General features: G+C 42.8%; 1 protein-coding gene and 1 long non-coding RNA gene across 3 annotated transcripts; one reads left to right on the forward strand and one right to left on the reverse strand.

The window, feature by feature from the left end:
• Window positions 1–3057: 3057 nt before the first annotated feature.
• Window positions 3058–44688, reverse strand: CCND2 (cyclin D2). 2 transcript variants are annotated; one of them, XR_011088592.1, is made up of 7 exons: window positions 44481–44688; window positions 43192–43412; window positions 41475–41690; window positions 38631–38790; window positions 27153–27301; window positions 7585–7968; window positions 3058–7108 (listed from the first exon to the last, which is right to left on the reverse strand). XR_011088592.1 is itself a non-coding variant. In XM_068654211.1 (6 exons), the coding sequence occupies exons 1-6, from the start codon at window positions 44599–44601 to the stop codon at window positions 7813–7815; spliced, it is 1023 nt and encodes a 340-aa protein (XP_068510312.1). In that variant the 5' UTR covers window positions 44602–44688; the 3' UTR covers window positions 3058–7812. The 2 variants fall into 2 exon arrangements, 1 of the variants encoding a protein (XP_068510312.1); XM_068654211.1 differs by having other exon boundaries at window positions 3058–7968.
• On the forward strand, window positions 12622–15095 carry LOC137841377 (uncharacterized). The gene is made up of 2 exons (XR_011088596.1): window positions 12622–12940; window positions 14638–15095. It is a non-coding gene; the product is annotated as an uncharacterized lncRNA (long non-coding RNA).
• Window positions 44689–72089: the final 27401 nt, after the last annotated feature.

Here is a 72089-nt window from a genome sequence, read left to right on the forward strand (position 1 = left end):
ACCTCAGCTTTACTCCTCTTCATGTTTTAAGTTAACAGGTCTAGGTTTAATGTGTCTGCTACCGAGAACTACTATTCCCCACTCAGCTCTGAACAGTCAGAAGCCACAGAGCGCACCCGAAGCCCGTGCTGAACAGTGCCCTGATGTTCTCCCCTGCACGTGTCTGTAATAAGATACCCACAATTTTCACTGTTTTCCCCTGATTTTAGTGTAAAAATATTGTGGTACCTGTGCCCCTGCAACCACACACAGCTGAAATGCGAACCACCCTTGGGAATCCTTTTAAATATAACATGACATTAAGAAAAATGGAAGTTTGTTTGTTTGTTTGTTGTTGTTGTTTTAAATATTTCAAGGAGGTTCAAGGTGTGGTGTAGCCAACTTTCTCAGAAGATCTAAAGGGATCCCCAGTCTTTTTAAAATAAACTTTCCCTTAATTGGGAGAAATGATTCAGTGTGCTGTGGGGGGCAAAGAACTAGAGCATAGCCTCTTTCTCTTAGTGCCAGCTGGCTGGCTGTAATTTGCAAAGCAGTGCAGAGAATGCTCTAATATAATTTCTCTAAAAACTGAATGCAACTGCTTTATGTTTATGGCTGCAAGTAATTGTAGACTGTTGCAAACCTGTACCAGCAATAGTCACCTGCATGAGCAGGGCCATACTCTTGCCTGGCCTGTTTCTTCCCTGTGAAACATAAGATTAAAATACATATTTTCTATCTTGTTATCTAGATTGCTATTAAGCAGTCCATGAGCTTGATACAGCATTTCCTGCTCTTCATCTCTCCTGCTCTTTACCCACAAAACATTTGATTTGCAGTAGGTTTGAAAATTACTGTAATTTATACAGTGTGGAGACATTCTGTGCATCCTTCTAGACAAAGTATAGTGGCTGATGGCCTCTGACAGCTGGCAGTGAGGTTCAGTGACCTAGACAGTCATGTATGTTTATTTTAATAGGATAAAGCACCATTGATATGCTCAGGGGTTAACTCTGTATTGAAAAAGATGGACTCATGATAACTCAGAAGGAACTGAGGTTAGTGGGAAAATTACTGAACTTTTTAGAAGTCACTGTCTTTAGCAGGGATATAATTTCATTCTGTTTGTACTGGTTGCATTAGATTTATAGGGCTTTTTGCTTCTTTGGAGCAGCACAGAATGAAAAGTGGCTCCATAGTTCATGGACAAATTAATTTTTATTTATTTATTTATTTATTAAATATAAAAGGCAGTCCAGCATGCAGTTGCTTTAAAGCAGGATTTTGCTTTGTGGTCCCTCCTTAAAATCCTCAGGCTGTCCTTATATAACGTATAGGATCATGATGGGCAGATATTGTTTGCAGATGGTAGGAAGATGACAATACAAAATAGTTTCACAGGCCACATAATGGAACTTAACCCTATTGTATGTGGCTTCTCAGCATTCAGACCGCTTTCTTTAAAGAACGGGAACAGGCTTTTTTCCAATTATTTTCAGTTTAGCTTCTGCATACTACATCCACTAATTTTGAAAATATACATTTATTTGATCTACCACAGAAAATCTCTTCTTTGCTAAATCTAATTTTAGTAAAACCTCTAAAACACAAAGCTGCAGAGCACATCCCTTAAGTTTCAAGGGGACTACTGTTGACACTACAGAGGGAAAAAAAAAAATAATCTGGTAAAACCTGTAATTAGGACAGGCTCTTTGAGCTTCAAAACACAAATGGAAGGTGTAAGAACAACTCTCACATGTTCAAGTTCTTTGGCCCTTAGTTAGGCCCAAGAAATGCTACAGATTGTTGGTCAAGTTAAAGTGGTACCAGAGGGACACAGGACTCATTATGCGTTAAAATCTTTGGTGCAGATAACCTGTGACTCACAGGTCAATTTCCAGGGAAGATTTAAAAGACCTTGCTGTAAACCACAGCTCTCATTTGTGTGATTATGACTAGAAGGAGCTCTATCTCCTGACTCATACCTCACACTTTCCATCATATTTCCTATCCCATCCATGATTTTTTCTTCTATTTGTTCATATATATATGAATATATATATCTGAAGAAACATATGACCCCCTTCCCCCCATATATATGTCATACGTTACTTCATTTTAGCAACATGTGTTTTCCCTCTGAGTATTCTCCTTCTCCCGGTTCAATACATCTTGCTTTCATTTTCCTCTTCACTTTTCTTTCATTTCACTTCGCTATTTTTGTCTATAGCATTATTCATTTCATGATGGTGTTACTTTTTCTCCAGTGTCTGCCCAAATACTTCTTCATTCTTCAGTGCCTCTTTGCTCTCCTGAAGGGCACCCAAAAGCCTGAAATTCATTAGAAAGGAGCACACTACTACTTGATGGCAGTGGAGAATTTCACCTACAACAGAGACTAGGCAGTCTTGGCAGTGCCTGTTTACAGTGTTGTGGAGCAAGAGAGACTTAGGGTAGGCCAAACATGTTACGCATGAAGTTGGTCAACCCACAGTAAGGTTGATCTCACCAGCATGAGCTGTGATGAAAATGGGAGAGACAGAGAGGGTTTGTCTTGCCACCTGGTTAAAGGCTAAAGAAGACTTAGTTCATGGAGGCTTGTTTCTTCCCACTGGTTTCACCACAAAACCCCCTCTCTTTCCCTCACTTTTTACCCAAAGCTTATACAAAAAAAAAACTACAGAATGTTGCAGTAGCCTTTAAAATATGTCAAATAACTGGATGTTTAAATAAGATTTAAATTAGTTGCAAAAATGTGCACTCCATGTACTTACAAACACTTTTCCACAACCTCAACTTAATTTCCACAAAATGTTTTAATCTAGCAATTTACCATTTTTAGGACTTTTTTCTCCTTAAATCCACCTGGACCTTTTCATGGAAGAAACAGCCAGAATTTGCCTTGAACAGTAGGCAATCATATAATGCTTTTTTTTTGAGGAAAACTTCTGTGACTGCAACATTAAACAGTTCCCATTTTATATGCCTGCTAACATGATCTATCCAGATAAAAAGCTCCAAAATCACATCATCTTTTGCACAATGAATGAATGAATGAATAAAAACAAGACAGGTAAATTTAGGTCAAGGTGAGTTTATTGTCCATACAGCATACCTAATCCTGCCAAAACACTTTTCTTAAAACCATCTTTAAACTAGTCAAAACAACGGGTTATTAATAAAAATGACAACACTGAACAGAGAAGACCTTTTAAAAGGTAATCAAGACTACACTGTATCAGAGTCTTATCCATCAAAAACAATCTCACATACTTTCTAAATACTTTTGTTTACATTGATCATGTCTACTACCACACTTTCTAGCATCCCCTGACCATATAAACATCCACACCTCTTAAAGAGCACATTGTGAGAGAATAGCTGACTTGATATGGCATCACACTCGTTAAAGCAAAAAAAAAAAAAAAAAAAAAAAAGTTTGAGAACAGGAACTGTGCAACTGAGAGTGATTTCTGAGGTACATGAGAACATGGTAATAAACATAGTGGAAAAAATCCAGTGGCCAGGTGGTTTGCTGAGTACAGAGATGTCCAATTACTCAAGAATAAATCACTGACATCAAAATGGGACTCAGTATTTTTCTCTTTCACAAGCATGTTGGAAGTATAAATAAACCAATTACAAGGTGCTCCTACACTACAGTAATGGGTGGGAGGGGAAGATCAAAGTACCATCAACAGAAAGCTGACATAAATGGTTTTAGCAGTTGTGCCAGTCATTTAGCACTTTTAAAGTATAATCAGAAATATATATATATATTGGCATATATATATTTCTGATATACATATATTTCTGATCCATAGGAAGTTTTTATATCTGCAATTCAGGAGAGAAATCTTACACCTCATTTGCAATAACAGTATGTTAACATCTGTTAAAAGGGGTACTGTGCAGTATTTTTGTTTGGGTGCTGCTGTGAAAATGTTCATATTCAAGTATGTCACATAATTTTTAAGAACATCACTGCAGAGGACAACACTCCCAGCACTCGTGGTGAGCTCGTGGGTCTCCCTGCCACATGAGGGGCTGCCACTTGGTGCCGCCACTTCCAACCCAACTCCCGTGCCCACTTCTTGTGCCATGGTGAGGTGAGTGGACGTTAACACTTACACTGATTTCCAGTGAAACCTATGAAACTGTGAGTGGACACGGACCCACATAAGAGGTTACACAGCAAAGAGAAGCCTTGGTGGGGAACCCCACAGGGGACAAGGACACCACAGGGCATGGGATGGGCTATCACCCCCCTGCAACCAAATAAACCCCAATGGGGCAAAACGCTAAACTTCAGTCCACTGACTTGCCTGTGTTTTCATCGGGCCAAGAAGCCAATGTTCTGATGGCTGTCTTAAAGATGCCACAAAACTTTCCATAATTTTCAAGGGTAGGGGCAGGCACCATAGCTACTACTCCTGCCTATACTCAGCCACGCTGACTGGCAGAACAAAGGGGAGCAAAGCACCTGAGTGTGATGCATGCAGTGCCCACACTTTCTACATGCAGCTCTGCTAACACCAAGCATGTGTATGTAGCATTTCGCTCAGGATTCACAGACTCCTCTGGTGCACTTCCCCGAGAAACAACATTGATTAGCGCAAAAACTCGTGCATGCAAACACTGTCTAGGAATTACCTGATCTGTCAGGGAACATTACCTCATATGTGCGCTGCACATAGTTCTGAAATCTTGCTTATCATGGTGCTTCCACAAAACTATCACCTAAGAGTGATGTAGTTGCTGAGTTTAACATGTTCTCAGTGTGAAAAGCCACCACTGTCAGAACAAAGCCATCCACCTACCATTTTCCAGCAACACTGCTGCTTGTCCCTTTTGAAACCTGCTCTAGCGAACTGCAGGGTACCACTCTTGCCCCCAAAGCTGTTGCAGCCCCTGAAGCCACCAGCGGGAAGAGCACTTTGGCCCTCGCGCTTCGCAAAGAGCAGTTACCATCAGTTACTGTCACCTAACAAGGGGGAGACTTCTGCTCCACACCTCTTAAAGAGCACATTGTGAGTTGTTGTGGTGCACTCAAGAGCTGCAGGGCAGTACAGCCGAGAGCCCTGAGGGGACAGGCAGAGGGCTGGCACCTGGCCACTGGGGCGCAGTGGCACAGCCAGGCCTGATCCTCCACAAAGCGATGGCCATTTTGAACAGCAGGATTCTGAGAGCATCCACCCCGGTGGCTGCCCTGCTGCCCACCTAACAACCTGCAGGGGCTGGGCAGCACCGTGCTGGACCCTGTCTTGTGCAGACACCACCAAGGGCTGGGCCACCATGCTGCAAAGACAGCTTGGAGGGGCGCTGGGAGGGAGGTGCACAGCCACCACAGGCATGTCATCCATGTGTCCAGGATTAGGGCCTGGAGGCGCAGGGCATGCTCCTGGACAGGCGCTTGGACCAATGCATTTTTTCCACTATGAAAAGGACACCTAAGACCAAAAGGGAGCCAATGCCCCTGCTTGCTGCAATTTCTCCCCGACGCAGCCGGCGCGACCATGCTCCGCTGGCCAAAGTGCAGGCCCCAAGAGCTGCCGCTTGCACCGACCGCTCCGCTGAGGCTCCCGGCGGGGAGAAAGTAACTGTCACGTTGTGAGGTATTGTGAAAATGGGAACCATTTTTGTCTTGTCCAGTAAACCTGAGGTAAGTATACCATCTTTGCAGAATGTGATCAGGAAGGAAAAAAAAAAAAAAGGAAAGAAAGAAAATAAAAGGAAAATAAAATAAAATAAAAAAAATCATGAACACGCTATTAGGAAAAAAAAAAACCTGTACAGGGCATTTCCAGTAAATCAAAGAACTCATCATATCTCCACTTAACCATCTACTTCAGGATTTGAAATTTAAGCAGTAAAATAATATATTATAAAAATGTTTATAAAATAGCAGCACACTCAGTGAAACAATACAGCTAAGTACTGTTAATGTGAATAAGAATGAAACAAATCATAGCTTCTTAGCAGCGCAAAAAAAAAAAACAAAAAACCAACAACAAAAAACCAACAAAACCTTAGAATCTTACTCCATTTTCTACCCTCATCTAGCCAAATACAGCTGAGTCCATTCATATAATATTCTTCGAAGTAGCATGTTCGTTCTGGATTTTTGTCTGAAAATGCAAACATTTAACATTTCAACCAACAGCTTCATTCTGTATATTTGCAAACTGTTAATACAATTGTGCAAAAAAAAAAAAAAAATTGCTCCAACTCCTTTGCCATCTAAATGCCTCTTCTTTATAGATGGAGCAGAAAAATAAATTCAAGTACACTGAATACACCTTTGTAATAAAACTCCAAGTCACACACCTTGATGTTTACCACTTGTGTCTTGTGCACCAGCAATTTTCTTTCATTGTCCATGGATAAGCATGCAGGTGGTATTAAGATCCTTCTGTGACACTGAACAATACAAATCGTCAGGCTTTTATCCGGAATGTCATGACAGGAATGTCATCTGAAGCAGGTGTTGGTATTTCCAGCAACACCACAACTAACAAAGTACACCAGATACTGGAAAATATTGACTATAAAAAGCTATAATGCTTTGCTTTTGTGACTTTTTCTTTTTTTTCTTTTTTTTTCTTCCTTTTTTTTTTTTTCCTTGGCAAAATCGTCATAAACCATTTCATTTAATCCCTTAGGAACAATTTTCAAAGTGCTTTTCGAATGAAATGGTTTATAATAACGCTCACTGTGGATCAATAAAGTTATTGAAATGCTGAAAAGGTGTGATGGGGCGGTGGGGGAAGCTGTGTAGACAGAAGAGGGATCATACCAAACCTCATCTTCTTTAACACAGTGAGGATATGTTAAAAAGGAAGATGGACAGAGCATCATTTAATTGTCTTTACACCAAGCTAAGGAGCTGCCAAAAGTTAACATTGATGTGAAGCATTAGCACTGTAAAGGAATATAATGCTTTTGACAGATGATCCACTGCATCTTGCAATCCAAAGGTCGGAGGTGGTCTGATTAGCCGACTGGTCGAAATTATCAGTTCATTTCCCCCATCTAACGTGAGCACTCGATAACTTTGGCTTGGCCCACAGTTGGGTAAAGAGGATTGCCCTTATGCCAAAGATGCTGCTGTGTTTAGAATGAACCATTTCTGAAGGAAAAGTAGAAAAAGTCAGACAGGAGAGGGGAATTTAAAACAAAACAAAACAAAAAAACACCTGCTCTTCCGGCTGGCAAAATAAAGCATCTTCTTTCTTAGGTAGCAGCTACCACAGACAGCAAGAGTAAACAAAACTAACATACAGAGATCCAACAAACACTTCTGACTAATAACAGAGGTGACAGATCAGCAAATCTCTTCTGCATTCAAAATGGTTCAATTGCTTCAGGGACCTTTTCCCACTTTGCCCTAGCCCCTTCTTCTATTGCTTTGCAATCTAGTCAAGCCATAAAATCGCACACACAATTCCTTTCTTAAATCTAAAAAAGGGGTGTATGCACTAGGTCATAATACACAGACAAGTATACTCTACGTTCTTCCCACAAATGCAGGCTTACATTTATCTAGCTACTTGTATGCTTTTATAAGCATTTAATATCACTTATACATAATCAAATAGCAATTACCAAATATATTGTGGGATTCCCTTCTGTAGAACGTCATGGGCGCCAAATGTTGTTTTTTTTTTTTCATTATTCAGTTTTTGTATTTTTTTTTTTTTTTACCTAAAAGAACTTTAAATACGTTCTATATGGGAGCAGATTAAAAAAAAAAAAAAAAAAGATTTCACTCTAAAAATAATAACAAAAATAAAAGGGCTGGGGGAGCAAGCATGACTTTCTGTGCTGATGTCCTCACAGGTTGATATCTCTCACATCTGTGGGAGTGCTGGCCTGGTCCAGTTCATCCACCGTCTTAGAAGGATTGCTTTGCTGTTGCTGCTGCCGGACTTGCCTAAGGTTGCTTACTAGCACCGACTCAATCTGTTCTTGACAAGCTTTAAGGCAGTCCTAAAGGATAAAAAGCAAATTGATCTGTTAGTTACTTTTTTCCTTACTGAGCTAGTAAAAGTTTGAAAATCAGCAAATGGGTATTGCTAAGGAACATCCGCTGTGACAGAAAATAACCTTGAATTCTCAAAAATTATCAATGTTTACGAACTCTTGGGTTAAATAATAATTTCACATTTATTATAATTTCCAAATTTAAATATTTTACCTGTCCTTGCTCATTTGTGCTGTCTTGAGCAAGAACTCAAAGCACTCCTCAGCACTCTTGTGAAAAACAAAGGGCAGGGTAAATGAATTTGTGCATTCTTCTATGCAAGGTTAAATGACTTGGCTGGGTCTTCACTGAAAAATAAAAGTGTTTTTATTCTGAAATAACCACATGCACTATACCAATGTAATGCAGACAGAGGCACATCACTTCTACCATCAAGCAAGTTTAACACATTAAAATCAAGCAGGAGTTTTGAGGTCCCCCCAAAAGTGCAGTTCCTTGTCACAGTGTCTGTATCAGTCATGTATCCGAAGCCAAAAGCAAAAGAAAGGTCTGTGTATCTGTGAAAATTTAAGCATGAAGAAAAGGTCCAGAATAACAGAAACATCACAGAGTTAAACTATACTGCTTCCAAATATATCCCAACATGGCGCGGCACAGGTCATCAACTCATGCCATTTTGCTATTTTTCTTTAAAGAGTCTTTGTTGAAGAAGCAAGAAAGAACCATCTCTGTGCTAAGTCTCCGAAAAAGGCAATCGAACATTAATCCCAGAGCAAATCACACTGCACAGTAACTGGGCACTGTGAAGGGAAATAAGGCTTTGTTCATGGTGAGGGAACTAACAATCCAGCCCCAAACATACATCCACAAATTTGCCAGCATTATTATCCTCTGAACACATTCCAGAGAAAAAAGGTGATTTCAGCATCACAGGAGGAGGAGTTATAGTGTACCCTCCCATACCTTTACTCTTGGAATTGGGCTATTTTAACATCCTTAGGAATAGTCATTGGTAATCATTCACAGAAGACATTGAAGCAAAGACAGATACAATAAAAAGATGCAAGTTAGAAGTACATAACCAAGCCTCAGGTATGACTACATTCCAAATTACAGCACACAACACTTGGGGAAAAAAGGATATAGTACAGCAACAGATTTGGGAGCCTTGTACGTTATCAGTCCTGCAACATTCACGAGATATGAATAAAGAAATGGGAAGAATTCACCACACTAATACCAGACACAATGACAAAGAACAAGACTGCTGAAGTATTACAGGATGTTCCACATTGATAATATGTTGGAAGGCCAAATATTGGGGTTGCTGGGGGTAAAAAAAAGAGAGAGAAATTTGAGAAAAGATTGTCAACCTCCTAGTTTTAGCAGAAACTAAAAAATAAAACTAAAGCCATAACTGTATGAACACAATGCCACTTATGTGTAGCATGCTGGGATTGAATATCAACACCACACTGCATATGTGGGCAGGTGGTGCTACTATAAAGGCTTTTTTTTCCTAAAAGCAGTCTTGCAGAGTCCTTCTAAAATACTTGTTATTTTTAGCAAGGGATGCTGAAAAACAGATAGGCATTGACCTCCACAGGTCACACAGGCGCTTGTGTCAGCCCAGGAACTGAATACAGAGCATGAGTGCACCTCTGGGGAGCAGGGCTCTGACAAGCAACAACACTCACTTTCTCCACACAGTATCAGGTTATTCAAGGAGAGTTTGACATATTCATGTATGTAGGTTCAATTTGTCATCCTGGTCAGACTGGGAAAATATGTCAAATGCAGAGTATCTGTTCCTCTGATATTTACATTCATAGTGCACGCAATTAGCTCTGGTGTAAATGGGTGTCATAAACACCCATTTTCTTGCCTACTGGTCAGCAACTGCTAGCTGTAAAGTCATGTCCTCTCTTTGTCATGAAGCCATCCTATAATGGAGTATCATAACCTTTGTCTGAAGATGCATCTGCCAAAGACAGGCTGTGAAAGATGGCTTTTCAAACTGAACAGGAAAAAGGGGTTGGATGGGACGCTGGCTGTATTAAAGACAGAAATATTCAATGACGTGGATCACATGAGCTAAAACCAACACTGCCCAGCTAGAAAGAGATGTAATTGAAATATAAGTATCTGAATTACCTGTGTGTAGTCAGACCCCAAAATTTGTTCCCTCAGCAAGAATTATCACAGTGAGTAACACCACGGTGAAACAGCATGATACTAAAAAACTGCTACACAGTGTATGTGTGGGGGCAGACTGTGTCTTCCCCATCCTTGTCTTTGGGTTTGAAAGCAGGGAACTATAAGGCTGCTCAAGAAAAACTTGACTAGTAGTCAAGTTCACTGGTTTGCAGCTGTACTGTATCTACGCCTCCCCCCCAAAAAAACAACAAAACAAACAAACAAAAAAACCTCCACAATAAGCTAGCAACTTTCCTGAGTTTCAGTCACTGGAGCTGAACTTTTCCATGCTTCACCCTCTGTGAAGCACTCCTTGTGCTATCACTACAGGCCCTGACAAAGACTCCCTTTCCATCTTCCATGTAGGCCCCCCTTTAGATACTGAAAAAAACACTAAAAGCTCTTCCTGGATTCTTCTCTTCTCCAGACTGAACAATCCCAACTCCCTCAACCTGTCTTCACAGGAGAGGTGCTCCAGCCTTTTGATCATCTTCAAGGCCCTCCTCTGGACTCACTCTAATAGGTCCACGTCCTTCTTTTGCTGGGGGCCCCAGAGCTGAACGCAGTTTTCCAGGTGGGGTATCATAAGAGCAGTGCAGAGGGGAGAATCACCTCCCTCAGCCTGCCAGCTACACTTCTTTTGATGCAGCCCAGGATACGGTTGGCTTTCTGGGCTGCCAGCTTACCTTTCCAGCTCATGCTGAGCTTCCTATCAACCATCACCTCAGGTCCTTCTCCTCAGAGCTGCTCTGAATCCATTCTGTATCCAGCCTGTATTTGTGCTTGGGATCTCCCCGACCCAGCTGTAGGATCTTGTACTTGGCTTTGTTGAACCTCATGAGGTTTGCACAGGCCCACCTCTCAAGCCTGTTAGGTCCCTCTGGATAGCATCCCTTCCCTCCAGTGTGCTGACTGCGCCACACAGCTTGGTGTCATCGGCAACCTTGCTGAGGGTGCACTCAATACCACGTCACCAACCAAGCTGTTAAGCAGTGATGGTCCCAGTTCCAGCCCCTGTGGAATGCCACTCATCACTGATCTCCATTTGGACATTGAGACGTTGACCGCAACTCTCTGAGTGTGAGTATCCATCCAATTCCTTACCCACCACATGGTCCATCCATCAAATCCATCTCTCCAATTTAGAGACAACGATGCCTGTGGGACAGTGTCAAATGCTTTGCACAAGTCCAGGTAGCTGATCTCAGCTGGTCTTCCACCGGTGCTGTAACCAGATTGTAGGAGGCCACCAGATTTGTCAGGCACAATCTGCCCTTAGTGAAACCATGGTGGCTGTCACCAATTACCTCCTTATTTTCTATATGCCTTAGCATAGTTTCCAAGAGGTCCTGCTCCATGATCTTGCCAGGCACAGAGGTGAGACTGACTGGCCTGTAATTCATCAGGTCTTCCTTTTTTATCCTTTTTAAAAATGGGGTTTATGGTTCCCCTTTTCCAGTCAGTGCGAACTTCACTGGACTGCCATGACTTCTCAAATATGATGGACTGTGGCTCAGCAATTTCATCTGCCAGTTAATGAAGGTGCAGTTTCCCTCTGTAAGAAGATGGGAGCCCCCTTCTCATAGCACCTGCTTAGTTTTAGCTCTGGACAGCACAAGAAGGAAGCTGGGAGCAAAGTCTCAAAAGTCTTGCTACTCTAATACAGATGTTGGCAAGTATGATGAACTTCATTTGAAGACCTTAAGACTGAAAAGGTCTATGCTTTGGAAGAAGGCAGAAGTTATGCCTCTCTCCTGTTCTGGAGAGAGCAGAGTTTGCTCAGGGTCATGCCCCGATTTTTATTACTCCGGCAGTTCATCCCAACGCTCTGGGCAAGAATGATGCAGCTGGAAGAGTTATCACAGGTATCACATGGGCACAACCACTGCCTACCACAGCCAATGCATAATTAGTGTCATTGCCACCCAGTAGATAACTGTGGGACTGAGAATCATGGAGTACCTGAAATGCCAAGTAAATTCAGAAAGATGCAGGGGTTTTCAGGGTACTATGGAAATGAGAACTCAAGAGAAACAGCAGCACCCAGTCTAGATGCAGGGGTTTTCAGGGTACTATGGAAATGAGAACTCAAGAGAAACAGCAGCACCCAGGCTAGAAAGCTATATTAAAAAATGCTAGTCTGTGTGTGCCTTCACCACACTGGCAGTCTCCTGATCACTGCTTCCCACTTTCTGGAGACAGGACATCAGCTTGTTCTAGTGCCAGCCCTGGGTGGACTGGATTTGGGCTTGCCGTACGGGTTCCCGCTGCACACTGTCTCTGTCCCACACCAGCGCCTGCTGCCTTTCCCAGCACTCCACGTTGCAAAACTCCTCATGTGGCAACCGTGTCAGCAGGAGGTTAATCAAAAAAACACGCAGTTACCAAACACATGTTTCATGAATCTGCTTAATTACAGACTGAGTAGGACTGAGGAGGGTACGCCTAAAATCCGACCTCCCAAAGCTGTCTGGCAGGCAGGACACTAGGCAGCCTGTCTCTGCTCACACTCACATCTGTGCTTGGCTCCCACCAGAAGGCAGGGAACTGCAGTCTGCTGGACTCCCACTCCTGTAGAGAAGGGAAGCTTTAATATCTAGCTTGCTTGGAGCTGAGCAGGAAGCCTCAGAAGTGAGAGGACAAGACAAATGTGTTTGAAGATGCAATAAAATGTGAGCACAGTGGATTTTTCTGGTGATGAATAAGATTCATAACAAACAAGCAAGATTTTAGCATGCCTCACCTCATAGGGTTCTTCCTTTCCTGTCACTGTAACAGAAGGTAAGGAGAAAGGCTTCCCTCTGTTTCCACCTTCCTGCTGCTGGCAAATCTATCTAGTTGTTTTAAGGTAAGAATGTGTACTTTTATTTAATCAGGTAAATGTTGTTTATAGCTGGGTATTGCTCTTTTATTATTGGGGACTTAGTGATTTCCTAGTACTTGAACTGATTGTTTAATGATGGGAGTTGGACAAATTCCTTGTCCTTTCTTCCGAAATACCTGACTGCCAAAAGGTATCAGAAACTCCGATAAAGAAAATCCCCCACTATTAGCTTGGGTGGGTTTCAGGTCCATTGCAATCATTCACTTCTTTGTGAGATGGCAATAGCAGCAAGTCATTTCAAGGGTACAAAGCTGATGCAGTTACACTGGCAGGCAGTTATGTGTGTGTGACTGAAACTGCCGCTTGCTTGTAGAAACTGCTTCTTGCTTGTAGGAACAGGTGCTGAGATTTCCTGAACAGATTCTGAGAAAATGCAAGAGACCTAATCAATGTTTTCAGACCGATTCTGCTCTGTTCAGCAAAGCACCCCTACCTACACTGCTTTTTTTTCTGCAACATACTTGCCAAAGGCACCTTGCACATGATCAGACATGGTTTTGTGCAGCTCCACTTGATAGTGATTCTCACTCTGTGACCCTGGTTTGGGAGCTACCCTTCTCAGAAAGCAGAGGTTCAGCCACAGAGATAGCACAACCCGATCCCAGCTGCTACAGACGAGTCCCCTTGGTGGGGGAGTCCTGGAGTGTTACAGCCCATGGGCTGCCACTTCCAGCTGCAGCAAGTCTCCCTGGAGGAGATCCAGAACCTGTTCCCATTTAAGTTGATGGCCAAATTGAGCAGGATCAGAGCCGTAAATGGAAAAAAGAGCAGAGCCACCAATTTGTAGACTATTGTAACAGATTGTAGTCATAATGCTCTTTTTGTATACGAATCTCTTAAAGCACAGTGGTGCAAAATTTCAAAATAACACAGCCTTTTGAAAATAAGCCAGATTTTTTACAAGCAGCTACTGACTAGAGAGCTTAATGAGGCAATTTCCTTACAGCCAGGCTTGGGGAAGGAAGGGTGGTGACACATGGAACATAAGGCCTGAGCATTTGGAGCCTGCTTTGCCTGTTTATATATACATATATATATATATATATGCTCCTTACACATGATAATTTACACTGTAATTGTAAAAACTTGTAATGGTCAACATAATGCTTCATTTAATTTATGAAGAGGCTAAAATCTCTTAGTAATTTTATACAAAAAATGGCCATTTCTGATGTCTTCATTTTGTACATAAAACCAATAAAGCAGTCCAGACTGAAATTGCCACAGTTTACATGAATTTTACATTACACAGGGATCCACAAGCCACTGATGTATTTATTGTCACATGTTAGGTCGGGTCTACACTTATGTTTTGAACATAAAATCATGTACCACAGGAGTCCTTAAAACAAAGAAAACTATGGAAAGATGACAAGCATGTTGCATTTAGTGTGAAATAGCTTCCATATATATATATATATATATATATATATATATATATATATATATATATAGGTTGCTATTTGCATGCTAGAACTCTGTTTTTATTAATCTGAGTTAAACATTCTTTTTAGTCTCACCTATAAAGCATCCATCCATAAGCTGAAATTGGCTGGCCAGCATTAACTTAAAATGGTGTCACCTTATTTTGCAGGTTGTCAAGATCTGCAGTCAAAATCTAGTAAGAAGAAAAACCTCAATACCAGATTCATGAGTGAATCTCAGTCATGCAGCAAAATGAGCTGGAACATACCAGTAGATTTAGTCCAGATTCTTCAGTACTGATGACTGAGATACAACCAAATCATCCACCTGAGACTGTGGCTGTGCAACCATTAGTCCTGGATCTGCGTACTATTTCATCTGCCAATCGCAATAATTCTGTGAACATCATGCACAGGCTCCTAAGACCACTTCTGCCAAGGTATTCAGACCACATGATGCCTTTTCAACATACTATCTGCAGGGCAATAGATGAAACCTGACACAACACAGTCAGAGCGGCGTGGACACATTTGAGCTACATGCTTTTTGTCAGATGAGTTACTAACTAAACCTGTCAATGTTTTTTGTTATTTTTTTTAATAAACTGGAGTTAGCAGACAAAGTTTACACATGGCCAATGATGTGAGCAAACTGCTTGAATTCTTACACAGCAAATCCTAAAACCACATTTTGCACTTGAACCACAGCCTCAGTGTGCAACTAGCTGTAACCACCATGAAGTATACCCAATGGATGGTAATGTTACAGGTGAGAGGAAAAGATGGGTTTAATATGAGTATCTCATCACCCAATTACTGCAGTGTGTTATAGAAGGTGGTTTATTTTATAGATGGGGCTACTGCTTCTGCTTGCCTCAGTGGAACTTCCTGGCAATTCAATGATAAGTGATACAATACAAAAAAGGAAAAAAAAATATCCTGGAAAACAACTGGGCCTTCCCATGAGACAGTGTTATTAACCCCTTGAAGTTTCATGTGAATTTGCTGCACGTGTACACATTTTACTAGAGGACTTTCGTTTTACAAACTCTAGACAGTACTGATAAGAGAAAATTCAAGCTTTAAAAATCTATCAAAGAAAAAAAGTATGAAATTCACTATTTTCAGCAGATCTTCCTTGAAAGACAGCATAATGACTGAAGTAATGGCCCTAGATTTTGCGACATAGGGATTGGGCCAATCCTTTAGAATACTGTAGGACTGTTTTTGTTTTTTAAGTGTGTCACATGGATCAACTTCCTCATTCTTCTTTATGGTCTAGTAGTTTTAATGATGAAAATAGTTCAGGTACTTTCCACTCCATAGTTTTATTTTTACTTCAGCATGTGCAGAAGTAAAAAAGCAATTAGCTTTTGTACTTGCTTTTTGTATTTGTTGTTATTGTTTTTGTAGAGTGGGGTGGAGAATTTTTGAAATCTAGCTGGTTTTACAAGCACACCTGAGAAGCATTTGAAAGAACATAAATGCTTTCTTGTGTGTGATGAAGAGTAACTTCATGGCTCTGATAGAAACGCTAGTAGTGAAAATGATTGGAAGGAGGGGTCATCAGCACTATGGCAGGATCTAGTTATTCAAACGAATAACTGAAAATTTCCATTTCCATGCATGACAGTCTTGAAAGAAAGCATAAGCAGTAGGAAAGATCATGCAGAATATTATACACAATTCATTTTCTTGAACTTTTCAACACATCATTTATTTATGTGACCTAAATTGTCCCCCAGCTTCCAGTTTTAAACTAATGTTTATAATGTTATTATGAAAATGATTGCAATTAGCAAGCTATCATTGAGGAATCCCACTCAAGTTGACCCAGCAAACAGGCTCCCTCTCACTTTACACTCATAATCAGTGGGATTCTCAGTCCTGACTGCTCCAATCTCCAGAATCATGGCATCATGACCCAAACAACCTGTTCACATGGGGTACCCATTCCACCTAACTTCACTGAGTTAAAGAGGCGCAAGGCATCTTTTCCATCTTGCAAGGCCATGACCAGACTGATATTTTTTTGTTTTTTAATAAGGGGTGGGGGGTGGGGGAGAGAGAACAGGGGACTTTGAAGGGCTTTGTACTTGTTCTAGTACCTTAACTTCTATTTCTGCCATAGACATATAGACATTTTCAAATCGTCCATGGCACCATGTCCAAACTGAAGTTGATAGATTGTACTTTTTGGATGATAATGGTCTCTGCACCAGATCCCTCAGTGTAGCAGTCTACCACCTTCTCCACAAAGGAAAACACCACTCTTTCAAATGCCAATAGCGGACCATTAGCATAATAAGGTAATTTATTTTATTCATACATCTTTTCTACCTTTTCTCCATGTTGAATCAATCCAGAGCTTCTGTGACTGTAAGGCAACTGTGGTTGTCTATCACTGCACTTACTCCAATGATAACGACCACTCTAAAACATATTTAAACCACTAGACTCATTTTGCAGCCAGGCAGGGCTGAGAAATGATAATGCATCCCTGGATTCATTCTGGTCATGTAACACCCAGTTTTGCCAAGACTTGAGCTCCCTGTGTCAGCAAACACCAGAGTTTCTCTCAGACTTGCTCTTCATTGACTCCAGCAGGCAGGAAGGCATGCCTTGCAGAAGTAAGCTCTGGTGATGAACTTATCTCCTGTCTTTTCCACAGTGCTTTAAGACACAATATATTGTATATTGTGATTCTCAGATTTCCCTTTTGCACTGCAGTTTTAGCCTTACTCTGGCAAGACTCCTAATGTTGGTTTAATTGTTTTATCAATGAAATTTTGGGAAACACTTTGGTGTGCATAAACTCGTTTGAACCTTGCACTGTTTTGCTTATCCAAGATGGCGTTCATATGGAAATACCAACGTATAGAGAAGATGTGTTACAACATCGTTTTAAGAAGAACCCAGACTGCAAAATTATTATTCTAACGACATTCCATTTCAATTCTGCTAAATTTAAATATTACCTAACTCTTGACAAGATCTTAGCTTTACCATGAAGTCCAAGAGTAAGGCCAGCACCAACAGAAGCCCAATTCAGTTAAATAGCTCTGATAGACGAGTGGGAAATGACTGAGGAGAAGCGATGCCCTATCTCAGATTCCTACCAGGGAAGTATGGACATCTAGCTGTCAAAAGCACAGCTTGGCAGCTCCAGTGAAAACACAGTTCCAATTGACAGTGACCAACACGCCAGCCATTGCTACTACAGTCCAAGTTGTGCCGAGCTTAGGTCAATGGCAAGGGAGATTCATTAAATCCTTTGCAATGACAAGGCTGAGGGCAATCACACTAAATCATGGCGCACATCATTTCTCAAGGACTTCAGAAAACTGAACAGCAGCCCTACTCTCTTAAAACCAACAGCAGAAGAGTAACAGTAGGGCTGTTGTTATATATAAATATATATGTAACATATGCACACAAATAATCCAAAATATTGAGCTGTAGCTGCACCGGGTACTTCTTTATACTCTTGCATCTCCTGACAAGATTTAGAAGCCTGGATACAAACCCTGAATGCTTTGCTGCATGCTGAAATTGTCAAAGCTGAGAACACTGCAAAATTCTTCTGGCCCTTTTTTTTTTTGTGTGTGTGTTAAAGCTTTCTACATATAGATTAACAACTTAACAACTTCACAAATAACTGTTAACACCCCTGATGACTGCTTTAAAGATCTCTTCCTCTTTCTTAAAACTAATTGCAAAAAGGAAACCAGAAAAGGACTGTTTTTAGGTGCAAGACTTGGTATGATAAATGGAAAGGATGCTGGAGATGTTTTAAGTGACAACACTGTTCGCTTGTCATGAAATCATTGCTTGGATAACCTAAGAAAGCAGCAGTTAGACATGCATTGAAAAGTTGGGATTTACATTAATTCCAGCATGAAACATGTCATCCGTATTCCTAGATACAAAAGAGGGCTGGATTCCTCTGCTGGTTCACATTTAGGCTTCAATTCAAACCTCTCCAAAGCACATGCTTCATTGTTGACATAAACAGGGATTCCTTCCCAAACTAGAGCCTTCGTTTGCAGAACACTGTCCTTTAGCTCTCTGACATTCTCCCAAACAAGAGCCTGAAAAGCAGCTGCAGGAATATTATGCCCATTTACTACATTTATTGTATCTCAGTGATCTCACATCTAATGGATGCAGTTTAAAAACAGACATATTTTCCCTCCTAAATGTGCCTATTTTTGCTACTGTAACAAATAGCATCAATTACAGATAAGCTTCTATGTCTCTGTTTTTCCATCTACAAAGTACAGAGAATAGTAATTTGCTGTTCCAAAGAGCATTTCATGCAGACTAATGAGGACATCTTACTTGAAAAAAAAATTCATATCCATGCCAGAATGTCTTCACTCACTATTGTTACATTATTGTAATAATGTAATATATAGCATAGCTAGCATTAAGCATCTGAAAGATGGCACACTTTTCTCTGCAATTTTTCAGTCTTTTCAGCACTTTCAACAGTATACTTTCTAGATTCAGTTCCACTGTTTGCTTAAACAGCCAGTTCGCTGGTTTCCTGTTGCTCCTGTGGTATTTCTCATAGCAACAGAAGAGAACAATGTTTTCAGAACTGGAAAAAGTGAGAGTAAAGCCAAAACACTGGCAGGGTGATCCAGGGGCAGATGCCATGCTTGAATTTATACTCCTTGCTTAATGTGACTTGCGATTTCTAGTTGATAATCCCTCTCCAACATGCAGAAGAATACTCTGCAACTGTCAGATGAGAGCTGTGAATTTAGTTTTTACGCTGCTGCACTAAATGTTGTGACCACTTATTAAAAAAAATGGAATTTCTGGAGAAAGCTGTAATAACCTGCCTGCCTTACAGAAAGCTGCATCAGAGCAGAGGACATACGGAAAGGAATCTGCCGGCTGCTATCAGCTTCCCCTGTCAACTTGAGCAGGTCACACATCTGCAGCAGCGTAGGTTGGGGCAAGGCTCCAACCAGATGATCGCAGTCTATCACCAGCCCCTGAGCTCTGACAGCTATGTTTGTGATGTGGAGCTCATTATTCGGGGGCCTCACTTCCTCTGCGCGCTGGCTGGCTCTCACAGCACTGCACCCTCCTCTGCATTTATGAATGGATTTGACGGAACTCCGCTATTAGCCTACAGTGTAACTGCATCACCCCATTGTTACTACACACGCACAGCACTCACTGGGGAACAAAAAGCTGAATGAACCAGAGCAGCTGCCAACTCAGGCAAAGACAACTTAGGAAACTATCTCATTCTTCCTTTCTTTGGAGGCTATTTTGTCTGTTGTTTCCTTGCATACAAAATGTGGTCTGCAACAAATAAGGCAGGATAAGATACAGCAAGTCCTGTTACTTGGTTCCAAAACCACAGGCCCTGAACACTACAAAGGAGAGAATAAATAGTGTATGTGCTTTAGGGACAATGTTCAAATGCTATCCATTCAAGATAGATTTCCATGATTTTATACTGCAGCTCAACAGAAAATGAATTCTTGAGTGAGTATGGTGGTTCTAAACGCCATTTCCGTGCAAAAATTTGCAAGGATATTTATGAAGGAACTTTTCAGACCTTGGAAAAAAAAATCCCAGCACTAACATATGTAGCACATTTAAGTGGAGATATTTTAAATGTAATTTATTATGGATCCAGTCTTCAAAACAGCCTGACTCCACATTTTCAAGGGCTCATAGCCAGCTGTTTTGACAAGACTTTAAGAAAAGCTTGGTTCCTTTTTCTTTCTACCTCAGGCCCTTAAATATGCTTTGGATTTTCAAAACCACTCAGAACACACCAGTTGCCATCAGGGAACAGACTTTTTAAAGGGACTTGTGCCTGTGTAAAAGCCTACATTTGGCTCTGCCTGAAAACCCTTCCCCTACTGCTGATGCAGGGGAGGACAACAACTTTTGTCATTTCAGGGCTGCAACCCTGAAAGCTGGGCTCTAGAAGGAAGATGTGTGCACATAAACCTCATTATCACACAGACTGAACCTGACCAATGCTTCTGGCTGCTATCATTTTACAGAGTTTCTTCCACAAGCAATTCCACCAGCTTAATTTTAGATCTAACCTTGCCGGTTTTTATTGATGATATAATCTGAACACATTTTTAACATGAGATAATCATTTCTGTGTTTCAGTGCACTTAAGAGGTTGGAAAGGAACTGTGGAGATCATTTAAAATAACCCTTTGCTCAAAGCACGTACATAACTATGTTTTAAAGATAACCCTAATTCTCACTAATTTCTGCCTATAAAATTCTTTTCCAAGGTTACAGGAAAGAGCTCATCTACCTACCACTGCTGTAGTTTCTAAAGCACCTTGGAATCCTCAGTATACTTATCCATGAGGAGGTCTGGGGCACAACAATGCAGGCAAGGCAGTCTCTGGACAGACTCAAGGGAAATGCAAGCAATAACCAGGTTAAATCATGTCTACGTGTGCCATGCTTTATGAGAATGCTCTAAAGCAAGGCCAGAGAGGCCGTTTCCAGACATGTGGCTAGGAAGCTGACACACTGAACTGATGGCTGCTCTTCCAAGGAGGTGAAGAGAGTATTTAACCAAGGCAGGTCTGTCACAAGGCAGAGTATTAACTTCAAAGTCTCAAAATGCCAGGTTTATGCCCTACCCATTCAGCTATCCTTCCTCATATCCCGTAATTGTACACAGCAGGAATGCTCGTATCCTCCTCTGAAGCAGCTGGCTCCACTGGGAACAGGATACTGTGCACACTGGAGTGCTCGTCTGGGATGCTTTGGAAATTCGTGACTTCCTGAGTTGTTTATTTTTCCATTGCAATGATCCTCCAAGAGATGCACAGGGAGCTTGTGTGCTTCCTGTGAGTAGTTCTGTTAACTCTTTGCCTACCAGCCTCTCCTCTTCAAGAAACAGCAAAGGAAATGTTCCCACCCTCTAGCAGGAAAACAGATCACACTGTGCAATCCCCATCCTGCAGAACTGCATCAAGCTGTGTTGGATTCGATCTTATCAACTCTTTGGGAAATCAGTTATCAGATAAGGCCATTCAGATATGCCATACAGAGCCTATTTTTGCTACCCATAACACCGATGAGCATTCTCAAACTCCTCCAAGAGTTACTCCCTGATGATTATTTTGGTAGGTGAAAGGAGTAATGAAACTGAGGTTTACACGGGCTAATTGTCACTGCCTCTTCAAAACTGTGATTCAACCTTCAACAAATAGCTCGGGGCAGCTATTTATCATAAATCACTGTTATCATTAAAATGATACTGGCATGATGCCTTGTACTATCTTGTCTGAAGCCCAGAGCACTGCTTTGCATTCATATGAGGGTAATCATCATCCATGTGTTTCTGAAAGAAACACTAACGTGTTGGTTCTTTGCTTACCCAGCAGCAGGGTTCTAAATTAAATGGTGTTTATTAGTAGCATATTTTTGGTCTAATTCTTAATGAAACACCCATTAAAAACATTACAGCACTATATGCCAAACTCCACTCTCAGTTACACCAGTGTAAATCTAAAATAACTCCATTGATTTCAGCTTCTTGGTTTATGCTGCTATTTCCTAGCAAACAGAAAGCACCCTCAAATTATCTCTGTAGAACAGTAAAAGTTTAGAAAAGCTCAGTGCAGCTTAGTTACAGCAGGATTTCATTATCATTCTCAAGAGTATGTTTTCATATGCTTGCAACTTTGAAGCTGAAATTTTTCATATGCTTTACCTCAGATAGGGACATTTCTCTTTAAGTTCATGAAAATTTCCCATTATGTGTTTACACACTAAGCAACCTCTCTCTCTCAACACTTCCCCCACCCCCATTTGCTGATGCGGGTTTTTAAGACACCTCTTTGCTCCTGAACAACTGAGAACTAGTTTCAAATATCGGAAGCATCCAAGGTGGCTGGTTCAGGAAATGTCCCTGCATTCCTCAGAGTTCCTGGGCTGAGCAGCAGGAAAGTTCATTTTATTTACAAGCTGAGCTAGGAGGTCAACTGCAACACAGGGGACCCCATAGGAAACACCATGGCACCCCTTGTTGGGCAGCAGAACTCTGCAACACTTTGCCCTCAGGACCTGCTCGTCGGGAAGATTCTCCTCCAGCCCTGTGCAGTATTCTGTGGGCTACGAGGAGGCACAAGGGGCATAAAGGCACAGACTTTTCCCCGGCAGAGCTGTAACCTCTGCAAGTTACCTCACTTTTCCACTGCATGATGCTCCTGAAACCTCCGAGCTATAGATTCTTGCTCTTCCCTAACCTCCCCTTGAAAACAAGATCATTCATACAGTGACGATGAATTAATTGTGTTGCTGCAGAAACAGCTTTCAGGCATCAGAAATTAGGAAGTGAGAGAACTGAAGCTTTTCATTCAACTTTAATTAAGTGCCAGCATAAAATATAGTACAATAGTCTTTACTCTTCATTAACACAGCCTTGGGTGACTCTTACACAATCCAGCCAGTACATTTTTACCAACAATACATTTTACAGATGTGGCTGATATAACTACCTATTATTAAGACTGCCTGATACTTCTTTGAGACCCTGTTTTCAGCTATTTTCAGCTGTTTATCGCTCCCTTAAGCTTTAACAGGTGGGGTGAAACTTTCCAGCACAGGGCCTGATTCCAACAAAAATGTCATGGGGAAAATATCTACCAAAATATTTCCAAATACCTGGCTAATGAAAAATACACTATTTTTGCCCAAGTTAACAATTCTTGCTCGCTTTGGTTGATCTGCGACTTCAAATTTTTGAAGGAGACAGACTCTGAGTTAGGGCCAGCTCTGCCACAGTGAGAATCCTCCAAGTTTAGCCACATGGAAGTATCTTGAAAAATTAGCACACATCTAAGTTCTTTAAAGACTTGATTTTTTTCAGTGACTAAATTATCCAGAAGCTCCTTTTGTACTGAGTGTGCTTTGACTTGGAGGCTGAGTGAGAGTCTCCATAGAAGTCTGTGCTGCTGTGGGCTGAGACCAGGAGCAAAAAGAAGAAAGCTTGTCTCTACCCAGTGCCGACAGACTCTTGGAGAGGATGTGACTAGTAAAATGTTAAGAGTTCTTTGTTATTTGGGGAGAGTGATTTTTTTTTTCCCAAAGGCATATAAGCTTAGCCAAATTTGGGAAGATTTTCAGCAGGATGGCAAAAAGCACATTTCTGACAAAAAGCCATCTGCTAAATTTCAAAGAAAAAGCATGATGAATTTTTCAATGAGACAAATAACATCTTTTTTCTTCTAAACACTTAAGAACTACTAAACTGTTCTGGCAGGTATTTTCTTTCAGAATGAAACAATCAGGATAGAAAAATTCAGCATGAGAGATAAAGTTTGCCCAATCTGCAAGATGTTGCAAAAGGGCATTACATTAAGAAGTATTGGGAAGCCTGAGAAAGCTTCAAATATCTCCTATAAGAAATAAAATGAGCTTTAAATGTATATCCATAAATATCAAATGAAGGGAATCCAGAAAAAAAAACTCCCAAGACAGCAAAAAAAAAAAAAAAAAAAAAAGCCATATATTCCCCTTCCAACATGGTCTTGTGTAATATCCTTGCAACATTCTCTGGAAGTTAATTAACAGGGGCTCCACCAAACCAAGGAGAAAGAAAATTCCACCAGCAGGACACCCTACTGTGACTTTTCATTTGTCTTTACAAGCCTTTGCAGACATCCCCGGTACACAGAGCATGGGAAGAGCCAACTTCTACAACAGCTGGGATCCTGAATCAAGGAGGGCTTCACAGCAAGACTCCAGCCAGTAACCAGAAGAAAACACATGGAGAGGTGCAGTAGGTAAACCTGTGAGTTTAATCCCTACCATGACAATTGACTGTGCAAGCGAGCAGCTGCATCTAGCCTCACTGGAGTTTCTAAACGTTATCCAAATATGCCCCATGCAGCATGAACTGCAAATTACCCAATCTAAAGGTGAGTAAGGAACAGATTATTGTGGCAAAGGCGGCATCATAAAGTGATGCTCAAACCTCTTTGCTGGCAAAAAAAGCAGTTGAAGGTAGTAAATTCTCTTCCCTGTTATTGTGGAATCTAGGTACAGCCAAGTACTTTGCCAGATCCCAGTGACACAACCTTTGTGGCCCACATGCTGAGCTTGCCTGCCCTTACCTGGGTATTGTCAGCTGCCTGTTGTCTCTGCAAACCAAACCTCCTGTCCATGCTAAAAAAGAGCAAGGACAAAGATCCTTGTGGTTGCAAACAGAAGCTCTCAGAAGACATGAAGTATGACCTTGAACAGCTCCCTGCCATCTCCAGAAAGACAGAGCCTAGTTACTCAATGGTTGATCAAAACCTCACCACATGCATCTGAGAGAAACACATCAGCAGTGCTACCCTGCCATCTCCACTCCAACAAGCGGAAATAGTCGTAGAAGTTTATCTGGACCAGTATGGGGAGTTTCTCAGCTCTTACCAGTATGGGGAACGTGGTCTAGTGATGGAAAGACTGCATCTGTAAAGCTCTCCAACTCTGATAGCACAGGCTGTTCTTAGAAACCGAGCAACTCCCCCCACCAACTCCAAAACAACAAATGATCCTTCCCTCTTTATGCTCAATCAATTCCAGGATGGGTTTTGAAGTAGGGACATAAACAGTTGTGTGGGCATCCATCAGCAAAAGCAAGCAGGAAAATAAGCAGCAGCCAAGGAGCTTCAACAGAAGCTTCAGCCAAGAAACCAAATTCATATGTCTTTGCTGTGCAGCAAGCAAAATCATGGCTGTGGGGCATCAGCCCATGGACATCCCATGGCATTACGACCACTGATAATTATACAAGAAGCTCTCAATGGCTAACACCAACTATATTCCTTATTATGTGGACATTCACAAGTATGGCCAGAAGCAGCACCTGTGTTAACGAGATCTTAGTCTCTCTGTAAGTTCTGGTCTTCCTCTGCCCAGTTTCTGATGTCCTGCTTATATCTATCCACTTGATGTCTAGAGGAGTCCTCCCTGACATTTGTTGGATGCAACACCAAAACTTACTGTGTTTCATCCAATCCAAAAACATCCAAAGAGAAAATTTCAGTCAGCCAATATCAATAACTGGTAATTCTTGTTTTCCACATATATTAAGTAAATGCAATAGATTTACTCAAACTAAAATAGAACAACTGTACAAATGAGCACTGTGCAATTACTTGCATCAAGCCATTCAGTCTTAATTGTCATATACATTTTTTCTTGTATGTTCCTGCTGCTTATTGCAATATACTAGTGCTGTTTCTGTGCCCGTATGAAACAGGCACAAAATGGCAAATCACCTGTGTGAAATTTTCACTTACAATGAAATGAGTGTTCATTAAATTTCTGCAGCTACTTGACATTATAAGCATTCAGATTTGTAAATGTTCCTTTTTCTTTGCAGAACTCATTTCCAATCAAAAGAAATGAGCAGATCCAAAAACGCACTTTAAAATAATTAGGCTCAGTCTGATTGAAAGGAAAAAGAAAAAAAAAAAGAAATTGTGAAATTCCCTTTTTCTCAAACTGAACTATTCCTTTTTAACCAAAATTCAGAACATTTGTTGGAAAAAAAACAAAACAAAACAAAAAAACCACTTCTTTTGACAATTGTATCACAGATCTACTAATTGCACAGGGTATTTACTCTGCAAAGCAAAAGCAGTAAAACAATTTATGGTTAACACATGTTAAGGCTGACACATTGGAAATTGATACTTTTATGGTAAGAACGCATTATTAGTGGCCTGCATTTCATAAAGTCTCGCTCAATTTCTTTCCTTTTCTGTGTCTTTCTCCATGGCAAAACTTGTCACCTTAGCAGGAGGTGAAGCTCCTGATTATCTAGTAGTGCAGTGTACGGTCTACCCGCAGCCACCTACCAACATGGCTGTACAACTGGTGGGAAAGGTGCCTTGAACAACCCATAGGGGAAAGGTACCCTGAACACTCCCTTCCGTCCTCTCAGCTTTCTGCTCAGACTGCTGAGCAGAGCTGTCTGTTTGCATTTTTCGTAGGTACTCACCAGAAGTTAAACTTACTTGTCAGGAACCACTGAACTGCCAGCAGATTCACCTCTCCTACTGATAACCTAATTTTCTGACAATACAAGAAATTCCCTTCATGGGGAGAGCTTAGCAAGGTTATAGACGGAAACCCAGATGGCCTGGGTTGCACCTGCCTCATATTTTGCCAGTGCTGGAGGATTAGGTAAGCTCAGAATTCACTTCCTTTAAGTCAAGGATTTTTAGGAGACTTCTCAGTGAGGGACAGAACAGCAGTTTCAAGGTTGGGAACACAGGACCACTGTCCCTGTGTTTACCTTATGCCACCAGGGATGCCGTCTGCCTTCCAGTGCCATCACCTGGAGGGCACTAAGGGTGGCTTCCCCACTATAGCAAGCCTATTCACAGTAGGCAGAGTGGGTCCAAGCACTCGGACCAGCCAAGGCAGAGCAGGCTCTTCCCTCATAGCGGCTGAACAAAACATGAATGAAGAGTGATTCCCACGAGACCAAGGAACTCCGGACATCCAGATCACTTCCACCAAGGCACTGGGCCCACACCTACAACCCGCTCTCCCCAGGAACTATTCCCTCCCTTCACTCCGGCAGGCTTTCAGGATCAGACCCCATTTGATGGATGGCCCAGTTTTCCTCAGAGCTCTCAGAAGTGAAACAAGAACAGGAATCCAGGACACTCACCACATCTGTGCTTGTGATCTTGGCCAGGAAGTCTGTTAGGCTGTCACCGGAGAGTGAACTGTCCCCATCATCAAGCTGAAGGCCACAGATGGCTGCTCCCACACTTCCAGTTGCTATCATTGATGGTGGGTACATGGCAAAGTTAAAATCTGCAAGAACAGATCTGGGAATTAGTCCAAGCCTGGACCAGAAAAGCTACAAAACATCACAGGCAATCAACATAAAAACCACACCCAAGAATAAAAAACGGGGAAGTAGAAGAAAGGGAAAAGTGCCACTCTTTTTGGTCTGACTGAGCTCATTAGTCACACTACTCATCACAAGTAGTCAAAGGAGGTGTAACAGATCTACAAATTAAGATGGAAATGCAGCTTGGTCTTTTATTCTCACTGATGCATAAAATAAACCTGGACAATTTTTAATAGTCTTTTCTTAGTTTACAAAAAAAAAGGAAAAAGAAGAGGGAGGCTTTCTGTAATTTATGTCAGAAATTTGGGTCTTGGTCACACTAGAGCTCTATGTACAATCAGAAAACTAACTGGAATAAGGTATCACAAAGGACTGAACTGAGATTTTTTTATTCACGTCAATTTTTAAAGACTTAATTAATTCCAGCATTTAACAAACTGTCTGGGAAAGAGATTTTAATTAACAATTCATCTTTACTGCTCTATGTTCAACACCTTTGCAATTAGTAAGTGAGAACACTTACAGCCCATAGCTATGTGATCAAAGAAAAAACAAAGATCACATTTCTCATTACTACTACTTTTTAACAATCAGGTTGAAAATGCATTTCAAAACTTCTCACACATCTGCGAAGATCAAGAGAGAAATGAAAATAAAACTGAATGCTCTTGTGACCTTTCTAAGGCCACTTTATGCTTTTTCATACTGCATAGGCGCTTGGTAACTTGTATTTCCTTTACAAAACACCATTCACTGATTTACTAAGTTAAACATATCTTCCTAAATTTAAATCTGATTTGCAAATTGTTTGTTCAACAGTAACTCATTATTAAACCCTTCTCTACCACTTTTCAATTGTAAGGACTGGAGGAGAAAGAAGAGGAAATCCAAGTATTTCCCCAAATTAAAAATAATAATCCTAGTAAAAATATAAAAGAAATGCTATCAACATATTTAGTCTATTTATACAGACACTTCACAGAAAACTGTCCTTCCATTAAGGGCACATCACAAGTCTGAAGACAGCTCGCACAAATTCTGTAATCCTGCTGATTTTTGTGTAACCAAAGAAGTTTCAAACACACAGAGGTTTCTTTCTCAGTCTCCCAGGTACTGAGACAGCAGGCACAGGAATAGCTCTGAAGATGGCATGTTCTTCTCCAGGCTGTAATATGTACCTGGGATCCAAAAGGAATGCAGAATTCACTGAAGACAGGAACTCTGGTGATATTATTGAACCATATGGACTGGAGGGGGGCTAAATGGGGAGCTAAAAGTGGGGAGAGAAAAGGGAGGAGCTGAAACCCTCACACAGACTTATCTGTCTCATGGAGCCACTGGGAGATGACCACTTGCATACCCACCACTGGCGTCCCCATGTCCTTCCTCCCAGGAAAGCTCAGCAGACATCACACACAGACAAACACTTCTGAATGAGCAAATTCCCACTGACAGAAACAACTAGTATGGACTGCTATTATTACAAAAATAACAATTATACACTTCTGTAGTAGTAACCCACTATATGTATAAGAAAGCCAATGGCCTTGGAAATCATAATAGTGCCCAAATTAACAACTAAGTCATCAGGAAAGTCTAGACCCCCCTTCTTGTCAGTGCTGGACATTGCCTGGTGAATGCTGATCTCAGCATGCATCACAAATGACGCCACCAATGTAAAAGGAATTACACTTCCACCATCAAAATCAATCTTTCACATTTACCTCATGTGAATTTATGCTGCATAGGACAGCGTCCCCCAGCCTGTAAGTGGGAGACCATGGAGAACAAATAGTGCTACCCAATACAGAGCACATGCACTCTCAGCAGGAGCCTGTGCTATCCTCAGTGCCTCTGCCTGCTGTTGTGGTTATTACTGGGCTAGACCTTGAGAGCAGGCCATAAACACAGTAGGATTTTAAGCAGAACTCACCATTTCTTCTTTCATCCTGCATGAAAACGGATGTTCAAAATGGCCCTTGTTTTGTGCCATGCTGCCTCTTTTCCTACTCACTGCTACCTACTGGGAGCCCTGGGACTCAGCTCTGGGTGCCTTGCTGTAGCTCATTCCTGTGGACTGATCCGGTAGCTAGCGGCTCCATGGAAGAAGCACGGGCCACCAGTTTACAAAGTCCAACATGAAAACCAGGAACAGTTCCAGGACTAATAAAGAGGCGTTTTTGTAAAGCTCGTAAATGTTTATATGCTTTAATTACTGTCCAGAGTCTTCTCCCAGTCCATGGAGCAAGTAACAAATGTTTATAACATTTTAAAATATTCAAACAACATTTATAGAACAGACTTAGCATTCCAAAAATCTGTTCCTACAGAGCAACTCATGAGTTACCCCACTAATTTCTGTAGAAATGGATGAAGGATGCATCTCCATTGATCTGTTTCTACCCTTGTACACACTGCAACTGCTTGGGGTTAGCTCTTTTGGGAACTCTCCTCAACTGGGAACAAGGAGTTCAAGCCCTTTGACTTCAGCATGTTTTACCTCCATGTACAGCACAAAGACAGGGGAACTAACAGTGCTCCTGGCTGATACCACAGGGGACAAAGCAGGCTGCGGCACAACGCCTGCTGAAGTACATGTGAGCATAAAATGAAGGAGACGAGAAAAACGGCGAGTGCAAACCCCGTGTGCTTATGGGGGCATGAATGAGGCTGCAATTGACTAACGTGGCCATAAGCTGGGACGCAACTCCAGCATTTGTTTTTTGGACTTACCAAACTGTGTCCTAATTATGCATGGGAACTAGAGACCTACCAGTGGCCATGGATTTTCCATAATCTACTCCTCCTTGCCACAATTTTTGGGAAGATGTGGTTATCTTTTGGAAAAGATAACTCCGACAAAGTCCAGACAGTCCATATAGAAGCTACAATGCAGTGGGTAAGAACAACATGCCTCCACTCCCACCCATTGCATCTGCAGCTGGGAGAAACAGATCCCCTTGGAGGCCCAGGTGGACCCATGCCTCACAAATGTCCTCACAGAGTAGCTTCCCCCAGTTGCCAGCGGCTAGCAGAGGAGATCTCATCAACAGGGAGCTCCTGCGTCTCGCTCCCAACACTCATCACAGCCCAGGCTCGATGAGATGAGTGAACAACACGCATTCAGCCTCCCCTCTGAACTTCCTCGCCTCCTAGGGGCTTACATCAGGACCTCCACATTATTCAAATGCCGGTCTTCTCGTGGTTGATTTTATACCTACAAGTTATGTACTTCCAGAAACCGTCTTCCTAGGAAGCTGAATAAAGAGCCACAGTGCCCCTGCCAACTAGCACTGCTGTAGGTCTGCTTCCACGTGGGGTCACATGAGAACGTTTCTATGCCCAATAACCTTGTTAGTTCCCTTAATGTCATTCATAATGCAAATGAGACAGCGAGCGAATGGCCAGAGGCCCAGAGTGACTAAAGCTCAGCATCCAGAAAGTCTTACATTGCCTCTAGCTCTAAACTAACTTCCCTCCATAACAAGCACCATAAACTTGGCTATCAAAGCTACACATGCCCAGTCTTTGTTGTACAACAGGCAGCGATTTGTATCACTGGCTCCTATTTTTAGCATATTAATTAACTACTGCAACTGGTGAGGCAAGTGTCTCCAACTGGAGAGTGTGGCGCCATTGTCTGAAGTCATCACCTCATCTCGCGCTATTGAAAATCATGGCAGTGACCCTCCTGCTGATATGAATTTAACCTGACATGCCCACAAAGGGATGGGGGGTGGTGCACCAATTTTGTGCACATGGTTCTCCACATCACCCTGGACCCTATTAGTGTGGAAAGAGCTCATTGAAAGAAAAGAAGCCACATTGTGCTGGGCCACCTAGAGGGTTGAATAGAAAAGGCTGAGGAAAAGAGCAGGCAGCGGAATAAAGACCGTAATTAACATATTTCCATATTCAAGCAAAGCAATAACTACGTGAAGTGTTTGTCAAGGTGCAATGAAAGCATAAATATTAAACACCGTATCTGAGGGGATGCAGAACCCCCCTCCGAGTCTCTTACATTCCATCAAGAAATTTGAAACAAGATTTCTATATATAATTTCTCGATTATAAGCTCTTGTCCCACTTCCCACATGATAACAGCCAAAACTCGCCATTCTTACTCACAAGCAAAACTTCTCCCAGATTTAAGTCAAAAGCTTGCCTTGACATTTAAGAAAAAAAAAATCAAAATAAAAGGGGGAAGAGAGAGAACTTAAAATATTTGAGACATATACTTTTACTTTAAATTCTTGCTGGAGACCATGAACCCTGAATTACAAAGGCAATCTTATAAAAAGCACTGGACACCTGAAGCAAGGCTATGGCTATAGACCTATATGCAACCCTGGTTAATGGGAACACAGAGTATGTACTCAAGGCATGGCTATGACTTAACTTTGCTGTGATTTATGCAACTCCACAGCAAAATACGAAAGAGTTTCGAAAGTCAGAGGGGTAGCACAACAACATGTAGTCTAAGAGAATAAGAACATGCAAACATTTTAAGGAAAGAAATGGGTTGTTAGAAAGCAGGACTTGTTTTGCCTTCTATTCCCAGGCAATAAATGCCATGAACCATCCCATCACCATTTCCATGCCACCTTTTTTCCTAAAGGATCTTAAAAACTTGGGACCAACCCTGCACAACCCCACTGACTCCTACAGGTAACTTCAGTACTGGAGGGAAAAAAAAAAAAAAAAGCAAATACGAGAAAGTGCCATTTGAAACACAGCCACCTCTGGACCAGACAACCAGAGCAAATTCAGGGTACCAAGGACAATCAGCACTCTTCTGCACTCAAGCTAGAACTGACAGCCAGGACAGGAATGTATGCACATGCCAAGATCATTTTTCTGCACGTGCAGCAAATGTGACCAACGGTCAGGTGCTAGGACCCTGCACACCACAGCTGAGCTATTTTGCTGGCTCACTCCTGCAGGCAGATCCAGTGGACTTCACTACCTCTGAGCCAGGAAAATGAAAGGTTGACAGTCAGACTAAAGCAGGAGAGAACCAGAGGCAGGAACCCAGAGAGGTCCTGCAAGGGGAAGCCCTAACTCACAGCCAATAAAGGAAAACTGCCGGAAGGAAAAGAGCACTGACAAATACCCAGGCTGGACGTGCTCCGTGTGCCAAAGCCAGGTGGGAACTCCACCTTCTCACAATGATCCCTGTTGCTGTTCTGGTTGCAGGTTGCTATTTTAACAGCCAGTTTTCATCTATAGGATTTAATAGAGGTTTGTTTGCAGAGCTGCAAATGCAGAATTGGAAAGGGCTACCTAGAGGAAAGCAATGCTTCTCAGGGGGCACATCACAGGGGGAGGAAAAAAAGGAACGTTATCTCCATCAGGAGAACACAACAATGATCCTCAACAACATCAGTTTATAAATTGCTATTTAAATTCTTATCAAGATTTATCAGTCTGATTTCATTCAGCATCGAACTTCACACAGCCAATGATTTTACTATGAGGATAAGCATGGATCTTTATTTTAGGAGGTAAGTTTAAAATAAAGTTGTAAGAGAAACAATATAAGTCACGCATTTAATTCTTGCCTGTTTTGATCCAAATGCATTTCCTGTATTCATGTGTTAATAATCCAGTTGGCTTTAACTGCACTGGCCATTTTATCTCTTACTCCTGTAATTCTGCGAGACACAACAATTTTTCCCAATGTTAACAATTTCTGCTTTTAAAAGCAAAACCAACTGACTCCTTAGCACTTAAAAAAAAAAAAAAGGTATACCAGTGCCAAGAATGACAAAAGAAAAAACTATCAAGTAAAATAGGATGCAGATGTAAGTGCTTCTATCCATTGAGTAGGTGGCAGGGAAGACACCTAATTCTGTTCCTGGGCTACAGTGAGGCTAAAAAGATTGGACTTTATACTTTGAAGTATCCTAAATGCTAATGCTATAGCACAACCTTCTGAGTGAAGTATAGACAGGAAAACTTGTTGAACACTCTACATAGAAAGTTATACAAGCACTCAATGCAGCATCCTGATTAGCTGCAGATTATATCATAAGCTCTATTTCTGAATAACTATTTGTACTGATTATTATTGCCATTTGATCTGCAATTTCAATAAGGTAGCTTAACCAAGATCAGGATTATATTAACACTTGAACCATCAAAAGGTCAAATGTGCAGCTGGTAGGAAGGACAACTTATCTTCCAGCCCAGGAAATATATTAGCTTGTATCAGCAAAGGCTCTCTTCCTCAATTTCATTCCACCTCATCTTTCCAGATTTGTTGGGTCCTACAACTTAAGGAGAGAGCCTGCTCATATGAAATAGTCCCCAGGCCCTGCCTACTTGCTAATGGAGCTGTGATGGCTCTTGTGGCCTCATTCTGCTGGAGGCTTGTTATACTGATATGAGCTGCCTCTCCCAGGAACAAGCAAAAGCCTTCTTTTGTCTGGCAATAAAATCACATGGGTTATTTTTTCTTCTGACACGTGTAATGCAAGAAGCATTTGTGCAACCACCATCACTTTACAACGCGTATTTTCCTTCTATGAGATTAATGCATCTAACAAAGCCTCTGTGGACTTTTTTTCCCCTCTGTGAAGAACAGGTCCTTGCTAAGATGCATAGCACACCTTTGCCTTCTGCACAGACATAGCCAAGTAAGTCTTACATTGACTAAAAGCATAAGGACACATAGCACATTGCCCATCAGGACTCCTGAGGGAGTCCACAGCATTCTGTGTAGTTACCCTCCAGGTCGGCATGGCTATAGGCCTCACTGTGCAGTCTTTGCTCATACAACACTCCCATTGACTTCCACAGAACTTCTGTCTGAGTCAGGATCCCGGATTTGGCCCAGAAGTTAAAAAAAAAAAAAAAAAAAAGCTTTCTCAGCTTTCAAATGTAGATGATTAATGTCCCAGAAACAGTGGGCAGAGGTTTGGCACACAGTACAAAACTGACTTAAAGCTGAAATTTTCCTCCTGTTTCTTAAGCTCATTCTAGACATGGATTTTGAAAGCCACCAGTCATGAGATGCTCCATGGTATTTGTTATGGTAACATCCCACCTGCCAGAGGACTCAGCTGAAGCACAAAAGAGAATGTGCAAACAACTGAGTCTAGGGATCTACACAGTTGCTTTCTGTCTCTGCAAGTCCACGAAGCTTTCTGCTTCCAAGTTTTGCATGCCACTTAAATAAAACACCGAGAACCTCCTGTGATTAGTCTCTCCATTACTGCTTCTGCCCAGAGAAGCACAGCTCCTCTTGCTGAGTCCTGGTCTGCACATCCTCTCCACCCTCAAAACCCATTCTTTTGTAGGTCCTGAGACAAAAATATACATATATACCCTGTGCCAAAACAGTGTCACATACAGCCTCCAACGAGAGAGCGTAACTTAAGGAAGCAGTCAAGCATCTGCAACTCTGAACAACCTGGAAGAAGAAATGGAGGGCAAGCTGAAGTCAAGGAAATAATGAACAGTCCTCCTTCCATCTGCAGCGTGGCATGCTCTGCATGCAGCTCTGCAGCCAGGGCATTTTCCTCCTCCTCCAGGAGTGACTCCATGGCTTGGAGAGCAACACACACAAGCAAATGGATGACCCCCTAGAAAAATTTCCAAACTGTGGAGTGCCATGGGAAGAGACAGAGGTAAGCCCACTGCAGGACAAACGAAGGGTGAAAAGCAACAAACAGACGGGAGGTAGGATAAGAACAGCAAATGACAGTGACTTAAGAGAGCAAAAGAAGAATGGTCTCTTTTGGGCAAGCAGATAAATAGGATCCTCTCAAGCTGAAAAAGAGGTAAACATCTGTTTTACCAAGCCATATTGTAAGGGCGGGGAGTCTTGCTTTTTAGTGCCTTTAAAATTCACAGGGCTCCTCCTGAAGAAGAGTTTAGCTCACATAGGTAGCCACCAGCAGGGTAAGAAAACAAATGGCACTGTGAAAGACACAGTATGTCAGCACATATCAGTCTATACGGTGTTATTGTGCAGTTAGCGAGGCAACTTGAAGAGAGCTGTCCTATGCACAGGCAATTCCCAGTCAACAGATTGTGCTCTGCTCACTTGCCAGTACCCTGTGTGCACAGCCACAGCTCTGCAAGTACAGGCAGAGCTGGGCTGAGGGTGGCTTCACTTTCAGATCCTTCTGGTGGAGAACAAGGCTTCAGAAAGTGTTACAAGTGCAGGGCAGGGAAAAGAGAAAACTTCTTGTTCAAGGAATAAGCTTCTGTCTTGCTTAGAAGTAATAAGTTCAGATGGGACCAAAAGCAAGGAGGGATATGTTCCAGTTTCAGTCATGCTCATGTGAATCATTACTCACTACAATGATGGGGGAGAGGCTGTGGATTTATATTCATGCAGCTTGTTTCAGAAACCAGGCTTGAAATAAAGACAGAGCACCAAAATGATAAAACATAACTGAAAATACAAAAGTATTCTCAGTTATACAAAATACAAAAGGAGTGTCTTCTCCTTTTGTGTACTATTCAAACAGAAATCGGACTAGAAATCAATATTAAAATGATCCTAAACATCCAACTCAACCCAGCAACCCATCAGTGCCCCTTCCCAGTTTGCTGACATGAAGTCTCACAGGACTGAGACCACAGCTGGCTCTGCAAAGGCAGGGAACGCTTGGGAATTTCTGGTATAAAGCTTTTGCTGAAACCAAAATGGAGCAGTAGGTGAAGAACTCAAGCTAGAGGAGAAAAGATCAAAATATGTCAGACTTTACATGACACAGTAAAGAAGAACTACTTGAGAGCAGAGTAAAGCAGCATTGAGATAAATCAGGAAGCAAAAGAAGAGACATTGCGTGCCCAAGACTAAAACTATTAGCCAGCCAGCAAGGTCAAGTCTGGTAACACTAAAGAGCCAAAACTGGGCTAAACACATGCATGGAGGGAGCAAAGAAGAGGCATCCACATGTCAAAGAAGGTCATCTAGCTGAAAGAAGGCAAATGGGGAAATGAAACAACAGGCTTAACCCAAGCTGGCTGAGAGCAGAAGCTTTGAGGGAGAAAGGGAAAGAAGAAATGCAGCGGCTGATGAAGAGAGCTCTGCAACAAATAAGACACAAAAAGGAAATGACAACTGGATCTGGAAGGAAGTTTGATGAGAAGGGGATTTTTTCACAGAGGAGGTTAAGAATTGCTTTGAGAAGAGTGGTAGTGAAAGGGAAATAAAGCAGTAATAACACGTTATTTCCATAATGCAAATAACAGTGTTGCAGCTTGCTAGTAAATTGAGAATAAGGTAGACAACTGGGAAAAGGGGCTTGGTTAAGGTATCTGCTTTTGAAGCTGTGAGGGGCTGTGGGTCCACCTCAGAAGTAAATGTCGCCACAGCAATTTGTGGAAAATGGGGCGTAAAGAAAAGAAAAACTGCAGCCAGTGCCATTGTACCCTTTCTTCTGGGAAGCTCCATACCTACATCTTTAACGTGCAAAAAAAGGAAACTTTGACTTGTTGCTTTGTTAAACTCTAGAGGACTTCAGTTCATGCATTTGATACCACGAGAAGCAGATCACACAGGGGAAACAGAGGACAAGTGCATAGCTTGACCAAGGGTCGGAAAGAGAATGCTGTTCTGGAGCTCAGTAAATGGACTAGTAAAACATGGAACCAACCATCAAGGAACTAACGGACAAAGAATGGAAAGAAGCCAAGGCCTTTGGAAACTCCTTCATGGCCCACACTCCTACAATAGTATGGTTACTTGGAAAACTTCATGGGCAAAGGATTACAGACTAGAATCTGAAAAGTTAAATCATAATGGAATCTACGTTACTCAAGACAATGTCCTCTTAAAACAAAATAAAACACTGTTTTAGGAAATTAAAACAATGGAAGAGGGAAAACTGGGCTGGTATAGAAGACAACATACAAGTATGTTGGAAGAGTGATGGCTGATATTATGCTGATCCTAATAATTTTGACCACTGAAAAGACCACCTTTTGCAGAAGGAAAGAGCAGTGTTAATGAACCCTAGGTAGGGGGAAAATGCAAAGCCAATATATACGTGATGTACTAAAATAAGTTACTAATTAGACAAGAAATATCTGATGGATTACCAAGAGTGATCCTGCAGGTACTGAGCAATATTTCTGTTGAGCTCTGTGGCCTTTTGCCTTAAAAGGATCACACAGAAGTGGAAAAAGAAGGAAAAGCTTCAGCATCTTGGTAACCAAAAAGTTAATTACCCTCTGAAAATCCATATAAGCATTCTCTAAAAGATCTACTGAGGTAGTAAAAACTGGCCTACATTGTAAGAACAGTCTCAAACACTGAGAAGCAGCAATAGCAGTAAACAGTCATACACTTGTATTACCCAAAAGCTGCATTTGATTTTCCATTTGCCTCTGCAAACACACAGGGGGAAACAGTTCTCACAATGAACAAATCCCATCACAAAGAGTTAGGTATATCAAACAGTAGAGAGTCAAAATGTTAAGCCATATACTACTTCGAAATATCCTTGTAAAACATGGCATGCTGCTTATCTGCTTTAGGTCTAACTCCTATAAAGTGGTCTAACAGTTAATCCTTGGAATGAAAATTAAAGTACACTTAGCCTTTAAAAGTCACCAGAAAATAACAACAATAGCATTTTACATATAAATATATAGCAAAAGCTTCTATTCCTTCAGAGCCATTTTTCTTATCTAAGCCTTCAGAAACTGTATTCAGTCAAAAATATGACAAAAGGGAAGCATAATGGTTCCCTACAAAAGGGAGCAGTTTCACTGCTTGCTTGGAGTCAAGTTAAGATAAAGAATCCAAATGTTTTTTTTTTTTTAAATAATTACATTTAAAAATGGTTATTCCCTATGCTCCAGTAATGTAGTAGGATCACATACATATTAAAATACAATCTCTATCTCACTGGTTAACCAGTGTCCTGTTAACAACATTTTACAGAACACAACATTCATTTTGGGCTAACGTGCTTTTACAGCTTCTAGTATTTTGGCTATCCCATATCTGACCGTACAAATGACCTGTGGCTCTTTAAAAACATTACTGAATGAGGCAAAGTAGAAAATCACTGTGTTCAGCCTTATTGGCCTTACAGCAAAAGCACCACGTGTATTAGTAGGAACAAGACTGCAAGTGCTTTACAAGATACTGTTGATACACAGTATGAGGACCTGATGCACAACACCTTTTGCAGAAGTCCCACTGCCTTGAACAGCTCTTCCCACACCGTACTAAGGACAGAGGGGATGAAAAGCTTTCATGCCACCAGCGACTAATCTTCCCATCACATCTCAAGCAGACATATCCAGGGCACCTTGGCGTACCTGTGGCACAAAGGGCAATGAAGGTTTGTGCATGCTTCCGGATCAAAAGCAACTTGTCTTTAGGTAGAGGCAGCTTCCGTAGAATGTGTTCAATGAAGTCATGCGGGGTGACTGCTGCGAGGTTCCACTTCAACTTCCCCAGCACCACGAGCTCCCATTCCTGCAAGAGTTTGTGGGGGGAAGAAGAGAAGAAAAGCCATAATCAAGTCTGAAGAAAACACTTCACTTATTTATCTGATTGTAATTATATCACTGCTAAATTGGTTCTGATCAAACAATTTTTTTTCAGTATGCCCCTACTGCTTTGAAGTTATTGGCTTTTTTTCTTTTTATTCTTTTTTTTTTTTTTTTAAACCACTGGAAATGTCAAGCGCTGCTGAAAATAATGAGACCTGGCAGCTCCTGCCAAGATTTTACTTTTTTTGTATCCAGTGTTGAATGCCCACCCAGAAAGTTTAGCCTGCAATTAGATATTGCCAAGGTCATTGTGGTCCTTTCCTAGTAACTTCTTTTAAATGGCTGTAGTCCTTACTTTATAGCCATTTAAAGCCCTCGAGATAACCACACACAAAAATAACCTAGATATACATTCTTTTTCAAAACAGGGGAAGTTCATTTGATGGCACTCTCTCCAAAACTGCATTCAAAAGCTCCTGCAGATAAATCTGATGGTGCTTAAACTACTCTGAGACAGGCTTTGCAGAAAGGAAATGCACATAACACAGCCAAGAAGTAGCCTGTGTAAATTATATGCCAATAAATCATGTAGGATCCAGTCCCACATTCTTTGCACGCCCAAAACTCCCAGTGAAATCAAAGGAAAACTCGGGCGCCTATGTAACTACTGGCCATTCCCCGCAATGTGATGACACACAGGAACGGCACCTCATCAACAGATCTGACTGTGGGGCTAGGTTTGCATACTTAAACATTTAAAATGAGTTTTGAATACCTTACAGTGCCCCGCAGAGCAGACAAAACTCAGGCCTTGGACTCATTTCTGTCTCATGCATCAACCATTAGCTATTAACTAAATTCCATGCACTGATTCTTGAGTCCTGATGATGCGTTAGCCTGATGGAGCCCAGCGTGGCGGGAAGCCCCAGCTAAGTTTGTAGAGCTGGCAAGTCAAAAAAAACGTCCTTTAATTTTGCAGCCCAGGAAACGTCAACCAGTGTTGCTGAGAAACCATAAACATGGACCCCACAACGCCATTTCTGCAGTTGTTTCTCTGAATAGATGTCTGCTCTAACAGCAAGTTACTTTCCTACAGACATTCCTACTGGATTATGACAGAGCCCTCCATAGCTTGGAAATCTCACATTCACGTACCTACCCCCTACAGGGCCCAAAAAACAGATGCTTCTTTTCTTCCCTCCCTCCCTCCCCCCAAAAAAATAATAAAAATAAGGTGTTTTAACAAAATGGCAATTACGTTAACTAAGGTCTGATCTTCCCAACAAATTAGATTCTGATCCAGAAAAGCACATAATGGTGCGATCTGGAAGACTGGGTAGAGGGAATGCAAGGTTAAATGGACGTGACAAGAAGAGGGAGGTACATTGTGCTCCCTCTTCTTGCACAGGGTCCACAGCGCTTCCTGCAACAGCCAGTGCCACCTGTGGGACACCTAATGCCTGTGACAGCCATGGCAGGGTTTGCAGTGCAGAGCTCTTTATTCTGCAGAAGCACGAGCTCCTGGCCCCTCCCCAGGGGGAATTCCCACTGGCTTCACCCAGTGATTCATAGGAGAAATTCTCGTGGGATTCAGCTAGCTACGCACATCCACCAGGGTCTGTGCAAATGAAGCCATCCGGCTGAGCGTGCATCCCACTGACAGGCTGAACAGAGTCGTTACACTTGGAAAAGACCTCCGAGATCATCTGCTCCAAACTCCCGCTCTATGCCACTCTGCACATATTAAGCATTCCCCTGAATAACCCTGATTCTTTCAGTTTCTGCTTTCCCAGTGTCTGCTTTGAACCCCCCAACGCCAAGACCCTTTCCCTCGTGGGTCGAACTCCCCCTCCATCACCTGCCTTGCCGCGAACCCCCTGCACGAACCAACCCCGCCGTCCATCAGCCGCACAGCACCCGGCACCCCAACCTTGCCCACCGGCACCCCGCCACTTGCAGCCAAGCAAGCCCCGCAGCTGGGCGCAGCGCCCCGCCACTGCACCACCGGGCGAGGACGGCCACGGGGCCCCAAATCCGGCTGCCCCCGCTCCTTGCTCTCCCTCCCCGCTCCCTCCCTGGGGCCGCCTGGCAGCGGTTCAAGGGGTGAAGTCATGCCCGGCTCCGCGTGTCTGCCGCCAGGTGGAGCCGCAGCGCCGCGCCGCGCCGAGCCGAGCCGCGCCGAGCCGGGCCGCCCGCAGCAGCGCCCCCGCCGCGGGGCAAGCACACGCGTGGGGCCGGGGCTCCCCCAGGGAAATGCGGGAGCAGCAGGAGCAGCAGCCGGGCAGCCCCAGGGAACTGCACGGGGGGTGTGCCAGGGGTGGGGGCAGAAGCTGCAAGGAGGGGAGCCCGGGACCCCCCCCCACCACCGCTGCCACCGCCAGCAGCCCCCAGCCCCGGGGGCGCAGTGCACCCGCAGGATCGGGGCGGCCCCGCTCCATCACACGGGTGGCTCTAAGCACTTTTGACAATTCAGGAGAGCGTGTGAAGGAAAAAAAAAAAAAGAAAAAAAAAAAGTGGAAAGCATGATTTTAAAAAGGGGGGAGCGTGGGGGGAGGGTGGCAAAAGTGGTGGCTGGCTGTGGAAGAGAGGGAGAGGGAAGGGGACAGCTGTCAGCGCAAGAGCTGATGCAGAGGATGGGCGTGCTGAAGGTGGAAGGGGGCTGCTTACCAGCAGCTCTTGGGGTTTGATGGAATTGTCCGTATATATGCACAGCTTCTCTGCTGTGAGGGGGATTGTCTCTTTCAGCTTGGAGGCCAGGAACATGCACACTGCCCCCAGCAGTTGCAGATGGCACTTTCGAGTGGGCACCACAGCTAAGAATCTGTCCAAGTAATTCATTGCCAGAGGGAAAACTTCTTCTTCACACTTCTGCTCTTCACAGACCTGCAAGCAAGGAGTGTGGGGAGGGGAGGATGGGAGGGTGGGGGGCAGAGAAAGAGACAAGAAATAAAAAAATGAATAAACGAGTGACCCCACAAAACACACCACTGCCTGTGCGCTGCAGCTCCTGCTATTTTTGTTTCCCGGGGAGCTAAATTTTGGGGGAGGGGGAGATCTCTGGAGAGGCTGGGAAGGCTGTCAATCGGCTTTCACATTCCTTTAGTTCATTCAGTAAGAAATGAATTCAAGACACTGTGTGGGAGAGCCGAAAAGCCCCATCCAGCAGCAATGAGCAGCCTCCGACTTTTTTTTTTTGCGACCCAATTCTTCTTTTTTTTTTTTTGATTTCGTCATATTTTCAAAAAATCGATAAAAATATCAAAACACCCCTGGAGGTCCCGGTTTTGGTGCCAGTGGCATCCCGGGGCGGTCCCCTATCGTTTCCGACAATTGCAAAAATTCCCCCGGGGGGCATCCCCCAGTTCTGCGCCCCTGATCCGGTGCGGGGGGGAAGGACGGGAGACACAGCGAGGGCGAGGTGGGGTGGGGAGAGCCCGAGCAGCCTGAATCCTTAGAGCAGGAGCAAGCGAGAAAATTATTTCAAAAATTTACTAAAAATCAGCGCTGCGGAGAAACCGCACAAATCGCACATGAAAATCAAGCGGAGGGTCTGCTCTTTCCAACCCGGGGGGGTTTGTCTGGGAAAAGTCCCCCCCAAAGGAGATCCGAAGTGGGCAAATGATGATGGTAGGGGCTATGGCAAGGCAGTCAAGCCTGCGGGGCTGCGGGCCCGCTGCCGCCCCATGCTAAGGATCGGGGTGCAGGAGGTGTCCGCCGCCTGCTCGGGCTTCCCTGCAGCCCCTGGCTGCATTTGGGGGGGAGGGGGTGCAGCGGCGCGGGGCCCCCCCGGAGCCCCTTCTTGGAAAGAAGGGTGAAGACAGGCTCAGCGCCTCCGAGCAGCTGCACGCAGCTCAACATGGCGAAAAAAGGCACGTCCTAACCGCTGCATACGTGGGCATGAAATCCTCGCTGGGCAAAACGTGGGGGGCACCGGTCACCCCCCGCCCCTCGCCCTGCCCCAGGCGCAGCTCCTTTTCCCAGAAAAGCCACAATCTCAGGCGCTCCAGCCGCGCTCCAGCCGCCCTGCAGCCGGAGGCGGCTTTTCTTTTCTTTTTACTTGCAAATGACTTGCCCAGCTCCCCCCCACTTCCTCCCCTCGCTGCACCCCGCTTTGCAGAAGCGGCAGCCCCCCGGCAGGGCGACTGCCAGGGCAGTCTGCGAGATGCTCCCCGCGCCCCTTCCCCCACCGCACCGAGGAAAGAAGAAAAAAAAAAAAGAAAAAGAACCCCCCCCCCCCCCCAAAAAAAAAAAACAACCCCAAACCCACGGTGACCGGGGGGGCGACAGGCTGCAGGAGGAGAGGGGCAGCGAGGCAGGGGCGCTGCGCCCCAGCCCCCCGCGGGCAGGGGGCTCAGTGGGGCCGGGGTGGCCAGCAAATACGAACCTCCAGCATCCAAGTGGCCACCATCCTCCTCATGAAGGGCTGGATGTCCTTCTGGACGCACTTGAAGTAGGAGCACTGGGGCAGATACCTCTCCTCGATGGTTAGTAAGTTGTGCAAAACGCGGTCGTCGTAGAGCAAGTTTGGGTCAGGCAGAGCTCTCCTCATGGGATCCACCTCGCAGCACAGCAGCTCCATGTTTCCAAAGAGATCTCCCTCTTTCTCTGATGGAAAAGTTTTTTTTTTTTTTTTTTTTTTTTTTGGGGGGGGGAAGGGGGTGGGGAAAGGAGAGGGGTAAAGGAGGAGGGGTAGGTGGGTGGGAGGAAGACGGCAGGGCTTTCCAGCTCGATCCTGCCTCCCTTGAAACTCCTCTCTCCCTCTCTCGATTTCTAGCTTAAAGTTGAAGCAAAGTGACGCAACTCGCCAGGGCAGGCAGTTCTCTCTCTTGTTATTATGGAGAACAGCAGCTGGTCAGACGTAACATCAAACGCGCTTTTTTTTTTTTTTTTTTTCCTCTCTATAAGCTAACAAGGAACCAGGAGGCCCTCGTATAGGGACACACACACACAAATGACAGCTTCTCTTTTCTCCCTTACAGCGACCGAACGAAATCCGCTCCGCACTTTTCCTCCCGCGGGGAGCCTGCCTTTCGTCTATTTCCCCCCCTTTTCTGGCCGCAAGGGGCTTACGGGCTCCCCCTCGGCACCCACCGGGGCTGCGAGGGCTAAGGACGAAATGCCCCTGCTTGGTGGCGCGCCACATGCACGTCCCGTGTCCCCCCCCTCGAGCCCTTGACCCGCTCTCCCCCCCTCCTCCGGTACCCCCCTTTAATCTGAGCGGGGGGGGGAGCGTGCAGAGCTCCCTGATAGCTCCAGCCTAAGAGCAAACCCGAAGAAAAAAAAAAAAAAAAAAAAAGCAAAAATATATATTAAATAAAAAAAAAAATAAAAAAGAATAAAATAAAGTAAGATATGCCGAGGGTGCTGGAGGGGTGAGCGCTCGGCAACGCTTTCAGGGTGCAATCTAGCAACAATCCCTCCGCCACTTCCTCCGGTCTGCACGCCTTGCGAGCAGGCGAAGTGCTTCAGCAGCGCACGGCCGCAACTTTCTAGGAAACGGCGCGGGGGGGTCCGGGGGCCGGCTGGGGGCAGCGGGAGCCCCGCACCGAGGGCTCCCCCCCCGGCAAGGCGCTGCCCGGGCCCCGCCGTCGGCGCCCGCGGCTGCAGCCCCGCTGCCCCCGGTGGGAGCCCCCTGCCCCAGCCCGGGGCTGCTCGCTCTGCTCCCTCGCCTACCTCCGGGCAAAGCAGCCGGCTGGAAAAACGCGTCAACTTTGTGAGGTCTCTGCTGCAGCCCCCGCCGGGCTGGGGGCTCCCGAGGGGGAAGGAGCTGCTCGGGGGCGGCCCCGACGTGCATGCGGGTAGCACGCTGCCGGGGGCCGCCGGCCGCCCCCCCGGAGGTGGACTGAAGGGAAGGGGAGGGGGTGTGGGGGGGAAATACCGCCTTAAAACTGTGAGTGCGGAGTTTGGGGCGCCGCTTCCCCTCCCTCTATTTGCATAGCCAATAGCTCTGGGGCTCTCGCCGCTGCGCGCTGATTGTTACCGGGCAGATTATATTTTAAGGACGCCTGCCGCCCGGCATCCAGAGCGGCCCCGGGGGGACGGGGGCGAAGAGCAGCCCCCTCACCTGGCCTCCTCGGGCGAGGGGGGGCAGCGCTGCCCCCTCCCAGCCCGGCCGTCGCCCCTCTGCGGCGCAACGGGAGGGATGGGACCGGCTCTGCCTCTCCCCCCACCACCCGCCGTGTGCATCTCCCCGCCCGTCGGGGCAAACGTGGCTTTTTAGCTACCAAAAAGCTGCCGGGACTCCCTGCCCCGCGACCCCTGGGCGGGTGACACCGCCTGGAGCCGGCTCTCCGAGGCGCTGGTACCGGCGTTGCCCTACAAGAAGGGTCGCACGCCCCTCGTCCCGTCCCATGCCGTCCTTGAAGCGCTGCGTGTGGCCCCTCGCCCCCTCCGCCCCTTCGAGGCGAGGGCTCGTTGGGGCCGGGCCAGGCTCGGTGGGGACGGGGGCGCGTTTTGGGAAGGCGGAGGGGGGCTGCCTGGGGGGTACCCCCCGCCGTACGTCGGTCAGGGACCCTCAGCAGAGCGGCGTGCCCCGCAATGAAAGGCTCTTTAACTTCCACCATTCATTTCCCCTTCCTGGCTACTCCTGCGAACAGGGAGCGTGTTGTGGCAGCGCACGTTTTTCCTTCTCCAAACTTAAATTCATAAGCGCTCCCGTCCGGCTTTGTAGCCCGACAATGCGGCGATTGTGATTTATGGGGTTTCGGGGCGGGGGGGGCGACACGGGAGTCCTAATTGCCCAGCCGCGACTTTGGGAAGTTGGGTGATGTCTGGGGCACGGCGCCGGCGGGGACGCGAGGCCCCCGCACCCCGCGATGGGATCCGCCCGCCCGAGGGCTGCCGCATCCCCGCCGCTTTGCTTGGGGGTTCCCTTAAAAAGAATAACCCCCCCGCCCCCCAATCAATCCATGGAAGTACGCCAGCTTTGCACACGCGGAGGTGCCGCTGATCTGCAGCGACGTGATAAAAAAAAAAAAAAAAAAAAAAAAGTAAAGAAACCCAAGAAACCCACACCTTTCCCCGGTGCGACGGCTGTCATGGTGGGTCACGCTTCCCAAAAGGAAAACGCTCTCGGTCCCCCCCGCACTGCCCCTTCGCCTTGTCCCCGTGCCCACGGGCACTGCCGCATGCGACTGGAGGCAGCAGATGTTTTAACAGCCTCCGTGGAGAGATTACCGAGTGCCATATGTTAAATATCACTCTCCCTCCGGAAAAAAAATAATAATACTTTTCGCCCTCGCTCCCCTCCTTGTGACGCGCTGTTTCTGCCATTTAAAAGCGTAAATTATTAAATCCAGCGCCGCCGGTATTTTTTTTTTTCTTTTTTTTTTTTTTTTTTCTTCCTTTTCCCGCACCGTGCGAATCTGGAGTGACCCGGGTTCCTCAGATGATGGGGTCGGTGCCACGGCTCAACATGCAGCTATCATGATATCGCTGATGTGTAATGGCATTTTATTAGCGTCAGTCCCAGAGTGATGCAAAACGCGGTGACTCTTCTCCTCCTCCTTCTTCTTCTTCACCTTTTCTCTCTCCTCTCTCTCTCTTTTTTTTTTTTTTTTTTTTTGATAGATCCTCATTTCTTCATCACTGTTACTTAGCTCATTTCTTTTTCTTTGGAAAATCCCAAAGAACCATCTTGAAGATGCTTCCAGGGGCAGCGTCGGATCAAGCTTTGCATCTGAAGCACAGACCAATAGCAATAGTGTGTGCGCGCCGGGTGAGCGCAGGTTTTTTTGTTTGTTTAAATGAAATAAGTATTCCCTTGCAGTGCTTGAAACCTGAAGACTGGAGTGTGAAACACGAGAATCTGAAAGTGAAACCAACTGGAAGCCAAAAAAGAAACAGATGAATGTATTTCCACTGTCCAAGCTGAGGAAAGCCCCAAAAGCAAATAAACACCATAAATAATAAAATATGTATTAGATGCAAAGGCAAATCAGTCCAGCTGAGCTGCAGTCACTGGAAACAGCCAGTCTTGGTGATTTCTCTTCCCCTACCCTCCTCTTTTTTTCTCTCCTTTTTTTTTTTTTTTTTTCATATCTGATTTTTATCTTTTCAAAGGTAAAATTTATACTGTGGAGCACAATAGGAACAAAGTGATAAAAATCATTATTTTCTTTCTTCTGGTTTCTGATTGAAAGTTAGAAAGGGATTTGGATACCAAAGGAACTGCTGCACGTTTTCCATGTATTTTCAAGCAGATTTCTAATTATATAGGGCAAATTTTCAACTCTAAATATCTGTGTAGTCAAAGCTTTATCATTAACTGCCCCCCTGAAACAACACAATCACTGAGCAGGTGAAATATATCCTGTAATAAAACTACACTTGCCTTTAGAGGGTCATTTTATGCAGGCACAACAGTTACAGCATTAACTAATGAGTTCTGGGTGATTGTTTAATGTATTTTTGATTATTCAGTTCTTTCGCTGTTATGCGAAGTTTCTTCATTATCCTTTCTCATTCCTTAGTTTTAACTTCTTGAGAACTGTGTTTGTGCAGTGTACAGCGCGAGGAGTGCTCAACTCCACTTATAAATCTCTTCATTAGGTGAGTTTGGAAGGGACTCAAAAAAAAAAAAAAAGAGCTACAAGAATGATTGTGCACCTGGAAATCATGTTTTAGGCTTGAAGACTTTGTAAGTTCACCACAGGTAGCCCAAAGACACTCCCAGGTCTGACATTAACATAATTGGAGAAATTGAGAGAAAAGCAGAGCAAATTAGGAAAGTAGAGGTGATGGATACATTTAGGCTAAAAACAAAATTAATTTTGTATGTTTAATTAAGCCATCTATATTTCATTTAGGGCTGCGTCTTTCAGGTTAGGTGAGGTTAAAGCCTGAAAAGTATATACTACAACAAACTGCAGCCAGAATGAAAGGAGGAGTTACTATGTGATGCTGTTCTCTGACCAGTGTCACGCACACGCACAAATCTGATATGCAATCCCCATGATGTGTTCTGGCCTTAAACTTCTTGGATCTGTGAATCTATGTAGAATCTATAACCTCTAGTAGCACAGGTACACGCAGAATTAGGGCAAAATCTTGCAGTTGTTCCTGGAGCAAGGGAACTGAAACTGATGAGAAGTTTTTGCTGCAGCTGGAGGTCTAGGATTATGATTTTTCTCGCTATACAGGACATGGGGAAATTTTTGCATTACTTAACTCTCCTGGTGCCATGTACTTTCCAGCGAGTGCTGAAGACTTGATCCTTTCCTTGGTGAACTCAGTGATAAGGCTGCCATTCGTTTACAGGGAGAAGGAACACATAACAGGTGCCTCCCACACGCCAGGAAATCAATTGAAACAGAGAGCTCTTGACATTTTTAACGGATTGGGCCCCTGGTATGCAGAACCTTACATAAAATCCTTTTTTTTTTTTTTTTTTTTTTTTTTGTTAAGTGGAAAAGTTGGCTTTTGAAGGAGAAATGTGAAAGAACAAGAACCGTTCTGATGAGTTACAGGTATGGACCATTGATATTTCTTTTGTCATTACCATTAGTACGAAGGGGACTCATGGCAACAGAATCCTTTTTTTTTTTTAATTATTTGCTCTGCTTTTGAATTTTTTTGCAGTATTCTACTTTGCTGTTATTAACTTCTCGCATTCCATTGTGTGATTTCTCTGCCCTCTGGGTTGTTCTTAGTTCAAAGATGATTTCAACATTAAATGCTCAATCTTATTTTCTTCCCAGACTATAATGAGAGATTAATAAAAGACTCAGTCCCCAAACCTTCAGCTGATCTTTGACTTTGAAGCATCTTGCTGTCACACACCTTCCTTCAAAAGTAATGATCTGACTTCTCTCTGTGGTCTCAAAGTCTTGATCCAATATATATGGTTTTACTCTTATCAAGACAAACGTGGGGTTTAAATTCCCTTTTTCTCTTTCTGTCTACACTGAAGCAAAGATTTTATATTTAATGTTAAGTGAATAGTATGTCCAGGTTATCACAAACTGGGAACAAGAGAGGAAGGAAAACCTTCAGAGAAAACTGTGGCTTTTATGGGGAGTTGGGAAGGATACATCATGCCTTGGTTGTCCTCATGTTGCCGTGAGCTGGTAAATAATCATGAAAGTTATTTCCACAAGCAGCTATATTTAAAAGGCAAATATAATGTCTTTGTTAATCTCCAGTAAGAGAATTATCCTGTTACGTGTTGAATAGTTTTTTGAAATGAACAAGGTATGTATTTTCTGGCAAATAGTAAAATACTTTATAGCGAGCTACGTCAGTATGAGATTTTGTTTTAGAAACCACGTGAATGACTGTGTTAAGGGACAACTTGTTATGGGGTAATGTTATTGGGCATCTCGTTTTGTTCAGATATACAGAGAACATCTGAGTTGTCAAAAGAAGTGGATTTTTTAAATGGAAGAAAAGCTAGGTTGTGTTTTTTATTTTATTTTTTCTTTTCCTCGGGTCATGGCTTATATCCTCTGTAAAAACATCATAAATTATCTGTAAGGAAGTACTAGTTTCACAACTATTCTGGTTTAAATAATCATTGATACAGTATTTTGGATATTCCCTTTGCATTGTTCCAGGGACAAGAAGACACTCACTAGAACTGTTGACTTTGGTCTTCTGACCATGGTCAAGTGTGAATATAATGAAGAGTTTACTTGGCTGACAGGTACATTTAAAAGAAAAGAAAAAAAAAATAAAGTAAACCAAAATAAAACAGTTTAAATAAATACTATATACTGATGGAAACAATTTTACTTATTCATTTCCTATTGCAAAACTCCTGAATTAAAACCTATTCTCACAGATAAATAGTTCAGATATTTTACCACTCTGATCTTTGTCAATTACTTCCACACCTAAGAAAATTAATCCATTAAAAATATGCTAGCCTAAACTATTATGTTGCATATAATATTAATGACTGTCAGAATGCAATGCTATCACTTGCTTCTTTTTCCTCACCTCCTCTTTTGGGAATGCAACATTTTATGACTGTTTCTGGAGTTTACGGAGTACCTTGGCACCAGCGTGCTACAAAAGAAAAAATGTACACTTTAACATTAGCAATGACATGAAAGTGTTTTAAAAGGCTGTGCCCTTTTTCACAGAGGCAATTACAGCTGGAGTCTTCAGTCACTTGCCAGGTGCTGCATGCCTACTGAAGACAGTTTTCTTAAGGAGTGAGAATCTCTAGGTGGTATGAAACCTCACCTGTGAGTTCCTTAACATCACTTGGTACCCCTGCTACTGAGGAGCTGTTGCCGTTATTGAAGCTTTGCACAAGTTAACAGTGACAGAAGACTTCAAAGATTAGCCACTTGTCCTTGTGCAATGAGACAATGAACATCTTTCAAGCTCTACCCACAACCTTTTCAGGTGTAAGCCTCTGCCATTTTCACGCAGGAAGTTTTTGTCTGACTAGGGCACCTTGCTAGATATGGTCAAAGTCATGCCTGCTTTGTCAGATATAGCTGAAGTCTGAAGATGTTCCTGTTCAGTCTGAGCAAAACTATGGCTGATATGGGTAGGAAGGTCTCTTGGGCAGGGACTGAGACAAGAAAACACCTTAACTGGTTGCTGCCCTCCTGGTGAAGTGGAAAGCAATTCTCATAGGTCTCCATGAAATCCACTGCTGCTGCTCCTGGAGGGCTCCCAAAGCACCTCCAATGCTCCACAAGGACAAAATATTTTGGCAGTAGCCAGGCAATGTCAAGTTTTTGTGGGCCACCTCTTCCCAACAGCCATCAGAAGGAATCTCCTCTCTTCTCTGCACTGAGTTGTTTTCCCTGATCCTGGAAGTTCATGTTCAGGGTCAGACACAACTCCATATATATGATTTGATACTCTTCACCTGTACTTCATCTCTCTAACTGAGCATAAATATATACAACTCTGAGAGAAACAAACATTAGACACAGACTAACGTGTCTTTAGTTGGAAGGGACCTATGGAAGTCATCTAGTTCAATCCACTGCTCTCAGCAGGGCCACCTTCCAAACTGCATCAGGTTGCTCTGGGTCTTGTGCAGCCAAGTTTTGAAAATGTCCAGAGATGGAGATCCCACAGCCTCTTCAGGCAGCCTGCGCCAATGCTGCACCACTCTCAGGGAAGAAAACCCTTTTCCCTGTTTTCCAGTCACTGTTTACCAGGCTGAAACTTCTGTCCTTAAATTTTCATGAGTATTCAAAGAACAGCAAGAAACAATGATAGGTGCTCGCTGTCCATTGACGTAACTCCATAATACATAGGTAAGAACGTAGGGCAGAGAATGTGGGTTTTATTGGTAAATGTAACTAAACTGCCTTATTAACTAAGAAAATCACTAGCACACGTTTCAAGGAAGGAGAGCAAAGTGCAACCTCCAGGTCTCCTCCACAGTCTTCTCCCTTGACTCCATTCCTGGTTGTGTGCTATATGCACTTTCCTCATCCCTGAATTTGCAAACATATACCCCCTGCTGTGCTACTGTCTCACTTCTCTGTGTATGGAAACCCTCACCTGGGCTTTCACTTCATGGTGACATGGCAGTAGCCAGTTTGAACAGGAAGTTAGCTCCTGGGGTGATGTTGTTGTCTTCTTTTACTGTAAGCACCTGAATGGGCTCATTACCTTCGGAGAACAAAGGAATTGCTCTGCTCTGGAGAAAGTCAGTGCTACCCAGCTCCTCTGAAAGGCAGGGACTGAGGGACAAGCATCCCCTTAGGAGCAGGGCTAAGAATCCTTTTACAAAGAAAGATTGAAAACGAAGGAGGAAAAAAAAAAAAAAAAAAGGAAGGAAGAGAGAAACATACTTCTGCAAAAAGTGTGTCCTTTATAATGAGACAGAACCTGAGAATAGGCGCTGCAAGAGAAGGACTTCAATTTCATGTAGAGACACATTGTGTAAGTGTGAGAGAAGGCCTTTCCTGAGAGGACCTGGAAAGGAACTCAAGTGAGACAAAGGATGGTGAAGAACCAGAGACAGGGAAGTATGTATGGGATTTTTCCATTCCTTTTTTTAGCTCTATATATTCTCTTTTGTATCTCTGAGGTGGTAAATTATAAAGCAGCAGGGCCCCACAAATGTGGAGTGCATGCAGAAATATAAGCTGAAACTCCTGGAGAGCTGGGAAGGACAACATGTTATTCTCTAGTTCTAGCTGTGGGGTCTCAGGATGAAGTACCTGAAGTAAGGCACTTACTCTGAGAATATTCGTAGAAGTTTGCTCTTTAAAACAGTGACTTGGTTTGGTTTAAGGAAGCATGAAAAACACACGTCCAAAGTGCTGAGACCCAAACACAGTAGTATTATAAATATTCACAGTTAAAACAGAGCAGGTTTTGAAAGGATTTACCAGGTCTGGGGGACTGTGGGATTTCTTGCTCATTTTGTACTTTTTCCTGTGAAAGTCAGGGACAGATTGAAATCTGCTGACTCCAGTTCCTAGAAGATGGTTCAAAGGACCCAGCTCCTGGCGCAGACTTTCCAAACCCTGCTGGGAATCAGAACATATGTCCAGAGGAGCATCAGATACCCAGAAAGTTAGAAGGAGAAATAATTTTGCTTCCCTTCTAAACTGAATCACAATTATAATGTTTGCTGACAACTTTCTTATGCTTATTGTAACTGTAGCTTTTTTTTTTTTTTTTCTTTTTTTTTTTTTTTTTTTTCTCACACTACAGAAACAGCATATTCTTGTCATGCAGCTGTTGCTTACTGTGTCTTCCTTCTGCTTTGGGTGGATTTTCCCATGTTCATATCCGTAGCTTTTGAGTCCTTCTGTCACTGAACAGCTGCAGGCTGATACTAGATAGAACTGAATTTTTTCTGTGTTCACACACGATCAGGCTAGTGAACAAAAGACTTTAAAAAAGCTGATAAATGAACAAGGTCTTTTGGACGATGCAATGTTGCTAACATTGCAGACAATAAAAATCCTTGTACTTGTACTTCACTTAAAGCGAAGGAAGACATAACTCAATCTGTTTTATCTGTGAACCTCCAAGCTTTTCCCTACAGGGTTGAGAGAGGATGTTCTATAATGAACTAATCTTTCATGTGACAGAAAGGGAAATGCTATCTCACAGCCTGATGCTTACATTTCTATCTGCCATTTAACTTGCATGTTCCCTTCTAATGGGAGCCCTGTTCTCAGCATTCAGAGCTCAAGAGCGGGTCAGGGTTTCCCGGGTGGTTCCAGCTCTGACATGTGCAAATCACAGAGCTTCCCTCTGTCTGCAGGGAAAGCAGATACAACTATCTCTAGATATGTCCATCTCAGGCGTGTTATGAGGCTCGATTCAGTGAAATTTGCCAGCTGTTTGGCAGGCGCAAGACAGCGGGCTCAGCCGGGCACACTGACTGCCATTGTGTCCCGAGTGGGATAGTAACGGGAGTGTACATGGGGAAGTATCACGTACACTTGTCCTGTTCTCGCATCTCTCTCGTGTTTCCTTACAGCCACCGGGCTTTGGCTTTTGCCTGTGGACCCTGGGGACATCAGCGTTATTTGTTTTTTGGTGTCCCCCCCGCCTCCCTCCACCCCCTGTTTCCTGAACTTTTTTCCATTCTTGAAGTAATTCTTCCACACATGGGGAAAAACAAAACAAAACACAGTAGTGACTGACTCATCCAGCTGGCACCATCCACTGTCCACTTCTATAAAAGTGAACGCAAGGACAAAGACATCCTGGTGCCCTGGGAAGGGGTACCATGTGGAGTGCTCACCCTGACTGGAGTGCAGGAGGATTTTCTGTGGAGGAAAGGGGAAGGCCAGGGTGTACAACAACAGGTTTGGCACAGAGCTGCCCACCCTTTGCCCCCTCTGCCAAGGGGCTTTGCCAACATGGACATTTGTGTGTGTAGGGGAGACACAGTGTGGGCTCAGGATGGGGGGAGGAACATGCAGACAGATGGACAAGGGAGAGTAGCAGGGTTATGCCCAGCTCTGCTCAGCCTCAGTGAGACAGCTCCGTGTCACAGCTGCTTGGGACACTACCAGCGTGGGCTCTGGGATGAGCATAGTGGGTGGGAGGTGGGGGGGAGTGCCAAACCCAGGCTTGATGCTGGAGGAGTAAAAGGAAGTAAAAAAAAAAAAAAAATAGAAAAGAAAACTGGGCATAGCTGTAGACAAGGTATGGGGATCGGCATGTCCTTGGTCTGAACTGGCTTAGCCATACCCCATTGTTGTCCTACCTTGCTTCTTCTGTCTCTTATATATGATATTGCAAGGTTGCTGGGGAAAAGATCATTCCACTGACTTGTGTTCGTGCAGCAGTTCAGGCAGTGGGCACTCCTGTGAGTCAGACACCCATGTACTTGTGTCCATATGCCAGCAAGAAGACCCAGGTTCTGCTATGCCTTCTGTTAGAGAAGGTTGGTCATTTTACACCTGTATTCTGCTTCCGCAGGTACAGGAGAACTGCAAGGAAAAAATAATGTTAAGGTGTCCATGGCATTTGCCTGTTATACGAAGTGCTTACAGAAGATCAGAGTGAAGTTATTACATGATTTTAACAGCTTAAGCCATTGAAGCCAGCCTTGGGCAGATGTCAGCCTGCCAAGGCGCATTGCTCTGTTGGTATAGGTCTGTGAGCATTATGGCCTTGTGGAGAAAAGTCAGACTTGAGAGACATTTATCTTGTGGTTGACTGAAAAAAAAATAAAAAATGAAATACTGTGACTGAGTTAGCTCTCATGTAGACCAATAAAAAGCCAGAGAGGCAATTTCTGCTCTGGAAGAGTTTTTTCCCCTATTTTTATTGATGAGATGAAGACACATAACTGAAAGGGATGGGGAAAAGAAGGGTAAAGGGGTTTGTGGAATATGGGACATAGCTAGTCCATCATGGGCATTTTCTAATAGTATATGTTTTATCCTCCTTTGTTCCTTATACAAGGAAAGCGCTCCCTATGAAGCATAGCAGAACCTTTTTACTGTACCTCAGACCTTTCCATGCTGCTTCTCTCTTCCTCAGCCCCTACAGAAACTTGGCAGTGGCAATGCATCTGGTGTCCTGTGATTGCTGCTCAGCATGCTGAATGGTACCATCTAATTTCTTCCCTGGGCTCACTGCCCTTTGGTTCAGACCCACCTGCTGCCTCTCATTGTAATGCTGCATGTGTGTCCGGTACCATAATGGGAGCCTGGGCTATGGTTTCCAGCCCCACTTGGGACAGTGCTCCCTAGCCAGTGCTGAAGTGTCATCCTAAGAGTGGTATCTCATGCTGGGAAGAAGTTTCTGCTATCCCTAACATATTGCAGATACTTGTCATCTGACACTGAAAGCCTAGGAAGATGTTCTTCTCTATCATTTCGTTTTCTATTCCTAATAATGATGGCTTAATGTAGGAGGCTAATGTGATGAAAGCATGGATGTGGCAATGTGCATGATGGTAGACAATTGCCTGGAACCTTAAGTAGAAAGAGAACAGAACCAGTGAAGAAAAGTCAGAGGAGCAAGAGGAAGCTGAATGTGTTTTTAGGGGGGCTGGAGGTGGGAGAGAGTTAAAAGTGTCAGTTCTGTTAAAAAAAAAAAAAAAAAAAAGTGGAGACGTGCAGTGAAAAGCACAGCTTAAACTCTGCACAGGATACTGTGCCAACAGGAGCTAAGCTAAAACAGTGGGCACTGATGGAAAATGACAGCTGCAGTTTAAGTCAAGAAAGGATTCAGGGCCATCTTCCATCACATTTTTGACAGGCTGCAGCATGGTACTGGCCCAGAGATTCTGCATTATCTCAGTGGGCATGAGGGGGAATTAAGAAATCTGGCAGCAATCTGAGCAAACCAAGAAGCTGAGGTGAAGGAACACAGTATTAGAGACCACCCAAACATCATAAAATGCTTTTAGCTACACACTCAAAGAAAACAAAATATGTTGTGTGGGATTGCTTATAGAGTGACTGTTGTGAAAATAAAGTACAAGAAAGTACTGTAATATATAAAGCCTTATTAATGAGCACAGTACTTCATAAGCAGGCAAGAAAATTACTCTAAAGTAGCACAGGATTGGAAGGGATCACCTGCATCACCAGGGCAAGTCCTCTGCAAACCCCAAGCCACTGAACAGAAGTGCTGAGCTCAAAAGACATCATCACTTATTTGTTCTCAATGGCCCCACCGCAGCTCAGAAGGTTGTTCAATACTCTATAAAAAAAACCTGCAGGAAAAGTCCAAAGCAAAGCCATGGGAACAGTGTATTATAGAATACAATAATATGTATTATTGGGGGGACAGATCAAGGACTTTGCCAGGATGGTCAGCTCCTGCACCAACAGATAATTTTATTTACCTGATGATCCTGAAAATTGGGTCTCCATCAAACAGCTTCCAAAGGCTCTGACAGTCAGAAGACTGCTTATGTTCAGAGAATGTCAGTATAGCCACAGCCCAGGAATGCTGGAGGTTTTGGTACACTGAAGAGCCCTGCATGGTGACCCATATCTTCGTTCAAGCTGTGGCTGATCAGGGAAAGGCAAAAAAACATTTTTCATGGAATCACAGAGCTTATCAGCTGGTGCAAACAAAGGATAATTCAATCTTCTTGCAAACTCTCATGGAGATGGTAACATCTATGAACTACTGCGCTTGTGAAGGCACAATTCTCTCCCTCTGGGAGTTCTTCCTGTTAGTCATCATCTCCTCTTTGTAAGTTTCTAAGGCTTCATCTTCACTAGGGAGAAATAAACAGAAGAAAATGGGAAGAGTAGATTGCATTTAAACTTGCTTAGTGCACAAGAAGAGGTGTCCTGATGTGGCCCCTCAAGACTCTACACCATCCTGCTCAGGCTTAGCCACTCCTGGGGTGCTTAATTGTGTAACGTTTCCAATAAAGCTTTTTCCATATTTGCCTTAGTAGAGCCATGGCACCAATTTCTCACTTACTGATCACAATCTGGATCCATTGTGAGCCTTCTAGTAGCTAGTCTGCACCTGCTGGTACCTGGGCTGGGATTGGGTTATCTTGGGCCAGGGCCCAGCTGTGTGCTCCCAGTGAGCATGGCTACCTCCGCCCAAAGGTAATGAGCCAATGTTCTGGGCTTGTTCTATCTTCTGTCACCAAACTGGAGATGCAGTATGGCAGGGAGGAAAGGGAAAACTAAGTTGGTCTTGAACTTGAACTGAGAATTGCCCTGCTTATTTACTCTCTCGGAAGGAGAGGTGGCTACCAACAAAGATCCCAGGGAGGTTCCGTTGCATAGGTTGCTGCTGTGCCTTCCTGAACTAGCTGCTGGTTTCTTTTTCCCTCTTAGTGTTTTAAACTCCTTGTGGCTTAGAGAAGAAGGGGGGGGGGAGCTATTTTTATTTATTTATTTATTTATTTATTTATTTATTTATTTATCAAATCTTTATTGCTCCTGGACAAAAGGAATCGAGGAAGGGCACATCTTATTCTGCAATGTTTGTTTGTCCTCTTGCAGCATGCTTAGAATGTGGGCAGTGGCCATGAGTGAAAATTTTCAAAGCTGTCTTGGGCGCTTGGACACATCATGTACTTTTTAACCTTCCAGGAAGCTTTTAACAGTTTGCAGTTTTCTCAAAATGTAACTGAATGATCATCCTCATGCCTTTGACCTGTACCTTCTTGCACGGCTGGGGAGTCCAGCAAGGTAGGTCTTGGTTGTTGTTTGGATGGGAGATATACAAACACAATTTCAGTTATCTGAGGAAGTCTTGCTGGGGATTTGGAAATTGTCTTCCTTCTGGTTGGTTCTAAAACATTAGTAACAAAAATAGTGTCTGTGCCCCTGAAGGCACATTGTTTTGGATGTAGCCAGTGTCTTAACCACTTGTGGTTTTCAGAAATCCTATAGCAGAATTCTAGTGAAGACAAAATGGTGTGGATGGATTCAGGAAGACAAACAAAGCCCAGAATTTCCTTCACCATCCTATAGTAAAAAGCCCAGGAGATACCAAAACACTATATGGTGTTAGTTACTGAGGGTAAAGTAGTAACGTAGCAATGTAGTAAGTTTTTAGATGGCATCCTGGAGTGATAGTTACTATGCTGCCAGAATCAACCTTAACGTACCACGTGAAAAGGTCCCTCAAAATGCATGAGCTTAAAAGCAGTAGTACATTTAATTCCTCTTGATTTTGAACATTGAAGCCTTACTTTCAAGTTTTTGTTTTATTCTGTTTCTCTCTGAAGATGAAAATTCTTTCGTAATCTAAGGTTCTTTTTCTTTTTCTTTTTCTTTTTCTTTTTCTTTTTCTTTTTCTTTTTCTTTTTCTTTTTCTTTTTCTTTTTCTTTTTCTTTTTCTTTTTCTTTTTCTTTTTCTTTTTCTTTTTCTTTTTCTTTTTCTTTTCCTCAAAAGAGTTGACCAACAGAAATGTTTTGATGAAAGTGACATGACAAAGGCTATAAAGTTTTCAGAACCAAGCAGAGTTGAGGTGAAGTTTCTGGTGAAGTGGGAAGGGAAAGGTTGTTTGCCAGTCCTAGGGACTAGACAGCAGTAGGAATAGTATGCACTGGGTAGCATGTGAAGTGTTGGTGAGAATAAAAATACTTTTATAAAAATAAATTTGCTGTCAAATGAAAGTTGAGCACAAACCAAAATCCTATGTATAGTCCTGAAACAATTTATCACTGCTGATGAAATTTTCATCCTCAGAGAGGTGTGGAACTTCCACTGTTCTTTCTGCCTGAAGCTGAGCTGAAGTTTGGACTTTCAAAATCCTTTTGTGAGAGCACAGTCCACAGCTGCTGGTTATACCTCTGAAAGAAATAGTCCCCAGTACCCATGGAGCACCATAGCCTAAACATGTATCAAGCAGATGAAAGATGTGTCATGTGGAAAAAATGGAAGAAGGCTCAGTCTTCAGTGTGCTGACAGTCTGCTCTCAGTTCAGCAAAGATTTTAGCCGGCTTAGTTTCATTCTCAGTGACTCAATAACTATTTACATGCCTAAAGTTGAGCACCTGCTTAGGAATTCTGCTGGCATGAAGCCTGAATGAAAGCTAGGCATTCCTGGCATCAGGTCCATTTTTAATTTGCTAGTTTCAGACTGTTATGCTCCCCAATATCACAACCCTAGTCCAGATCTCCACTGGCTCCCCAGGGAAGTGGTCACTGCACCGAGCCTGACTGAATTTAAGAAAAGATTGGACTGTGCACTTAGTCACATGGTCTGAACTTTTGGGTAGACCTGTGCGGTGTCAAGAGTTGGACTTGATGATCCTTAAGGGTCCCTTCCAACTCAGGATATTCTATGATTCTATGATTCTTCTCCTACCCCCTTATATTCCAGGCTCCAGCAGAAACTCCTTGAGTCCTCTGATTCTCTCTCTCTCTCTTTTTTTTTTTTTTTTTTTTTTAATACCTTGCTTTATTTCTTTCCAAATTATGATTACCTGCAAACTTAATTTCAGCACAAATCATTCATTCATCCTTGATCACATCATGAATACGGGTTTAATAAAACTAGTACTAGCACCAACTGTTTCTAACACCAACTGTTTCTAACACCAAGTAAAGAAAACCCGCACTACTTCCAGTTTGATTCATTGCTGTTTATCATTACCCCTTGCTTCCGGTCTTCTAGCCAGTTTGCAGCCCACGTGTTAATACTTTTTTCCAAGCCAATTTGGACTAATTTCTCCATTAATGGTTTCATGGGACACATTGTCAAATATTTTATTAAAATCTGAACACATCGTATGTCTTGTATTCCCTTCACACACTAATTACGTTATACATCCAAATAATTAATTAAATATGGCTGGCAAAAGTATTTTAAACCTCTTGTTGCCTATTTCTCACAATTCTGCTACCCTGGAGATGTCTAATGATGCACACCCACCTCCCTCTTCCACCCCCCAGTTGTTTCCGTACTGTATTTTGGATAAAAGCTAGACTTACAGGATGAAGGATTCTTGTGGCCACCCTGCACTGCACACAGCTATAAGCCCTTCTGGGAAGGACTGCTGCCTGGAAGGGTGTGTTACTGGATGCATCACCAGAGGAAAGACTTCCCAGCCAAGTAACCAGTGATTTGAAGTGCTTTCACACACTGTCATCCTTGGTCTGTTTTTCAAAAGGCACTTTCAGAAGGGTAGGCATGAACACTGAGCAGTCAAAAGGAGTGTGAACAAAATTACTTGTTACTTTTGGACATTTTTGTCTCTCACTGTCTGAAATGACCCAGTGATCAGAGAAGGATAGGCTAATAGTATGTTATTTACATTGTTATACCTAAAACTATCTTGATAAAGCCCTCAATACCTCAGCTAGGGCTGCAAGTACTTATTTTGGAGTGAAAGTGTAAACAGTCTAAGAAAGACCCTTCCTTTAATAAGGTTTCTTAGGAAAAAAGCCACTGCAATGTGAGGAAGGATGAGACATAAATGCTTGAATCAAAAGGGTCCACTAGAACTGTAAAATCTGCCAGCCTGCAAATGATGAGGAAAAGGAAAGACTGCATGGAAAGAGGGAATGAACTTTAACAGGTATCTAGCTCAGCAAAAAATCTTAATAATAATTAAAAATAAATAAATCAAAAAAAGCTAAATTTTCAGTGTTTTGCAAATCATGGTCAGTGATGTGATATAAAACCATCTGGTAGAGATAAGTGAGAAACAAAGCTAGATTATTGTATGTCTGGCATTTTGCACTGAGCTTTCTCCATGTGTGGTGGTGCTTCAGCAGAGCTCCTTGCATTGCATAATTGATAACATTTCAGTGACCACAAAGTATTTCTTTTATTCCAAGGGAAAAATTAAATCTTGCTGAGATTTTCACAAAGATCTGAAGTTTTCCATCAGTGCTCTGTTTCAGGTGAGCCTGAATTTGAATAGTTTAATTTTTTAAAGTGGTTCCAGATACTTTGATCAACGGAGGCTCCACATTGAACTGCACAACCCTGTGTGGCAAGAGAACCCAGAGGCAGCACCCTAGCACCACTGAAAAGTGCTGATAGATGTTGATGTAACTTAAAAAGAAACACAAAAGATGAGCTCAACACACCAAGTCAAAACATATCCATCAAGGGATGCTGATTTCTTTTTTAGTTTTGTTTTGATAGAGAGTGACAAAATTAAGTTTTCTTTTTGTGCAATATTTTTACTGTTGCATTTGATGAATCTGTCTGCAGGCAGAAGGACAATTATGATATTTTTCTGATGTTGGAATTCCCTAGCTCTGTTCTTTTCAAGTTCTAAATTATTTCATTTTTCCAGCGTGCAGATGTTTGCATCTCTGCATATCTGCTTTCTCTGAATGCCAAACTACAGTTCCACTTCTCTCCAAAACCATGAGTTTGCAAAGACATCTCCAAACCTTGGAAGAAATCTATAATATTTATTCTAAGCATAGAGTTGTTTAAGACTTTGAACAGTGGGTAATTACTTAGTCATTACTTAGTGTGTTTGTTTGTTTGTTTGTTTTTAGCCCTTTATCAGGTAATGTTACATTTGATTAAATGGGTGCCTCTATAAATACAACCTTGTGGCTGCATTGCTGAACTCTGGGAAATGAGTTAGAGCCAAACACGGAAGTTTTACCCTGCCTTCCTGTGGCTGGATGATTGTACCAAGATAGGTACAATCTTACCAAGACCTAACTGGTAAGTGGCAGCAGTGTGATTTTATTGTACCTGAGAATGTGGCCAATTGCTTTGTACTGTTTTGTTTTCCAAGACCACTCAGAAATATATCTAGGCTGATACACTGTTTCATTACTCTGTAGATTCTGGTACAAAATGTAGCATACATTGGCCTTTCATGTGCCATGCCACCAATGGACCTTCAGTCAAATAATACATAAATGAGACCTTTTCCACGGAGAGAGACTGTAGTAGTGCTATAAATGGAGCTGTACTTCTCCCTGTTCTCTTGGAGTTGTCTCTTTAATCACCTTAAAAAATCACGGATGCTCACAGATTTCTGTGGAAAATAAGTTTGCAAATTTTATACTAAACTTTCTCTATACTTCTGCTGTTTTTTAGTAAATTGAGGTATCTGTGCAGCACAGTCAGACTAGATACAGACCTAATGTGCCTAAGATATTTCCCATATGACCTAATTCCACCTGTCTGAATGCATTTCAAGCACTTCAGAGAGCCTTGGGTTTGATGATCTTGTTGTCTGGTTGTTTCTCCAATAGCAAACTCAAGTATGCTGAGATAAGGCTTTGTGTCCAGAGATAGAATCATAAAGGTTGGAAAAAACCTCCATGATCATCTGGTCTAGCCAATGATGAGGAAATTGAAGTCTGAAACTGTGCTCATAAACTCAATCACCAAGTTTGAATGATATTTCACCAGGGGTGAAATGTTTACTTTGATGAAATATGAAGAGTTGCCCGAGTTAAGTGGAGTGCCTGGAGCGCTATCCAAGGGCTGTGTTATGCTGCTGTGCATATCCAGTCTCTTATAGGGTTTCTGGGAGGTCACAGGACATGGGTGTGCTTGCTTTCTGCCCACTGGCAACCTTCTCATGCTGAAGAAGAGACAGTTTTTGATCTGAAGGCATATGATAGATACTGTTTGCCATTTTGCTCTACCAACATCCACCTGTGGCACTGGTAGATTAATACCGGGGAGCCAGCGCAGGCTAATGCTTGCTTGACATTGATTTGCATTTGTGGATGAGGTTCACCACTCCTCTGGGAAATCCACATCTGGAAAAATATTAAAAATCACTGTTCCCACTGGAAAAAAGAGTGTGGTATGCTTTGAGCTGATCAAACAGCCAGCTGCTACCTAACAGGGCACTCCTGCTCCCCCTTGCATCACCCTGCCAACTCTCTTGTGCCAGTTGTGGAGTTTCCCTGGTCAGGCACCAAGGCAGTGCAGGGACCTTACCCAGAAAGAAGCTGTTCAGCTGTTTCAGCTGCACTAGTTTCCCACCACCTCCCTCGCCCCAACCCAGGTTAGTTCAGTAGGAGGTCAGCTGAGCTCCAGAGCTCATGGCACACAGGTCTGGAGGAGGGAAGGGAGACTGTCTCATCTCTGTCACAAGTAGTCATGAAATCAGTATGGGCACCATGGGAAAAATACTATGCCTAAAGAATAATACTGCATCTTTCAGGAGTGAATGACTAGTAGGAATCACTACTCACTAGTAGGAAAGAAAATCTTTGAAATTGCAGCTCAGTTGAAAGGTGACAAATCTATTTTAGTTCAGTGGGGACAGGGATTTTTACGTTCTATTGTAGTGGTCAAGAAATAGAATGTAATTAAATGCTGGACCCCATACATAGCAGAAGGAGCAAAGTATTTTGGCTATTCAGTCTTCACAGCAGTGTTTTGTTAATTTTCCTGCACAAAAATGCAGGTTTCTACGTGGAAGGATCACACTTGAAAGTGTGGTCTTCACTTCCTCTATAGTGAAGACCAAACCTTCATGTATTATTGATCTTCCATTCAGAAAAGGTGTTATGAGTAAAAATCAAACTTGGAAGGCATATTGCCTTGGCTCAGCTTGTTCTTTAATCTGAAGAAGTACAAAGTATAAACCTTGCCCTCCCATCTTCTGTCCTCCAAAATGTGTGCTTCCACTCTGAATCCTGAATTTATCTTCTTTCACATCGACATAAATCTAGGATATCTTCACGGAAATGTGATTGGTGTATCAAGCCTATAAAACACTAAACTGTAAAACAAGCTAAAATTTGACCCTTGTTGCACATTTGATGATTTAGCATAGATTCTAATCTCGCTTGCTGCTTTTGTTAATGAAGTGATGTATGAATTGCCTCAGCATAGCTAAGGTATGAGTTATTTGTTGTGTCAATAAATCATGTTCCACAAATACAATATAAATACTTTTTAAAATAAAAACAAAACATTCGATGACATTTTGTACCAGTGCAGAAACCAATTCATTCTCTGCAGAAAGACTTATGCAGAGAAGAAATCAGAACATTGCTTCCTGGTGTTTGTACGGTATCCCAAGAAAATATGACTACAATCTGATTTGGGGTATTCCTGTTATAGACAGTGATAATCAAAAGAAAGAGGAGTGTATATATATTTATATATATTCGTATCCCCTTGCAAAGTGCATCTGTACTTAACAACATGCTGCTTTCAGAAACACATCCTGAATGCTTGAAGTCCTGGCTCTGCAACAGAGTACTTGTGTGACCTGAGAGAAATTCTTCAGTTTCTCTAGATATTATTGTTTATACTCTGCTTACTCCAGTAAACTACACTGAAAGCAGGGATGACCCTTATTTGCTGTGATGCTATCAGTAATGTAGAGTGGCCTTGACACAAATAGAAATCAGTTTTCGACATATAAAATGGATTCATGAGTGTTTTATTCTGCCTGTTTTTGTCTGCTGTGTCCATTTAGATGATGATGTGTTTGAGAAGGGCCAGTCTGGAACAGTGTGAGTGTGTTGTGTCTAGTGCTATGAAAATTATGCCTCAGCTGAGATCTCTAAACACCACTGTAATGCAAATAATAACACCGCTGTAGTAGTACAACAGGGATAAAAGCACAGAGAGATCCTTAAGTCGGCAAGTTTCTGAAGCACAGCAGCCCTTGGCAGGCAGGTTGGATGTGATTAAGGACTTCCTCTGCCTCTGAGGTGAGACTTTTCTGCCAGTTTTCCTGAGGTGAAGTAACACCTTGAACTTTTTTTTTTTTTTTTAAATAAGAAGTCTCTGTGGGCTGTGAAACTACAACCTTTAACCACCTCAGTATGGCCTCAAAGAGGTTATCTGCAGTGGCCCCAGTCTTGTGGCAGAGAAGACCAGAGGGCTATAATATCTCAGGGTGGTCAGGCTACCATCCTTTCTGGCAAGGTGTCCTCCCTGCCACCATCAGCCAGCCACAGGCTGAAAGCAGCTAAGTGGCAGTGGGGTTGGGGAGGTAGCATGTTGGAGGACTTCTCCTGCCTGGGCCCCTACCTGGCTCCATGCTTGCAGGAGCTTTCCTTGTGTTCTTCATCATTGCTTGGGTTGGCACAGGGTAAACAGCCCCTTCTGCAGAAAATCCTGAAATGTTTGACCAACTGGTCATTTGTATATCCCATGGTTAGTGTAGGCAATTCAAGACTTGACAAGGAGGTGACACAAAGCAGGCCTGCAGCACTTGGGTCTGCTTGTGTTCGGCTGCCTCTCTCTCTCAAAGCTGAAGACTGAATTAATTGTCTATAGTGCTGTGGTTCCTGGAGGCAGCAAACTGCCACCACAACAGTGTTAAAATACAAACAGACTAAAGCCTGTCTGGTACTTCACATCCAGAAAATTACTTCCAGGGCCAGGTTCAGAACCACAGCAGAGGGGTTGCTGGACTGCCCATCTGCTGAAGGACAGCAGGCACTTGCTGTCATGGTTGGCATGTGGATAACCCGGGAGGGTTTCCATGGCTCTTTGCATGCAGTTGGTGTCATTAAAAACTGAACATTTGCTACCCTGCCTTGACAACAGCACTTTGATGATTACAGCTCCCAGGTTTTGCATGGTCAGTTGGTGACTTGGTGGGGAGGTTCATGACTGATTTAAAAATGCTGGTTTTTTACTGAGTAAACAGAAGTCATCTGGGGGGCAGGGAGAGGCAAGACAGCAGCAGAACCGCAGGCAGCTGTTTCCATGTGCAGCCACGGTGATCACTTAGACCTGTAGAGCAACAAGAACAACAAATACATTTGCCTATCATGGTCATGGTTCTTGGGAACACCTTGACAGGCTTACTTAGCCCTCAGCCAGGTTGTGGACAGCTGTTGTTCCATCCTTAGTTAGCTACAGACCCTGGGACTTTGGGTTATGTCTCCATTGTCTGTAAAGGGGGTGGTGTTATGATGCTGAAACCTCTCTCAGATGTGTGTCGTGCCCTGGTATTACAGGGATTGGGAGTACTTGGGTCTCTCCTCATTTATGATATAAAAGCAGACAGGTTTGGAGGGAGTGGTAGTAACAGAGCTGTTGATCATGAAATCTGTTGTGGCAGCCTGAGATACCAAATCTGATTGGAAAATATTTTGCATGAATGTTCTCTGTTTCTACCACCTTTAACTAGTGGGGATGCAAGGAAGTGAAAGGATAGTAAATGTGCAAGGATCTTATAGGCTAGGGTAGGCCAGCAAGTGTCAGTTCTTTCATTTTTGTTTTAAATTGTGCTTTTTACCATTGTCAGGTTTCCTCCAAGACCAGCAATCCCAAACCAGAGGAGCTATATGGACCTCTACACACTGATAAAATATGCTATTGTAATAGTTGTAGTTCTTAGTTAGGAAACTTAGTAAAAGTCTGTGATTAAGAGGTAAGCTGTGCAGTAGTCTGAGATCTGAACAGTCTCAGACTGTGGTTGTAATGATTCTGGATCTTTTCCCTCCAGATACTGTGCCTGAGTCCACCTCTAACAGTAAAATCCATAAACAAAAGTCTTGTCCAGAAAGAACTATGAGATAAAATAGGTTTTGCTGTGGTCAACTTAGTACTCAAAAGCTACATATCTGCCACCAAGGGGTGGCTGGAATTGGATTCCCTTTGTAGAGAGTTATATTTTTTAACTCCTCAATAATGTGTTGCACTGACCTTGATAGACCTGATTTTGCAATCAGCTGTCAAGTAATTATTTTTGGTCACTGTTAACCTTGATTAGATTAGAGACACCAAGCTACTGTCTTCACTTGCTTAGCTCTTTGGTGACTTTTGGTAGTCTCCTGTGTTGGAGATTACAAAGCTTTCCGGGTGTTCGCTTCAAATACTTCTCAGGTTTGTCTTATGAGTGATGGTCAATTGATTTGAGCTTGATGAGGTGAGACTTGCAACACTGAGCATGATGAGGTGAGACTGGAACAAGTGAGAATTCAAACAGTTTGCAGAAATGCTATCGTCTGTCTTCACACTCTTCTTGTTTCTGGCTTGAATTGATTTATTTCTCACTTATTCTTTATACTGAGGGCATGGAGAATTCATCTTCCTGCTAATCAGGTGAGCTGTCTAAGTATTGCACTTTTCTCACTTTGATTTTGTCATAAGGACTTTATCTGTCTACCTTCTGTCCTGCATGTTTGAGTGGGAAACTGAGAAAAGACTTGGTTGTCACTGTTATTTCATTTTGCTGGCCTGAAATAAATTCTGAGGCCTCTTGAAACATTTTGGTTTAAAACACTTTCTCTGTAAAATGTTATAAAATTTTTATGAACAGATGTTTTTTTTTGTTTTTGTTTTTGTTTTTGTTTTTTTTTTGTTTTGTTTTGTTTTGTTTTGTGTGTGTGTGTGTGTGTGTTTGTTTGTTTGTTTGTTTTTGTTTTTACCATGGAGAAGCAACCCCCCTCTCCCCTACTCATTATTTTTCAGCAATTGAAGTATTTAGGACAGAAATACTTGTTTCTTTGTGAGGGCTAAAAACTAGACAACATAACAAAAATATAGAATAAAATAAAAAGGTCATTATCTTTTTTTAAAAGTATTATAGAACCATTTTTTGACAGTTAGTAGTTCCTGTTAGTTTCATAAGTCCACTGGGCAGAGAGAAAAGTTCTCATCCTGAATAATTTACAGGTTAAGTGGACAAAAAGGACCAAATATGGGAGAGTAAGATTATAATTCTTATTTTGCATATGGAAAAATGAATCATGAGAAAACAAGATGTGTTGGCCCCTCCCCTTCCCAAAATCATATGGATTATTAACACTGTTCATAGATGGCTTTGAATGCCTAACCAGACTTCTGAAACAGTCCCTGTGGCAGAACTCAGGCTTCCTTCAGGCCTCCATCTGAAAAATGTATTTTGAGGAATTTAAAAACTGATTTAAAAAATTATCTGTAATGGTCCTGGGGAATAAGAAACCCTTCACAATGTTTTTCCTTTCCAGGATTTCCTACTGTAACAATTAGGAGATAAATAATTTCTGGAGAAATCTATTTTTAATCCAATGCATTATGACTGAAATTCAGATCCTTTGCAATAGGATGTTCTTGAGAAAGCAAAACTGTGTGAGACTAGATGAGGAAACTCCAATGGGAACATTTGCCAGACCTGTGACAGAAAAGAATTCTGACAGTACAAGCCAGAAAAGAAGGATATGTGAAAAAGCGTAAAACAAGCAAATGGTTGAATGAAGCAGATCCCCAGGAACTTATACAGTGATGTCTGTTCAGAAACTTCCACAAAAATAAAAAAAAAAAAGGGACCATGGAGTGGGAAAATAAAAACCCACAAACATTGCCTTTTATGTGTTGACAACCTGTGAAGTCCTATAGCAAAGGTATCACAAAAAGTATCCTTGGGCCCAATGGAACTTGTACATCCCCATGCTGCAGAGCAGCACTATGTGAAAGGTCCAAAAGTGCTGTCCTGTAAACTCTGGCACAATGTCATATAGACATGCCATCCTTGTGCTACTCTGAGGACTCATGCTGTGCCACTTTTCTTGGCATGCCCCTCCTACTCCCCTTTTTTTCCTCCCGTCTGGGGGAAACTATTAGTATAAAGTTTACACAAAGAAGATCTTAAAGAAGCCTGCAACACAACGCCTTCTGTAAAAGTTACCTCTTATGGAAACACCCATGTAAGACTTCATACTTCATTAGCCACCATGAAACACTCAGGTGAGGCAATCGCAGTAAATGAACCAAAAAGCTTCAACTTCTATTAAATATCAGAGGACTCAAATATAGAAAGAGTCCTAAAAGTATGCTGAAAGTTGGAACACCCTTAGATACCAGACACAGTATCTGAGATGCCACATGGTAAAACAATCAGGAGTGTGACTTTCTGTGGGCAAATGCCCTGTTCAAGCACATGAAAGCGGTACCTTGAAATGACTCCAAAGCTAGAGCAATGTCATGAAATGGTCTTAAAATGGAGCATAAATTCCTCTGTTAATACTGGTGGCCAATTGGTGTGAAATTTCATGTAAGTTTAGTTTTAATGCCCTCTGACATTTGTTTTGCAGTTTGGATTTTATTTTTTATTTTTTTAGATTTTTTTCTTCTCTTAATACTCTCATAGAAAGTCTTTGAAATTAGATGCTGTGTGAAATTCAATCCCTTTTGTTTTAAAACTCACTGCTTATCCATATATATATATATATATAAATACATTTATTCATGTCTGCATATGGCTTATAAAAATAAATAAATAAATGAGTAGAGTCCTGGATGCTAAGTTTTCCTGATTTAACAGCTTATTTAAAACTGAAATTAGATTTCCTTCCATTTCCAGCCATTATCCATGATGTAACTAAGCAACACCACCTTCATGTTATTGATGGGTCTGAGTGCACACAGATCTTGCTGACTGGGACGGGCATTGGTATACTCCCCTGTAACTGGTAAATCCTGGATTACAACAGCAGTGCTTTTTGTTAGGGCTTGTGGACTTGCTGTTAAAGAAGGACTGATGTGGAATTGCTTGGGGGTGTATTCTTCAGTGCAAGGCTCTTCTATCCACAGCCATCCACATGCAGTTCTTATTCTTAAATGGTGAAAAAGTCATAGAAGTTGCTACCTAAAGCCTCACTAGAGGTAATCAAGCTTAAGACAGCATGCAGTATACCTCATTGAGACATGTAAAGTCAGGGAAATAATAACAGAGTTGACATTCTCTTCTCTTCTCTTCTCTTCTCTTCTCTTCTCTTCTCTTCTCTTCTCTTCTCTTCTCTTCTCTCTTCTCTTCTCTTCTCTTCTCTTCTCTTCTCTTCTCTTCTCTTCTCTTCTCTTCTCTTCTCTTCTCTTCTCTTCTCTTCCTCTTCTCTTCTTCTCTTCTCTTTCTCTTCTCTTCTCTTCTCTTCTCTTCTCTTCTCTTCTTCTTCTCTCTCTCTTCTCTTCTCTTCTCTTCTCTTCTCTTCTCTTCTCTTCTCTTCTCTTCTCTTCTTCTGTCATGCACAAGGAGAACATTTTGTCCTCTCCTGCCACTGTTTCATATCATTGCTCTTCATTCTTATCTCTGTCCCCTTCTGACAAAATGTTTCCTTTTCTTCCCTGTAACGTCCTCTTCCTCAAACACCTGTTTTCAAACCAGCATTTTCTGCACCAGATGTAGCAAAGTCAGAGGGGAAAAAAGCAACCTAACAAAAGTTTGCACATTGAATGAGGCAGAATTAAGGATAACAACATCTGTGGTTCTCAGACAGCCTCGGCTGAAGCACTGCACGCTACTGAGGTGAATGAGTCCTACTGATGAGTCCCCATTGACTACTCTGCTCATATGCTCTGCATAACTCTCATGGGAGTAGAAATACAGGTGTTTGGATGGAGTCAGGTGGGGTCCAAGAAGGTTTATTATCTTAGCCTCAGTCCTGACACAGTTGGAGCTGGCATCGAGGTGAAGCTGACAGTGGCAGTTCTGGGCAGGGTGTGTGGGTCTGTCTTGGAAAAAGCTAGGAAGGTGGGATGGGAGGGAACTGGTGGAGCTACAGAGTGGGAGAGGTGGGGCTTGGCCAGGTGAGCCATGGAGCAATACTTGTTTTCTGAGCTTAACCCACTACCCAGAGCAGACTGTGGGAGGTGTGCTGTGTTAGTAGCTCTGGGAAGGGAGGAAACAGTGTTGTATGCAAACTGAAGATGCATTATTGTATTTTGGGGGTTTGTTCTGGGGATTTTATGCTCTACCTTCATCTGCCTCAACAGAGTGCTTGACAGAGAGATTTAAAAAAAATAATAATTTTGAAGGCTGTGGAGGGATGTCAATTAAAAGTGGTGTAGAAAAGCAAGGGAACCTCTTTCTGAAAGTGAGGAATTATGATCTGAGGATGATTGACTGAGGCACAAAGGCTTGGTATTGCAAGGGTTTGAGTGGAGTTTTTCTCATCCAGTAAGGAGTGCTCAGTCAACTTTAAGTGCATATCTGTTTGCACTGGAGTCAGTGGTAGCATTCACAGGCTTAAAGCTCAAGCTCATCAGCTGCTTATGCACTGTGGAATGATATCTCAAATTCATCCCCCAGGATCTGCCTTGAAAGAGGGAGGGATGCGGTTTCTCTTTTAAATATCAGTGGGATCCACAGAAGAGGTTGATCTAAGAAAAAACATTCCCAGGATAAGGTCTATCTGTCTAAAACTTCTGACCTGAGTTTTCTAAGATGTATATTCACTAATGCAAAATTCCATGCAGGCTAAATGGATTTCAGTTAATTTTCTGCTATAAAAGCATTCCAATTTTAACAATAGCTGTCACTCCCAATATAATACAGAAATAGTTTAGTAATATAGGCCCTAAAACACCAGTCTGATAAATATTTATATTACTTATTTTAAGTTAAAAGCTTGGTTATGAATTGTTTTCATTCCAGCAGTGTAAACATCCTTCTAGAGTATGCAATGTAATGTTGAGACTGAAGTCACCCACCCTATTTGCCTGGTCTTATTTTATCAGTGCAAAAATATTCTTTAGTGGATGCTGATAAAAGTATTTTTTTTTACCACTTTCACTGTACAAATACTCTTCTTCTCTATACAGTGCAGAAGGGAAAAATATTGTTAGACATCTATGTCAAATGAATATTTGGTAGCAAAAGAGTTTCATTTCTTTATTTTTCACGTTACCCTAGTTTAAATTGAAATGTGGATAAATGAACATAAAACACAGTCTTTCTTTGCAAGGGGCATTCTCCTGGTCATAAATGGATCTTGTGCATTTTTTTGTTAATGTTTTATGTTTATTTGATATAGAAAACTCAGCTTTATAAAATAAGAAAGAAAATCTATTTGAGGTGTGTGAAATGAAGTACATGTATAAATAGCCTCAGCTCTGAACTGATGAGCAGTAATAGATAAATAACTGTATAAAGTTTTTGGGCTGGACTCTCAGCCATATTCATGTGGTGAAAGGGAAGGATTTGAATGATGGCAGCAGAATGCAAGCCTCCCCAGCATCATCAAAGTCTGAACTGGCTGTAGAAATTCAAGCAGTCATTTAATAAAAACACCTCTTTTACTATGGAGGCTATAAATTATACAAGCCTGTCAAGTTACAGCTCTGCCTTTGTGCTCAGCACGATTGTAATGTTCTCAGTCCATAATTTAGAAAAGGATTAAAGTTCTCCAATGCTCTGCTGTTTTTACAATGTTTTGGTGATAATAAGATTACCTCAGCCTCCCTCTCTCATGTGAAAATATCTCTAGAAAGACACACCATATATGAAGGTGGGGTTTTCTCACACACATGCATATATATGAGAGTGAGAAAGTATATGACAGTGGTGTCTGGCACCAAATTCTTACAGAAGGGCTGGTGATACCTCACTACTACTCATGGATATTGAAGACCTGCACAAAGTGTATGGATATTTTCTGTAGAAGTGCTGATAAGTCCTTAAGGTCATGTTAATAAGGTTTCTGATTAGTAAAAACAAAGTTTTAAAGAAAGCTTTGACGAAGCTTGCAAAGACTATAAAGCTTTAGATAACCTATTGTTTGGAAAGC

This window comes from Anas acuta, chromosome 1 (genome assembly GCF_963932015.1).
Source record: "Anas acuta chromosome 1, bAnaAcu1.1, whole genome shotgun sequence".
Classification (NCBI taxonomy): domain Eukaryota; kingdom Metazoa; phylum Chordata; class Aves; order Anseriformes; family Anatidae; genus Anas; species Anas acuta.

Coding starts and splice junctions, on each gene's coding strand:
- CCND2 (XM_068654211.1), bottom strand. CDS start 44,601: ATGCACGTCGGGGCCGCCCCCGAGCAGCTCCTTCCCCCTCGGGAGCCC. Junction 41,691..43,191: donor TGGCCACTTGGATGCTGGAG/GTTCGTATTTGC, acceptor CCTTGCTTGCAG/GTCTGTGAAGAGCAGAAGTG. Junction 7,969..27,152: donor AGATCACAAGCACAGATGTG/GTGAGTGTCCTG, acceptor TTTATCCTTTAG/GACTGCCTTAAAGCTTGTCA.